We start from the raw sequence: 72,089 nt of genomic DNA, 5'->3' as shown, positions 1-72,089 counted from the left end.
GGAGGTGGCGGAAGTGACGGCGGATGATGCGCTGTACATGGAGATTGGTGGGGTGGTAGGTGAGGACCAGTGGGGTTCTGTCCTGGTGGCGGTTGGAGGGGCGGGGCTCAAGGGCGGAGGAGCGGGAAGTGGAGGAGATGCGGTGGAGGGCACCGTCGACCACGTCGGGAGGGAAATTGCGGTCCTTGAAGAAGGAGGCCATCTGTGTTGTACGTATTTTGAACTGGTCCTCCTGGGAGCAGATGCGGCGGAGACGAAGGAATTGGGAGAATGGGATGGCGTTTTTACAGGGGGCAGGATGGGAGGAGGTGTAGTCCAGGTAGCTGTGGGAGTCGGTTGGTTTGTAGTAGATGTCCGTGTTGATTCGGTCGCCTGAGTTAGAAACAGAAAGGTCTAGGAAGGGGAGGGAGGAGTCCGAGACTGTCCAGGTGAATTTGAGGTCGGGGTGGAAGGTGTTAGTGTAGTGGATGAACTGTTCAACCTCCTCGTGGGAGCACGAGGTAGCGCCGATACAGTCATCAATGTAGCGAAGGAAAAGATGGGGGGTGGGGCCAGTGTAGTTGCGGAAGATGGATTGTTCCACATACCCTACGAAGAGGCAGGCATAGCTGGGGCCCATGCGGGTGCCCATGGCTACTCCTTTTGTTTGGAGAAAGTGGGAGGATTGGAAAGAAAAGTTGTTCAGGGTGAGGACCAGTTCGGTCAGTCGAAGGAGGGTGTCGGTGGAAGGGTACTGGGTGGTACGGCGGGAAAGGAAGAAGCGGAGTGCTTTGAGTCCTTCGTGATGGGGGATGGAGGTGTACAGGGACTGGATGTCCATGGTGAAGATGAGGCGTTGGGGACCGGGGAAGCGGAAATCCTGGAGGAGGTGGAGGGCGTGGGTGGTGTCACGAACGTAGGTGGGGAGTTCTTGGACTAATGGGGACAGGACCGTGTCGAGGTATGCCGAGATGAGTTCGGTTGGGCAGGAGCAGGTTGAGACGATGGGTCGTCCGGGGCAGTCAGGTTTGTGGATTTTATGCCCCTAATGTGGCTAAGCTAACTACATTGGCAGGCAGGGCATTCCACACCCTTACCACTCTCTGAGCAAAGAACCTGCCTCTGACATCTGTCTTAAATCTATCACCCCTCATTTTGCAGCTATGCCCCCTCGTACAAGCCAACATCACCATCTTAGGAAAAAGACTCTCATTGTCCACCCTATCTAATCCTCTGATCATCTTTTATGTTTCTATTAAATCCCCTCTTAACCTTCTTCTCTCCAGTGAGAACAGACCCAAGTCCCTCAGCCTTTCCTCATAAGACCTTAATCTTGTCCCAAATGCCAGCATTTGGCCCATCTCCCTCTAAATCCTTCCTATTCATATACCCATCCAGATGCCTTTTGAATGTTGTCAGTCTACTCGTCTCCATCACTTCCTCTGGCAGCTCATTCCATACATGCATCACCTTCTGCGTGAAAACGTTGTCCTTTAGGTGCCTTTTAAATCTTTCCCTTGTCATCTTAAGCCTATACCCGCTAGTTTTGGACTCCCCCACGTTGGGGAAAAGATCTTGTCTTTTCACCCTATCCATGTCCCCTCAAGATTTTATAAAATACAATTATAGACATATTTTTCTTCATAGATTGGTGTCCCATTTCTCAAGTCTGTATCTTGTATCCTCATCTTGCTAGTGAAGGTCTTGGAAAGCCAACAAAACTGAGCTAAACGGGGGTCAGGATCTTCAACAGTAACAGAAGATGAAAATAAGCAAGAACTTCAAAGGGTAAATGATTTATTTCAGAATGGAACAAGTTTAAATTAGATCGTTGCACTGACCAGTAACAAATCCTCACTTACTACATCAAATAAAAATATGCAGCCAAACTGACCAAACCAGTAATTTGACATAACTTTCTATCAGTACATCACTGTTCAAAAAACAAAATCAGCATACTATCATTAAACTCCTAAAAGACTGTGGCACAGGTGCTAGGGGTGGAATGCTGTCATATCGAAGATCCCTAGTTCAAATCCTATCACGCCCACATTGATTAGCGTCTGGCAGAACTATTGGAATGAACATTTTAAGTCTTGAAATGATGGTGGTGGCCAAAGGCAAAGGGTAAATTCCACTCCTGACACTCCTTGTCAGCTCAAGCCTTTGGTTGCACTCTCACCATTGAGTCAGATTTGAGCTCCATGCCAGCAACAAAATCAAGACTGATATTTCAGCAGTACAGTGCCAAGAAAGTTAAATTGGCGAATGTGCCATATTTTGGATGGGATGCGACCTGATTTGGTCAACATCTTGCTGAAGCAAATTGGCAATATTTTGAACTTGGGTCCCTGGCGCTCAGTGGTTAGCATTGTTACCTCACAGCGCCAAGCACCTGGGTTCGATTCCAGCCTTGGGTTGTGTGGAGTTTGCATGTTCTCCCTGTGTCTGTGTGGGTTTCCTCCCAATGTTCCAGTTTCCTCTCACAGTCCAAAGACGTGCAGGTTAGGTGGTTTGGCCATGTTAAATTGCCCATCCAGGAGTGTGTAGGTTAGGTGGATCAGCTATCGGAAATGCAGGGTGACAGGGATAGGGTTGGAGGATGGGTCTAGTTGAGGCAGTCTTCAGAGAGTCAGTACATACTCGATGGACCAAATGGCATCTTTCTATACTGTAGGGATATTGATTCTATGACTATCTGAAGACAATGCAAGAAATTCCAGTATCCTGCCCAGCATCACCAAGTTAGATGAGCCAAAATATCACTTAAAGAGGAATTGGTTAGGTATGTGAAAAACATAAGGCATATTAGGAATAGTAGGGAAATTATATTGGAATATAAAATTCCATTTGAATGGTAAAAGGAAATAGTGAGTTTTGCGAAGATTTGTAGCTCAGGTTGAGGTTATGCATGTAGGTTTGCTCACTGAGCTGGAAAGTTCATTTCCAGATGTTTCATCACCCTACTAGGTCAGATCTTCAGTGGGCCTCAGGTGAAGCAGTGTCCATGATTTCTGCTTTCTATTTATAGGTTTGGGTTTCTTTGGGTTGGTGATGTCATTTCCTGTGGTGATGTCATTTCCTGTTTTTTTTCTCAGGGGGTGGTAGATGGAGTACACTGCTTCGCCTGAGGCTGTTACCTAGTAGGGTGACAAAACGTCTGGAAATTAACCTCCCAGCTCAGCGAGCAAACTTACATCTGGTATAAGGAAATGTCAGGATAGGGGATGAACACAGTAGGGCTATGATCAATAAGAGGTATGATGAGGACCAATGTTGGGAGGTACGGAAGAGTTGGGTAGCCTCCCAGGAAAATTAGCTGAGGGAATAATTCAGGAAACCGAATGAACTACGGAAGCTGCAAATCAGAAACGAGAAACAGAAACTGATGGGAATGCTCAATAGGTCTGGCAGCCTCAGAAAAGTCACTGAACCTGAACTGTTCACTCTGATTTCTCTCTATGGATGCTGCCAGGCCAGCTGAGCTTTTTCCAGCCATTTCTGTTTTTGTAATAATTCAGGAATCATTCGTAGGGGCTTTAATGGGCGACATGGATCTCAGTTAATTAGGTCATTTTGAATTTTTGGTTTCATAAATATAAATATCTTAGCTTCATTAGGTGGGACAAATGCCTCATCTATCTCTTTAAGACATGGTCTCACAGCTCTGAAGCATCAATTTCTTTATGACTACAGTTACTCATGTCATTTCTTAGAGAATCTGGGAACATTTCTAGACACTGACTTCTTTCTCGTTTATGAATTTGCAGGTTTGAGAGGGCCATCTCCAATTTGATAATGTACAAACTGACCACTGTTTTTTTTCAGGATGTATTTTCCTGTTTCTCTCTCTCATAATGTGTAGGCCTTGTCCATAACATGACAAGCCATTTAGTGAACCTATCCGTGTTGATTCAATTATCAGAACTCAATATTAGATCTTACCCCAACTCCCTCCGTAACCTTCCTGTGCCCATTTTAGTTTGTCTTATCCTGTCCCCACTTATCCTCCCTCTGTACTCCATTAAACTCTGCTGTCTCCCTATCTATCACATGCTCTCGTATTCTGTTCCGTTTCACCATTATTCTGTTGTCTTATTCTGTCTTTCGTTTATCTCTCCATGATCCTGCACTCTCTCTGCTTGTCACTGTCTAATCTTGCTTATCTTTTATTTTGACCTACCCCATCTTCTCCTGTCCATCATCTTTTTCTTGCCTGTCATTTCCTCTCTTACTGCACCCAGTCCAATCATTTACATTGTCCTTCGATACCTCCTCACGTTCACCTCATACATTTTGTCTTCACATTATTATCTTGCCTTTCTTATACTCCTCTTCATGTCATCTCTGCTCCTCCCTCTAGCTCTATCCTTTACTCTGGATCTACTCTGCTACTTTTCATATCTCTCACTTACCTTGCTGCCTCAGTCTATAAGATGGTGGAGTGGAACTTCTGAACCTGGGGTTCGTCTGCTCCATCCACTTTTTTCCTTCATTTCTTTTCTTTTTTTTAATTTCTTCATTGTTTCTTTTCTCTCTTATTTCAATAACCTCTTGTTGCAGTGCTCAGTTGTGGTGACAGCATCAGTGGCGGTGAGCGAGCCTAGCGTGGAACCATGGCGGTGGCAGTCAGAGAGGGTTTGGGTTCCCAGCAGCCTCTGCATCGATGGGGCAACCCTAGCGCTGACTCATGGCTGCCGTAACAGAGTCGAGTTTGGGCCGGTGTGGTATCTGGCAGCTTTGGTGACATCTCTGTTGGCCAGGTCCAGCAAGGACTCACAATGGCGAAAGTGTCGGTAGAGGCAAGATGGCGCCATAGCATGATGACACTTGTTCCAGCGCTAGCACTGCAACAAAGGGAACTCCTGTCTGGCCACCCGTCCATGGGCCGTGATGGAGCACTTCACAAGAAAAACTGAAATTGATAGCTTTTTCTTTATTTCTTCATTTTTCCACCTTAAGATTCTATTTTGGTCTGTTTTCTGTGTTTTAAGATGACGCTGGAGAGTGGCGACATATGCAACACTTTTCACCATATTTCGTAGCAAAACACATGATGATAGATAGATCGACGGATAGATACAGAGGTAGTCAGGCAAATAAATAAACCAATACATAGATCAACCTCAGGCTGGGAAACCTTCTCCTTTAGCTGTTGTAACTGGGTCAGTGACATGTTACCTGCAATTGGTTGTGGTGCCACTGAGGTGGAGGTGAGGACTGCAGATGCTGGAGATTAGAGTCTAGATTAGAGTGGTGCTGGAAAAGCACATGAATCAGGCAGCATCCAAGAAGCAGGAAAGTCGACGTTTCAGGCAAAAGCCCTTCATCAGGATTGAGGCTAGGAGCCTAGGGGTTGGAGAGTTAAATGGAAGGGAGGCTGGGGCTGGGAAGAAGGTAGACAAGAATGCAATAGGTGGATGGAGGTGGGTTGGGGAGGGAGGAAGATATGTGAGCCTATAGCTGCAGATCATGAACTGGTAATTCCTACTGGAAGCATGTCTCTTTGTGTCTCTGCTGAGGGCTGGAGTGAACATGACCTTGCTATCAAACAGAATAGCAGCGCACACTGTCAGTGACACCTTCGCTATGGAGGAGGGGGGGATCCTGACTCTGTAAGTTTAATAACAAGATTCTTCAGGAACAGAAATTTGACTTTAGGATTAAAAGTACACACCATTTTGCCATTCCTTTTAGCAAAAATACCAGGGTGAACTCATCTGAGTTCTGTATTCCCATTCTGAAGAAGGATTATTGGTCCTGAAACATTAACTGTGCTTTGTCTCTGCAGATGTTGCCAGATCTGCTGAGTTTTCCCAGCAATTCATGTTCTTGTTTCTAATTTCCAGCATCTGCGGTTCTTTTTTTAAATTTTAGCGCAGAACTGATTTGATGTCTTCTTTGAATAGTGTCATGTAATCCACCCAAGAGGTTCCTCAAAAAACAGAACACCTGACAGTGTGGCCCTCCCTCAGTACTGCACCGTAGTGTTAGGCTAGATGTGGTATTTAAGTCCCTGGAGTGAAGTTTAAACCTCCACATTGTTTACATGGAAGTGGCCGTGCTGTCCACGGAGCCATACGGGAGAAGGTGTGAGGGACCCCAAAATTCTCTTGCCTTCAATTTGTCCTCACTTTGGCCGGGAACAATTAGTCTTAGGATCCGAAATCATAGTCTGACTGTCATTTTAGTCCTAAAGTTTAATGGGAGTCCCTTCATGACTCTTTGTAGTCCTTCATAAATCATTTAATGCCCTTACCCCCTCACCCCACCCACAATTCATAGGGCCACATCCAGCTTAAACCCACTGTTTCACCAGCACAGGGGAACAACAGCACCACTTCCAGGTCACACACTGCCATAAAGTCATACAGATCAACAAAAAAAATGCCCTTTGGCCCATCACATCCGTACTGGTCAAAAACAGCCACCTACATATTCTAATCCCATTTTCCAGTCCCTGGCCTTGTATTCCTTGGCATCCCAAATGTGCATCTAAATACTGTCCTGACTTGAAATCATATTGCCATTCAAGGCACTGGATTAAAACCCTGGAACTCCCTCCCTAATGGGACTGTGGGCACATTAAGACCACATGGACTGCAGCAGATCACCAAGGTAACTATCTAATGGCGACAATCAGCGATCAATGCTGGTCCATTTAGCAATGCCCACGTTCCATGAACTAACGTTTTTAAACTAAAACACCATCCCAGTCCGACACCTGCACAATTTCACTGGGTCTCTTCACACTTTCACAAGTCTCTGTTTTTTTTATCATTGATATAAATGATTTGGATCTGAATATAGCAAAAATGGTTAGTAGGCTTGAAGAAATTGGTGATGTAGTGAACAATGAAGAAGGTTATCCCAGAAAACAACGGGATCTTGATCAGATGGGTCAATGGCCGGGGAGTGGCAGATGGAGTTTAACTTAGATAAATGCATATTGGTAAGGCAAACCAGGGCAGGACTTATATACTTAGTGGTAGGGTCCTGGAGAGTGTTGCTGGACAAAGGGACCTTGGGGTGCAGGTTCACAGTTCCTTGAAGGTGGAGTCACTAGTAGACAGGGTAGTGAAGAAGGCATATGGTATACTTTCCTTTTATTGTTCAGTGCATTGAGTACAGGAGTTGGGAGGTCATGTTGCGGCTGTACAATACATTGGTTAGGCCACTTTTGCAATACTGCATTCAATTCTAGTCTCCCTGCTATCAGAAAGATGTTGTGAAACCTGAAAGGGTTCAGAAAAGATTTACAAAGATGTCGTTGGAATTGGGGCTGGAGGGTTTGAGCTATAGGGAGAGGCTGAATAAGCTGGGGCTATTTTCCCTGAGTGTCAGAGGCTGAGGGGTTTATAAAATCATGAGGGGCATAGATAAGGTAAATAGCCAATGTCTTTTTCCAAGGGTAGAGGAGTCCAAAACCTAGAGGGCATGGATTTAGGGTGAGAGGGGAAAGATTTAAAAAGGACCTAAGGGGAAATTTTTCACGAAGAGGGTGGTGCATGTATGGAATGAGCTGCCAGAGGAAGTGGTGGAGGCTGGTACAATTGCAACATTTAAAAGGCATCTGGATGGATATATGAATAGGAAGGGTTTGGAGGGTTATGGGCCAAGTGCTGGCAAATGAGATTAAGTTAATATAGGATATCTGGTTGACATGGACGAGTTGGACAGAAGGGTCTGTTTTTGTGCTGTACAGCTCTCTGACTGAGTCTCCTTTTAAATCTCATCTTGCTGCCTTCGCCTTTTCTCAACTCTTTGATCTCTGTTCCTCTTCTCCAGTTCTGACTGACAAATGAGCTGGTCTTTACCTACCCATCAGTTTTGTGTTTCGCCCATTGTAGGTCCTCCACATCTGAGCTACAAGTTCCACTGTGCCACACCCACCCACCCTTTTTCCCCGAGCAACCCCCCCCATCGCCCCCACCCCCGCCCTGTACCTATCCTTTAAATCATGAATAAATAACAAAAAAGGAGATATACAAAGTTGACAACACTTTCTGGTATGAGCAGCTTATGTTTAGAGCTTTGTTCTCTGTAAACTTTTGATATTGAGTCCAACTTTGGGAGGAAGAATATGGCAGTTTATGGGTTAAAGCTGGGCTGAGTCGTCTGTCAGATCAGGCAGGTGAGAGCAAAAATGTTCCCACAGCCTTCAGAAGGAGTTAAGCAACACACGTCAGATTGGCTGATGATAAGTGAATGCCATAAAGTTTGCAAAGGGGCTATGTACTTGACTGTTGAAACCAGTTTCTCTTTTTAAACATTAACTCACTGGGGCTGGTCCCAGCCACAGGTTTGTGATAATAGCTGGCAGCAAGTCAACAGGGAGGAGATTTCCCACAATGTTCGCTTGCCTTTCTCACAGGTGGGGATTGGACAGTGCCTCAATACAATGATGACATGGAATTCCACTGCATTGCACAACAGGTGCCTCAAAGCCTGAGGATAAGGACCACATGCGCAGGACAATAAAGATGAGGCATTTTCCCAGTCTCATAAGTTTACATTCAATTTATTTCTTAATGCCTTCTATCAACTTTACAACAGCGTCCTTATTCATTTTCATTATCTGTTGGGAAATCAAGGCTACAAAGACCATGTGTTATTAGATAAATATTTTTCAGGCTGTATTGTGTTACCTGACTCAGGTGCTTTTATATAGAACAGTGTTAACTTTAAACTTACATTCATTATCATTCATAAAGTTATTGTTTCTGAATGATGGTTGGAGGTGATACCGGATAGTAAATTATTCTGATTTTATGAAGCTTCAGTAAATGACAATGGACTTTGTCATTTTAGCTCTTTGTTTCACTGTAACCTGAATAATTACCAAAAGTCCCTAACTGGCTGGGTGTCAGCAAGGAAGAAATATTTCAATCATCTCAATACAGCTTGCAATCTCATACTTTCTTAATCCCTTGAGCTGATCTCGTTGAAGCAGCCATGCGACATATAACAATAGTGGACAGTGTTGTTGCGGCTGTGGTGTTAGGAGTGGCTTGCTCTGTACCAGAAGATCGTGGGTTCAAGTCTCACATGTTAGACTTGAGTACCAAATCTAAGCTGATACCCTTAGTGCAATACTGAGAGAATGTCAGCACTGGCAACACCTACTGTCTTTAGAATGCATTGTTAAATTGAGTAGTCCAGTGGTCAGCGCTGCTGCTTGACAGCTCCAGGGGGACTTGGATTCGATTCCAGCCTCGGGTAACTGTGTGGAATTTGCACATTCTCCCATTATCTGCGTGAGTTTCCTCCCACAGTCCAAAGATGTGCGGGTTGGGTGGATTGGCTGTGCTAAAATGCCCATAGTGTCCAGGGAAGTATGGATTAGCCATGGGAAATACAAAAATCAGATAGAGGGGTAGGTCTGTGTGGGATGCTTGTCAGAGGGGTGGTGTGGACTTGATGGGCTGAATGGCCTGCTACCACACTGTAGGGATTCTACAGTGCCCTCAGGTGCACATAAAATATCATATTTTGAAGAAGGACATATCAGTTGTCCCATGACAAAATTAAAACTCTGTAGATGCTGAAAATCTGTATGACAAACAGGCAGATGCTGGAAATACTCAGCAGGTCTGATAGTGCCTGTTAAACAGTCAACATCGCAAATCGATAGCATCAAGTGTTAACTTTGTTCCATGCTCCACAGATTCTGCTTCATTCTCTCTGCTGGCCTAAATATTTCTCACTCTTTCACAATGATCGAAATCATACTATCAGAGTCATTGCCACATTCCTGTGAGCAAATTGGCCTTCCTACGCTACAACAGGGACATCACGTGTTTTATTGGTGCTTTGAGACTTCCTGAGGTTGTGAAAAACACCATGAGAATTTTTGTCTCAAATGGAAGATTGTAGGTTCTGTGTAAAGGGTTCAGAACACATTGTACTGAGGTACAAGACGGCAGCTCACCACCACCTTCAGGGCAGTGAGGGACAGACAGCCAGAGAGGCCCACGGCCCACACGTGAACAAAACAAAAATCACTAACATGTTTGGGGATCCTTAGCCGAGGACTGGACACCTGGCTAATGCAAACTGACAACTTTTTTCATGACTATTTGCACTGTGTACAGAGACATAACATCATTTGACATCCCTATTGATGCAGTCTAACTATTAGCATATAACTATTATTGCTGTGTACTGTGTATCCATCCCCACAGGACTGCATATTATTCTTTCTGAAATTAAAGACTGTTGGTTCAGGTACTTTCCGGGCAATTAATCTAAGCTGTCACAGCTAATGTACTACTGAGCGGGTGAGGCACTGACAGAGCACCCATCTTTCATGAGTGAGCTATTAAACTAACATCCCTTTTGTGCTTAGGGAGATCTATCCTCAACTAGTATCACTAAAGTACATTGCCTGGTTGTTACATTGGTGTTTCTGTGCACAAATTGGCTGCTCCATTTCCTATGTTACATCTGGGGTGGCATGGTGGCTCAGTGGTTAGCATTGCTGCCTCACAGTGCCGGGATCCCAGGTTTGATTCCAGCCTTGGGTGACTGTGTGGAGTTTGCACATTCTCCCTGCGTCTGTGTGGGTTTCCTCCCAAAGTCCAAAGATGTGCAGGTCAGGTAAATTGTCTGTAGTGTTAGGTGCATTAGTCAGAGGGGAGTGGGTTACTCTGCAGAGGGTTGGTGTAGACTTGTTGGGCTGAAGGGCCTGTTTCCACATTGTAGAGAATCTAATCAACTAATGGTAGCTAGGAAAATGTGAAATCAGTTCTGAGGTAGGGTCACTGTACCTGAAATGTTAATTTGGATATTTCTCTCCAAAGACCTACTGAGCTTTTCCCAAAGTTACACAATTCTTTATTTTAGACTATTCCCTCTCCATCTAGAATCTCCAACCAGTGGGAATAGCCCTGTCTTTCCCTGTTAATGATGCAAATGTGTTGCTGGAAAAGCGCAGCAGGTCAGGCAGCATCCAAGGAGCAGGAGAATCGACGTTTCCTGTTAATATCTTGAACGTAATTTGATATCCCATCTAAAACAATTTAAAAAAAAACTGGTCCCAAAGTATTTTTATAATCTTTGGAGAATTTTTGAAATGAAAATGTGAGAATTATTTGAAATGGCAGATACCAGTCAAACGAAACATTGCTGAACAAAAACAGAAATTGCTGGAAAAGCTCAGCAGGTCTGTGGAGACCATCTGTGGAGAGAACCCAGAGTTAAGGTTTCGGGTTCGGAGGGCCTTTCTCAGAAACCTCAAACATTGCGGAGTTGTTGGCTCCATTGTTAATTGTGCTCTCTCCGCACACTCCCTGAGATAACCTCCTCCGATCCACACAGCCCGAGCACTCTGGACCTGTTGCGTTGTCACTTCTATCAGGGCTTGTAAATCTCTGGCTCAAGTTTTATTGACTCTTTGCCTGAGGCGAGCGAGCAGAAAGCTTTCCCACGGTCCGGGTGCACAGCCTGACAGAGCTCCGCATTCCTTGGCTGCTGGTCTCAGTAAATGTTTGGACAGTCTCTGAACAAATACACCTTTAAGAGCAGCAGGAGGGTCGGGTTACACACACACAGCCCGCACGCGCGCCACCTCCACTGGACTCGACATGATGACAGTGTAGTTTGCACACACACACACTCACGCAGACAGTGAAAGCAGCTTGTTTCTATCTAAATATACGTCCTGCAAGCCACCACTGCAAATTGATTGCATTAGAGGACCCGTGACTTGAATTAACTTTGTTTTGAGCTGTTGTAAAATAGAAATAAAACATGCTAAGATCTTTTAGATTAGATTCCCTACAGTGTGGAAACTGGCCCTTCAGCCCAACAAGTCCACACTGACCCTCCGAAGAGTAACCCACCCAGACCCATTTCCCTCTGACTAATGCACCTAACACTATGAACAATTTAGCATGCACATCTTTGGACTGTGGGAGGAAACCCACACAGACACAGAGAGAATGTGCAAACTCCACACAGACAGTTGCCCGAGGCTGGAATCGAACCTGGGACCCTGGTGCTGTGAGGCAGCAGCGCTAACCACTGAGCCATCGTGTCACCCAAGCCATCATGTCACCCTTTAGTTGAGATATTTGTGATTTGGAGGAGCAGGTGTTGGACTGGAGTGTACAAAGTTAAAAAAAAAGTCACGCACCACGTTATAGTTCTAAATAAACCTGTTGGAAGCTCCTTGGATGCTGCCTGAACTGCTGTGCTCTTCCAGCACCACTAATCCAGAATCCTGTTGGACTATAACCTGGCGTTGTGTGATTTTTAACATAGTGGGTACTGCAGATGCTGGAGATTAGATAAGGGCTCTTTCTGATAAAGGGCTTTTGCCCGAAATGTCGATTTTCCTACTCCTCGGAAGCTGCCTGATCTGCTGTGCTTTTCCAGCACCACTCTAATCTTGATTTTTAACATAGTCCAACAGGTTTATTTGGAAGCACTAGCTTTCGGAGCACCGCTCCTTCATCAGGTGGTCCACAGCCACTAGATGAAGGAGCAGCATTCCGAAAGCTAGTGCTTCCCAACAAACCTGTTGGACTATAATTTAGTGTTATGGGATTTTCAACTTGAGATATTTAGGTGGAAGAGTTTTTTTAAAGTGCTCATCAGCCTGGCCGTTTGTCCCAGGACTTGTAACGAATCCAGAGAGACAAAGGCCACTTTCTAAAGAGTGGAGGATGTGTTTCGGGTAGATACAGGGAGGATGTTCCTGATGGTGGACACGTCCAGAGCCAGGGTCACAGTCTGAGGATTCGGGGTTGACCATTCAGGACGGAGATGAGGAGACATTTCTTCACCCAAAGGATGGTGAGCCTATGGAATTCATTACCACAGAAAGGAGTTGATGCCAAAACATTGAATCTATTCAAGAGGCAGCCGGATATAGCACTTGAGGTGAATGGGATCAAAGGTTATGGGGAGGAAGCAGGATTGGGCTATTGAGTTGGACAAGCAGCCATGATCATGATGATTGACGGACCAGGCTTGAAGGGCTGAATGGCCTTCTCCTGCTCCTATCTTCTATGGTTCTATGTGTTTGCAGAAGTTTTAAATACTTGCCTCAATCCAAAAAGGCCTGACTTGATACGAGAACAGATATTGCTGGAGAAATTCAACAGCTCTGGCAGCATCTGTGGAGAGAAAGCTCCTGCAACATTGACACTGCTTTCTCTCCACAGATGCTGCCAGACCGGTTGAGTTTCTCCAGCAATTTCTGGGGTTATTTTGTTTCAGATTTCCAGCATTTGTGCTCTCTTGTTTGCTTTTGTTTAAAGCTGAGGCATGGTTTCTGCAGATGCCAACAACCCTGTCACACCAACCATTCATAGAGTCATAGAGATGTGCAGCATGGAAACAGACCCTTCGGTCCAACCAGTCCATGCCGACCAGATATCTCAACCCAATCTAGTCCCACCTGCCAGCACTCAGCCCATATCCCTCCAAACCCTTCCTATTCATATACCCATCCAAATGCCTTTTAAATGTTGCAATTGTACCAGCCTCTACCACTTCCTCTGGCAGCTCATTCCATACACGTACCACCCTCTGTGTGAAAACGTTGCCCTTTAGGCCTCTTTTATATCTTTCCCCTCTGACCCTAAACCTGTGCTCCCTAGTTCTGAATCCCCCACTCCAGGGAAAATACTTTGTCTATTTATCCTATCCATGACCCTCATGATTTTATAAACCTCTATAAAGTCACCCTCTCAGCCTCCGATGCTGCAGGGAAAACAGCCCTAGCCTATGCTATAGGAAGAACACAGCACGCCAGGCATCATCAGGAGGTGGAGAAGTCGATGTTTCAGGTGTACCCCTTCTTCAGGACTGGGGTTGGCGAGGGCAGGGTAGTGAAGTGCCTGTCCTCGGATGCTGCCTGAATTCTTGTGCTCTTCCAGCACCATTGATCCAGAATATGTGAAGACAGGTAGAGGGTAAGAGCTGGTTGATCAATGGGAGGAATGAATCCGGTTGGTGGCAGGGAGCAGTGGCAGGGAAGGGCAAGGAATGGCATGGGAGGTTATTTGAAATTAGAGAACTCAATGTTGAGTTCTCCGGGCTGTAGGGTGCCCAGGTGGAAGATAAGGTGTTGTTCCTCCAATATCGGTGTGATTTGTTTTGGCAATGGAGGAGACCAAAGGTGGTCATGTCGGAAAGGGAGTGGTTGGGGGAATTGAAATGGGCAGTGACTGGGAGGTCCGGTCGGCCCCTGAGGGCCCGGCTGAGATGCTCGGTGAGCCGTTCCCCAAGTTTACGTTCAGTCTCCCCGAAGTAGAGAAGACCATATCAGGAGCACCTGATGTAGTAAACTAGGTCGGAGGAGAGCAGGTAAACCTCTGTTTCACCTGGTAGGACTGTTTGGGACTTTGTTGGAGGTGAGGAGTGTGGTGTGCTGGCAGGTTTTGCATCTTTTCCGGTCACAGGGTAAGGGACCTGGAGGTTTGGTGGCGGGGGTTGCATGAACCAAAAGCTGTCAGAGGGAACGGTCCTTGCGGAAGGTTGAGAGGCATGGGGAGGGGCAGATGGTCTTGGTGGTGGGGTCTATTTGGAGTTGGCGGAAGTGGTTGAGGATGATGCTTTGGATGCGGACACTGGTGGGGTGGTAGGTGAGGACAAGGGGACTCTGTTCTTATTGTGTTGGGAGGAGGTGGTGGTTTAGAGCAGTGGAACGGGGAATGGAGGTGGTGCAGCAGAGGGCTGTCTAGATGATGGAGGAAGGAAAAGCAAAATAGGTGGACATCTGGGATGCTCACGAGTGGAATGTCTCTTTGTCCAGCAGATGCAGCAGAAGTGGAGGAATTGGGAGAATGGGATGGAGTTTTTGCAAGATACTGGGTGGGAGAAGGTGTAGTCATGGGAGTTTGTAGGTTTGTAGTAGATGTCCGTCTGGAGACTGTCGCTGGAGATGGAAACAGAGAGGTCAAGAAAGAGGAGAGAGGTGTCCGAGATGGACCAAGTGATTTTGAGGGCAGGGTGTAAGTTGTGGGCGAAGTTGATGAACTGCTCCACATCAGCCTGGGTGCATTCATATGAGATAGAATACTGAGCAAACAAGGATAGAATGTAGAACAATACAGTGCAGAACAGGCCCTTCGGCCCTTGATCTTGTGCCAACCTGTGAACTAGTCTAAGGCCTGCCCCTACACTATCCCATCATCATCCATGTGCTTATCCAAGGACTGTTTATATGCCCCTAATGTGGCTAAGTTGACTACGTTGGCAGGCAGGGCATTCCACACCCTTAACACTCTCTGAGTAAAGAACCTGCCTCTGACATCTATCTTAAATTGATCACCCCTCAATTTGCAGCTAAGCCCCTCGTACGAGTAGATGTCATCATCCTCGGAAAAAGACTCTCACTGTCCGCCATATCTAATCCTCTAATCATCTCGTATGTTCCTATAAAATCCCCTCTTAACCTTCTTCTCTCCAATGAGAACAGACACAAGTCCCTCAGCCTTTCCTCATAAGACCTTCGCTCCAGATCAGGTAATATCCTGGTAAATCTCATCTGCACCTTTTCCAATGCTTCCACATTCTTCCTGTAATGGGGCGACCAGAACTGTACACAATATTCCAATTGCGTCCACACTAGCGTTTTGTACCGTTGCAGCATGACATTATGGCTCCGGAACTCAATCCTGCTACAAATAAAACCTAACACATTGTATAAGTATTGTTATTCTGAACTGCATATCTAATAAAATTAGCATTTAAATTGCAGTTTGTGACATATTTTCTGTATTGAACCTATTTTTTCCATTCAAATAAAAATCCAGGGGAGATATCTACAATGGACTCTTATGACATTAATTCCCAGCTCTTTATCTCTTGTCTCTCCCCACTCATTCTGTGCTTGTTGATCTCATCCAATGTATTAGCGAGACATTACAATCGGCCTCAGTGTTCTACAGCTTATTCCTGCTTCTGATTTTTTGTCCCTGATGGAAAATAAATGCATGTGAGTTTTGTATGAGGACAGTTTGAACTTGGCAGTGTTCCTCCCCCTACAATTGTACAACTGCCAATTCCCATTGCCTACGCTTAGACATGAGGAATGGGTGAGGGACCAGAAGGCTGGGAGACCCTGGGAACTGTCCCTCCCCTCAGCAAGTGTCAGCACTTTCAGGAGAGGAGGAGGAAGGAGAGATTAATGGAATAACATTTTGAATGGGGGAGAGCGTGATATGAATGACTTTATGTTTCTGAACTGAGACAGGAGTCTGCCTGACAACGATACAGTTTGGAGATAACCTCTAGCTTGTACCTCTGAACAAATGATAGGCTTTTTATATTGTGACCTATGAAGTAGCAAACTTTCAGCATCTTTTGGTATACCAGGTCACTCCTGTGTACTGACGTACTTTTTTTTATTGATTAATGTTGCAGTTCACATTCACTTGAACTGATGTTGTGAGTTACTGTCAGTTTTCGGCTCTTTGCTTGAGATACAACACTATTTGGTGTTAGCCCACATGAAACCAAAGTACCAGATATTGAGATCCAAACCTGGTATATGTTCTGTATTCCATGATGTGAATGGCAGATCAATTGGATGTGGCACTTTTTGAATGTTTTCAAGTGAGCAAGGGAAGCTATAAAGTGATATTTTGAGCAATTCTAGTAAATGAGATGGGTGGCTCAGTGGTTAGCTCTACTGTCTCACAGTGCCAGACACCCGGGTTTGATTCCACCCTCAAGTGACTATCTGTGTGGAGTTTGCACATTTTCCCCTCGTCTGCGTGGGTTTCCTCCCACAGTCCAAAGATGTGCAGGTTAGGTTGATTGGCCTTGCTAAGTGCCCATAAATGCCCATAGGGGCCAGGAATATGTAGGCTAGGTAGGTAGTCATGGGAAATGCAGGGATAGGGAAGGCAGTTGGGTCTGGGTGGGATGCCCTTCAGAGGGTTGGTGTGGACTTGAGGGAATGTAGGGATTCTATGAAATTTGGGAGGTCTGCAGAGAATGGTTCTGCTATTGCTTTGTCAGTCATCAAGGTGGTAACTTACATTGGTGATGTGTTTTGATCCACTTCAACACTTAGTTTCAACAGGAATTTTGATAACTCAGTGAAAGTTGAACTATGTCTCTGTGTTGGACAACTAACACCACCCAAATGGGTCTTGAATCACAGTCATCCGGACAGCTTCCTTTGAGCTCAATTCCAGATTGTGAATACATTGGAAAGGTCTTTGACCATGGATTAGATTAGATTACTTACAGCGTGGAAACAGGCCCTTCGGCCCAACAAGTCCACACAGACCCACCGAAGCGCAACCCACCCAGACCCATTCCCCTACATTTACCCCTTCACCTAACACTACGGGCAATTTAGCATGGCCAATTCACCTAACCTGCACATTTTTGGACTGTGGGAGGAAACCGGAGCACCCGGAGGAAACCCATGCAGACACGGGGAGAATGTGCAAACTCCACACAGTTAGTTGCCTGAGGCGGGAATTGAACCCGGGCCTCTGGCGCTGAGAGGCAGCAGTGCTAACCACCGTGCCACCCATATGGGTGCAGCAACAATTGCGAGGTTTCAAAGGCAGAGGGAGATAACCAGGGGACAAAAGACTATGGAAGAAGGATTGGCAGGGCCAAGGTTCTGATTAATTCACCATCATTCCTGTATAAAAGAAATTATTGAGAGAATGAGATATGTCCTTGTTTACTAATAACTCGATTAAGAATGATTCAGTAGCTCCACATGTTTATGCCATAAAACCATTAACTTTGACTGCCTATGGTATCTCTTGGGAGCTGCAGAAAATCACCTACTAAGGTTGTGACAGGAGGTTTGAAGCAACCTCAGGAAATGTTGTTCTGTGGTGTTAAGATCTATTACTACCTCAAAGGTGCTATATAAGTGCAAGATGTTGACGTCAACGCATCCTCATTATTTCCAACAGGCTTGATTTTTATTTCGCCAAATATTAACTACTGTCCAAGCATCCAGCAGGTCTCTCGCAACACTGCTTGGGCAGTTTGAGTGGATGACTCGGGGCTGAATATTTCCGTTTCCGTGGTGTACAGAGTAAGCGCATTGGGAAGTTTCCCACCAACAGGCACCATTTCCAGGCTTGGGGTCAGAGGCCCACACCATCGACACCCAGCAGCCAATCATGCTGCTTAAATGCTTGGCATGGGTGGATTTTCTTCTTTTGGCCTTGGCAGCATTTCGCCACCAGCTGGGCAGCTCGCCCCTACTCCCCTCCCCCAGCCTGATTTGGATAGCCCCAGCCTGGTCTGAGAGGGACTCCCTCTGTGACAGCAGGCTCCCGGCCATTGGATTAGCAAAAGCATGCCACATGATGGGGCTACCAGTATGAAGGACAATACCCTCTAGCTGGGTCTGATACAGTGGAGAGGTTACAACGTCCCCTCAATGCATTTGAAAACCCAGACTGTTGTTCAACTCAGAGTCATAGAATCATAAAGATGCACAGCATGGAAACAGACCCTTCAGTCCAACTTATCCATGCTGACCAGATATCCCATTTGCCAGCACTTGGCCCATATCCCTCTAAACCCTTCCTAGTCATGTACCCATCCAGATGCCTTTTAAATGTTATAAATGTACCAGCCTCCATCACTTCTTCTGGCAGCTCATTCCATACATGTACCACCCTCTGTGTGAAAAAGTTGCCTCTTGGGTCCCTTTTAAATCTTTTCCTTCTGACTCTAAACCTACACCCTCCAGTTCTGAACTCCTCCACCCCAGGACTTTGTCTATTTACCCTATCCTTGCCCCTCATGATTTTATAAATCCCTATACGGTCATCTCTCAGCCTCCAACACTCCAGGGAAAACAGCCCCAGCCTATTCAGCCTTCTGGATAGAGGGTTAGGGAGAATAGAGGCATCAACTATGTTCTAAATAGGAAAGGCTTCAAAAATCTGAAGCACAAGGGGAGTCCTAGTTCAGGTTTCTCTTAACATTAATGTACAAGTTCAGTTGGCAGTGATGAAGGTAAATGCAATGTTAGCATTTATTTCAAGAGGGCTAGAATACAACAGCAGAAATGTACTGCTCAGGCTGCATAAGGCTCTGGTCAGGCTGCATTTGGAATATTGTGAGCAGTTTTGGGCCCCATTATCAAAGGAAGGCTGTGCTGGTGTTGGAGGGGGTCCAGAGGAGGCTTACAAGACTCTGGGGATGAAGGGTGTGTCAAATGAGGAGTGGTTGAGGACTCGGAATCTGTACTGAATGGAGTTTAGAAGGAGGTGGGTGATCTGATTGAAACTTACAGAATACTGAGAGGCCTGGATAGAGTGAATGTGGAGAAGATGTTTCCACTTGTGGGAGAGACTAAGACCTGAGGGCAGAGCCTGAGAGTGAAGGGACGACCTTTTAGAACTGAGATAAGGAGAAATTTCTTCAGCCAGAGACTGGTGAATGTGTGGAAATCATTGATGCAGAGGGCTGGGGAAACCAAGTCATTAACCGTATTTAAGACAGAGATGGATTCTTGATTGGTAAGGGGATTAAGGGTTATGGGGAAAAGGCAGGAGAATGGGTTTGAGAAACATACCAGCCACGTTTGAATGGCAGAGCAGATCTGATGTGCCAAATGGCCTAAAGATGCTCTTATAGCTTATAGTCTTATAGAGTCAGCGTCAACATTCCCTTAACCAACAACACTTAAGAATCTGAGCGATTTGGTTGTTATCACTTTCCCATCTGTGGGGGCTGTAAACTGCTTGCTATAATTCTTATATTACTTCAGTGTACTTCAAAAGTACTTCATTGCAAATACAGTAAGCATTTTGGGAGATTGGGAAGTCTTGATAGATGCGATATAAATGGAAGTCTTTGTATCTGATACGCCAGTTAATGTCATTAGAGCAAAATAATGAATGTAAATACAGTACAAGGGCACAACAACAAGGGAAGATTAAACTTCAAATGCGCTGATACAAAGCCCAGAGTAATTATACAATAAAGGCATGCTTCATAAAGACATCACCACCATTGTATTCAGGCCTACTGATGAAAAACTCAGACCTTATCCATTTCATGTTAGGATCCCTAGAGCATCAGAAGCTGAGGGGTGACCTTATAGAGGTTTATAAAATCATGAGGGACATGGATAGGATAAATAGACAAAGTCTTTTCCCTGGGGTCAGGGAGTCCAGAACTAGAGGGCATAGGTTTAGGGTGAGAGGAGAAAGATATAAAAGAGACTTAAGGAGCAACTTTTTCATGCAGAGGGTGGTACATGTATGGAATGACTGCCAGAGGAAGTGGTGGAGGCTGGTACAATTGCAACATTTAAAAGGCATTTGGATGGGTATATGAATAGGAAGGGTTTGGAGGGATATGGGCCGGGTGCTGGCAGATGGGACTAGATTGGGTTGGGATATCTGGTTGGCATGGAAGGGTTGGACTGAAGGGTCTGTTTCCATGCTGTATGATTGTGTGACTCTATCAGTAAGCTGCCTCTTATCTCTTTGATAAAGTGACGTTGGAGGGGAGTCTGAAAAAACCACAGGGAGCACCATTACCTTTTAACTTTGTCCTTCTAAAAGAAAGATGAAAAATTGGAGCAAATGCTACAATTCTCAAACCAGTGGTTGAGCTGTATCCCATTATGTTTTCAGCACAGATGTCCAACCAACTGCAAGAAGGTGCCCAATAATATCTCACCGTCCAGTGTCACCACTCTCCAGGTGAACTGTTGCCTTTTCAGTGCCTCCTTTCCTAATTTTCTCCATGCTATCAATATCATGGAAAGCACTTTGGTCAATTTGTCTCTCTATGAGCACCAATTGCATCCAGCATTCACAATCTTCCTGCATCCTGCTATTGGATGGCAACCAAGATTAACTGTACAGTTCCCCACCAAGTCATTCTTCGTCAAGGCCCAAAAATTATGGCAACAGGTGGGTCCCACAGAGTTCTTAAAGAAAATGAAGTGTTTCACTTGTCTACGATTCTAGTTGATCTGAGTGAAGTCCAGGAGCTTGGCAATGTGGAGGAACAGAGGGATCTGGGTGTGCAAGTACATAGATCCCTCAAAGTTACCACCCAAGTGGATAGGGTTGTTAAGAAAGCATATGGTGTTTTGGCTTTCATTAACAGGGGTATCGAGTTTAAGAGCCGAGAGGTTTTGCTGCAGCTCTACAAGTCCCTGGTGAGACCACACTTGGAATATTGTGTCCAGTTCTGGTCGCCCTACTATAGGAAAGATACAGAGGCTTTGGAGAGGGTACAAAGAAGGTTTACCAGGATGCTGTCTGGACTGGAGGGCTTGCTTTATGAAGAAAGGTTGAATAAGCTCAGACTTTTCTCTCTGGAGAGAAGGAGGAAGAGAGGAGACCTGATCGAGGTGTACAAAATAATGAGAGGAATACATAGAGTCAATAGCCAGAGACTTTTCCCCAGGCCAGGATTGACTGGTACAAGAAGTCAGAGTTTGAAGATATTTGGAGGAAGGTATAAAAGAGATGTCAGAGGTAGGGTCTTTAAGCAGAGAGTTGTGAATGCATGGAATGCGTTGCCAGCTGTGGTGGTGGAAGTGAAGTCACTGAGGACATTTAAGCAACTGCTGGACATGCACATGGATAAGTTACTATATTTTAGGTTAAGATTAAGTCTCGGCACAACATCGTGGGCCTAAGGGCCTGTTCTGTGCTGTACTTTTCTATGTAGCTTATTGAATGAGGGAACTGGATTAACATAAATACAGGTCATATCACCCATTGCAATGATTAACAATGACTTATGATTGAATTATAGAATCCCTACCATGTGGAAAGAGGCCATTCAGCCCATAAAGTCTGTACCAACCCACCAAAGAACACCCCACCTAGATCCAATCCACCCCCCCCCAACCCTATCTTTGTAACGCTGTGACTCATCCATCTGGCCTACATATCCCTGGGCACTATGGATAACTTAGCATAGCCAATCCATCCAATCTGCACATCTAATCACAGTGCCTTTGATGTAAGAAATATCCTATTCTGCCTCACACACATTTCAACACTGAGCGAGCAGAAGGAGCTATTACTATGTTCGATCACCAAGGCCCCACTCAAAGGAGGCAGATTTTTTAAGGAGGAGAGCCAAGTGGAGAGGTGCAGGGAGAGAATTCCAGATGGGGTCCAGGCAACTGAAGATAAGGCCACCACTAGTGGGGTCCAGAATTCCTAAACCAAATGTTTATCTGTTACAAATTGCACTGGCTAAGCTATTCATTGCATTGAACGACAAATAAAGCATACTACTCCCCACATTCTGAACCATTTAACAGAGTCCAATTCATAAAATCCCTACAGTGTGGAAACAGGCCATTAGGCCCAACAAGTCCACACTGACCCTCTAAAGAGTATCCCATGCAGATCAGTTTCCCTGCCCTATATTTACCCCTGACTAATGCACCTAACCTACAAATTTCTGATGACTACGGGCAATTTAGTGTAGCCAATTCACCTAACCTGCACATCTTTGGATTGTGGGAGGATTCCAGAGGAAACCCACGCAGACTTGGGGAGAATGTGAAAACTCCACACAGACAGTCACCTGAGGCTGGAATCGAACCTGGGTCCCTGAAGCTGTGAGGCAGCAGTGCTAACCACTGAGCCACCATACTGCCCCTATTTTGACTTGTACCTTTTTATCTGAAAACACAGCGGGTCAGGCAGCATCCATGGAGAGAAAGCAAGCTAACGTTTCGAGTCTGGATGACTTTTCAGCAGAACGCTGATTTTTTTTGTTTTCAGTACAGACTCCAGCATCTCCTGTAATGTACTTGTACCTTTTCTTCTTTTGTGCTATTTTACAGTCAGCACTGCACATAACTTCCAGCATCTCCAGTAACTTGCTCCCACAGTTTAAGAGGCCTGGAATTGTACTCTTTGTTTCTTAAAGAGTTAAACCTGGGCCCCAGTCACAGACCAGTAAACAGAATGTTAAAGAGAATGGATGTAACAAGTATAACTGGTGTGGTGATTAAGAACTAGAGGTTAACTGCAAGACAAAAGGTTCTGACACACACAGTTCAAAACCTCCCGAGATCAGGTCAAGAGAGATGACCGTAATGGGTGGTCAGATTCCACCCATAAGAAAACATTTCGAGTCACTGTAAACAAAGCAAATATTCTGTTTAACTAGACACTAAGCGTTTGCAAATTATGCCTCGTTGTACCACAAACAAATCAATCGTTAAAAGCTACTACTACAGTCTCCTGCAGAACTCAAGTGACCCACAGTATCTCTTTTTGTCTGCACACGGTTCATGCTTGAATTTTGGGGTTTGGTTGAAAGGTGGCCTTAGGGTGGATTTAAACAGTGAACCAGATGAATTGCAACCTTTCCACTTAATGCAGACAACGGCACCAATAACATGCTTCATGGGCTTGACTAAGTGCTACCATTATAAACAGGTCACTGGCGATCTGGACAATGCACAGAGTGCACTCTGGTTAAAAGCACAGGAAACATGCCCCGATCCCTCAGTTCATTAATTCGCTAAGCAGCTGAGTCTCAGAGACTGGCAAGGGCCAAAACTTTTACACACATGCATCAGCTGAGTTATCAATGACTGTATCAATAGTTGGGGTGTGTGATTACCCCCGGGGTTGGGAATTGCAGGGGGAGAAAGAGTTCGGTTCCTATTTATCAGGATTATCCAGAAATTCCTGTTGCAAGACTGTGTGTGTGTGTGTGAGAGAGAGAGAGAATATGTGTGTATGTATGTGTGAGAGAGAGGGTGATATCTGTCTGTGTGTGTGTGTGAGAGAGAGAGGGAATATGTTTGTGTGTATGTATGTGTGAGAGAGAGGGTGATATCTGTGTGTGTGTGTGTGTGTGTGAGAGAGAGAGAGGGAATATGTGTGTATGTATGTGTGAGAGAGAGGGAAATATCTGTGTCTGTGTGTGTGTATGTATGTGTGAGAGACAGGGTGATGTCTGTGTGTGTGTGTGTGTGAGAGAGAGAGAGGGTGATGTCTGTGTCTGTGTGTGAGAGAGAGGGAATATGTGTGTATGTATGTGTGAGAGAGAGAGGGTGATGTCTGTGTGTGTGTGAGAGAGAGAGGGAATATGTGTGTGTGTATGTATGTGTGAGAGAGAGGGAGATATCTGTGTGTGTGTGAGAGAGAGAGAGAGAGAGGGGGAATATGTGTGTGTGTGTGAGAGAGAGACTGTGTGAAGGAGAAAGAGTGTGTGTGAATGAGAGAGAGAGAGAGAGAAGATCTGTGTGCGTATGTGTGAGAGAGAGGAAGATATGTGTGTGTGTGTGTGTAAGGTGGGGTGGGCGAGGTTGGTGGGGAAGGGGTTGGATATCTATCGATCTAATATCCAGCTGATACTGTATTCACTGAGAAAGCTCGATACTAACTCAATGAACCCTTCACTGTTTTGCTATTCTTTCATGAGATGTGGACATCGCTGGCAAGGCCAGGATTTGTTACCTGTTCCTGGTTGCCTTTGGGAAGGGGCTGGTAAGACAGGTGTCTTCTTGAACCGTTGTAGGTACGTGATGCAGGTATGCTCATGGCATTGTCATGGGGGATGTTCCAGGATTGCCATCTATGGTGTAACACAGTGAGTGCATTCAGCATGACAGAGCACTGGGAAGAAATTGGATATCGGTGATCAAAAACGTAGGAGAGATTGGTAGGGACTGCTGTCTGAAGGTAAGTAGAAATTGAAAGTGCCAGACTGGAAAAGGAGAGATTCAATTAGGAATCATGGAACCATACAGTTCTTTCAGCTAATCCAGTCTGTACCACCAAACATATACTGTTACCGATGGTAGTCATGATTTGGAGATGCTGGCATTGGACTGGGGTGTCCTATGTTCCTATATTAGATCCATAGTCTGGAATGTTATGAGTGGTCATCCAAGTACTTTTTTAAGGTTGTACTTCCTGCCTCAACTACTTTCCCAGGAAGTGCTTTCCAGTCTCTCGTGATGAGAAACATTTTCCTCTGAAACCCTCTAAATCTCATGCTTTACACTTTAAAAGGAAACTCGGGCCAGTCTGGATTGGTGTAAGTGATCACATTTAGAAGGACGCTGGAATACAGGACAGCTCCTATTGTGTCCACCAGGGCTGAAGGCCATCCTGCATTCTTCCCTCCTGGTCCCTTCCAACCCTCTCGCCTTGCTCTGACCGATCACCTGAATATTGTTGTCAATAATGTGGCAGTACCTTCCAAGGGATAGTCGAGAATGCCCACGAGGCACCTATAGCTTGCCAACCTCATTAGATTGAATCCAAAGGCCAGAACTGGACCTGCATTATGAACAAGCAGCTCTTTCAAAAAGCTAGCACAGTTATGATGGACTGACTGGCCTCATTCCATCTTCCATAACTCTAACTTTGAGAAAAACTGTTGATTTATTTATGGTGACAAAGAAATGTCACTAAATTCTCATACACCTAGCATTGCAAGTGGGGCGAGGGAGTGGTTAGTTTCAGATATGAGCTCTGGCACATTTGTTGGTATTCTGCTAAAAACTTAATGATTAGAAGCTACAGCACAAGGAGCACAATATGCCTGCCTGACAAAAGAGACACTGTGATGCTGGTAATCGGAGTAATGTGTTACTCACTGCACAAAGCAATGACATCATATGATTACTCATAAGGATTCAGTTAAGCAACTGAATCTATTCCCACAGCGTGTGCGTGTGTGTGTGTATGTGTGTGTGTATGTGTGTGCGCGTGTGTGTGTGTGCGTGTGTGTATGTGTGTGTGTATGTGTGTGTGCATGTGTGTATGTGTGTGTGTATGTGTGTGTGCGTGTGTGTGTATGTGTGTGTGTGTATGTGTGTGTGTATGTGTGTGCGCGTGTGTGTGCGCGTGTGTGTGTATGTGTGTGTGTGTGTGTGAAAATGTGTCTGTGTGTCGCTCCGTCTGTGTGTGTGTGTGCGTGTGTGTGCGTGTGTGTGTGTGTGTATGTATGTGTGTGAAAATGTGTCTGTGTGTCGCTCCGTCTGTGTGTGTGTGTCTGTGTGAGACTGTGTGTGAGACAATGTGTCTGTCTGTGTGTCTGTCTGTCTGTGTGTCTGTCTGTGTATTTGTCTATGTGTGTGTGCTTGTGTGTGTAGTTCGTGATGGTGGGAAAGCAAGATTGTTCTGTTACAAACACCTGTCCCAGGTTGATAACAGCCAGCATTCCCTATACATCCCAAATGTATGATAGGTTAAGTTGCAAGATCAAATATGTGGGGCATATCAAACAAAGCTTTCACTTAACAAGAGCATTTCCCAGCCCTGATGAATCTTTCAAAAGCACTTTGGTTTATTTAAAGAAGGAATACCAAATCCCTGTGAAGGAGGTCAGCTACCTGAAAGGTTTCGTAGGCAAACCTACAAGCAGGAATCTGTGACACACTGTGGTTTGTTATGCTTGGCAGGTCAGGGACAGCAGCTCATTAACCTGGAGGAGTTAAACCAGGCCCAGTGACACATGCCTGATTGAGTTAAGGTACTGGCTTCTTGCATTAATCCCTGTGAAAAATATTTGACATTCTCTTTCATTAATAGACATCCTCTTGTCAATGCCAATTTATTCAAAACTGTTTGCATTTCTGGAAAGCAAAGATAAAACATGTATTCATCATTCTGTTAGGTCTTCCCAAAAACACTTTGCAAATATTTGTTATTAAGGAGTGCTTGTGATGCCTTTTAGACATGTACAGGAGTCAATTTGCACGCAGAAGGATCTCACAGCCAGCTGGTAAGCTGAAACAATCTATTAGTCTACTTTTGGTAATGTTAAATGAGGGCTGAATGTTGGCCAGGAGACTGAGGAACTGTCCTGAATTCTTCAACAGAGAAGAATTGTGTCAGCCACAAAATTTGTGCTCTGCACACCCAAGTCAAGGTAGTTGATAGAGATCAAGAAGTCCAATGGGAACACTCATCTTTGGGAAGCCCCATCATCTTCCAGTCTCCAAACCACTGCGTACTTCTCTCTGTCTCTTAACCAGCTTCATATCTATCCTGCCAGTGTCCCTATTATTCCATCGGTTTTAACCAAGCCTGTGTTATAAAATATTCAACATGCAAATATGCAAAAACAATCTTAAAGTATTCTTAGTAAACCCAAGTGCATTATTGACTGATTCTGAGTTGGGCACATTAAATTCCATTGCCTTATATAGTTTGATAAGACATATCATGATACATTTCTGGACTGCTAAAATCTTCATGTGTTTAATAAATAAATGGAATTATATCAAATAAATACGGTCATCTGCCTTACATTAAGACTCTGCCATGAAAAATAAGTTTATATTTTCTATAACTCATGACTGTCCTGTTATTTCACATATAATCAAAACAATGTTTAAATCTTGCTGCATCTGTAAAAGTGCTGCCCAGGCATTTCAGTACTGTACAATCAAATTGGGAATGGATAATAATTCATTTTCCATGGCTATCCCGATGGATCAATATGGTTATCTGGCATAGTTGAGCCATATGGATCGGAAGAAGTCCCAGGCTGCATTCTGTAATGAGTTAGTGAACTACAGTCAGAGTAGCGTTATAGCCTCTGGGCTTGGGAAGGGTTTAAAAATCTGCCAAAGTTCTTGCTCCTGATTATTGTCCATGGAGGGAGTGTGTGTGTGTGCGTGTGTGTGTGCACGTTATCATGCAGCCTCTCAAAAAACCAATAATACTCTGCCATGGCCCATAACTAGGTACCTGCAGTTCCAAATCTCAGCCAGGATGCAATAGGACAGAGGGAGGAAAAGATTTTTCTTATAAAACAGAAGTGGCCTCTCAAATCTTTAAACATTCCACAGGACCACTGTAGATCCAACGTCTGGAACACATCAAAGAGTTTATTCATGCTACAGTGGTCACTGTAATGTTTTCAACTCCATAGCAACTGTGCAGAAGAAAAGTCAACATGGAGCGCTCAAGTACATTTAAGACACCAACTGTGTAAATACCTCAAGGTATCTCCACCTGCAAAAGATTGTGTTTTAACTAATAAAGATTTTATTGAATTTTACATCCTCAGCTTGTGTGCTTCTACTTGTTCTGAGACATTGGAATAACAACTTGCTTTTATATAGTGTTTCATGCAGAAGGGGTCCTGAGGGCCTTTGCAGGGAGGGGGCGTTGTGGAAGGAAAAAGTCAGAAAGAAGGAATAAGGGGGCACGCAACGGAGTCCGTGGATGCAAGTGGTCTGTCACAAAAATGGGCTTTGGGAAACCTTGTAAAGTTTGACAGAAACAAAGAAAGCTAAGGAGTTTAAGGAAGTGTCACAGAAACTGTTGGGATAAAGGAGTTAATAGCTCTTCTACTAATAAAGGGGCATTAACAGAGAGAGGTACACAGAAGAACACAGTTTGAAGAGCAAAGGGACAACATGAGGTTGTAAGTGGCACATCAGCTTAGGTCTTGGGGGTGGTTTGCGTGAGAAGTTAAAACTTCAGGTTTGCACAGATCATGGACTTAAGGGTAAAGGCATTTTAGACTTTTATAGCACAGTGATAGTCTTTCTACCACTTCCTGATGAAGGGCTTTTGCCCAAAACGTCGATTTTCCTGCTCCTCAGATGCTGCCTGACCTGCTGTGCTTTTCCAGCAGCGCTCTAATCTAGTCTCTCTACCTCTGTCCAACAGACCAGAGTTCAAGTCCTTTCTGATTGAGAGATGCGTCGTAACATGTCTGAACAGATCAAGGTATCCATGGGTACCTGAGTTTTGAATGAGCTGATGTTGCTGTAAAGAAAACATTGATGAAATCGAGTCCCCAGGCAGGAGGTGTGTTGATGAAGACAGTCCTCTGCTGAGTTGTGATAAGGATTTGATTTTCACCGTGGTTGGGATTGGGGTTTGAAACTCAGCCTGTGATCAAACAGGATGCCAAGCTTTCATATCATCTTAATTAAGATAAAATGAGGACTGCAGATGCTGAAGAGTCAGAGTTGAAAAGTGTGGCGCTACAAAAGCACGGCAGGTCAGGCAGCATCCAAGGAGCAGGAAAGTCGATGTTCCTAATGAAGGGCTTATGCCCGAAACATTGACCCTCCTGCTCCTCGGATACTGCCTGACTTGTGGTGCTTTTCCAGCACCACCCTGTTCGATTCTGGCATCATTTCGACTAGCCTGAGCAAGCAAAGTGATTGGTTTATTGACTCTGTGTCAAGGGGAGTGCAATTTATGTAAGGGAGTGAAATTGATGGCTTTTGTCTTTCCCATAGCTGTAGGAAGATCAGATTGGTCACCACTTGGTGTGAAGGGAGTTGGAGCCCTGATAGATTTGAGTGCCATCAGTATCCATCTGACCATTGATCTTGCTGCTTGTGGGCCTTAGCACAAAGAAGCAAACGGTCAACAAGGAAAGGGTCAAAGTAGATCTCAGTGACCCTCCAAAGGTGGAGGATCTGGAAGGAATCCACTGCTGGTTATGGAATCACTGCATTGCCAGAGGTATAAACTAACATCAGGTTGGGCCATTCAGCCAATCAAGACCCTTCCAAGAAGTTAAGGAACTATACAAAAGCAGTCAGTCTCACTGAGTTGGGGAACAGACAGGAAGACCATTAAATGTGGAATTGTGTCCCCCACTGAAAGCTACGGAGAAATCAGGCCAGACAACAAAGAGATCACAGTCGGAAATTTGCAACTTTGATGGCATGAGTGAGACAAGTGAAACTCAGAAGATTCAAGAGGATTGGTTAGAGACATTGGGCACAAAACAGTGAAGCAATGAAATACTGACGGGATTGAAAGGTCACAAGGAATTTAGAACTGGTGAGTATTGGGCAAGGATGGGTTTGTGGACATGAAAAATCCCATTGTCCGACTTCAAAGAAAATAACGGGAGATGGCTGGTCGATATTTATCCCTCATATCCCTCACAAAAAACAAATGGTCTGGCCGCTATTACTTCGCTGTTTGTGGAAGCTTGCTGTGTGCAATTCAGCTGCTTCTCCAATGTTCTCTACATTCCAATATTGACTACAATGCAGTAAGTACTTGGAGTCATAAAGATATACAGCACAGAAGCAAACCTTTGGGTCCAACTCTTCGATGCTGACCAGATATCCTCAGCAAGGCGTTCGATAAGGTTCCCCACAGTAGGCTATTTTACAAAATGCAGAGGAATGGGATTGTGGGAGACATAGCAGTTTGGATCAGTAATTGGCTTGCTGAAAGAAAACAGAGGGTTGTAGTTGATGGAACATCTTCATCTTGGTGTCCAGTTACTAGCGGCGTACCACAAGGGTTGGTGTTGGGTCCACTGTTATTTGTCATTTTTATAAAGGACCTGGATGAGGACTTAGAAGGGTGGGTTAGTAAATTTGCGGACGACACTAAGGTCGGTGGAGTTGTGGATAGTGACGAAGGATGCAGTAAGTTGCAGAGAAACATAGATAGGATGCAAGGCTGGGCTGAGAGGTGGCAAATGGAGTTTAATGTGGACAAGTGTGAGGTGATACACTTTGGACAGAGTAATCGGAATGCAAAGTACTGGGCTAATGGTAAAATTCTTGGGAGTGCAGATGAGCAGAGAGATCTCGGTGTCCACGTACACAGATCCCTGAAAGTTGCCACCCAGATTGACAGGGTTGTTAAGAAGGCATACAGTGTTTTGGCCTTTATTAATAGAGGGATTGAGTTCCAGAACCAGGAGGTTATACTGCAGCTATACAAAGCTCTGGTACGGCCACACTTGGAGTATTGTGTACAGTTCTGGTCACTGCATTATAAGAAGGATGTGGAAGCTTTGGAAAGGGTGCAGAGGAGATTTACTAGGATGTTGCCTGCTATAGAAGGAATGTCTTACAAGGAAAAGCTGAGGGCCTTCAGGCTGTTCTCGTTAGAGAGAAGGTTGAGAGGTGACTTAATAGAGACATACAAGATCATCAGAGGGTTAGATATGGGGACGGCAAACACGAGGGGACACAACTTTGAAGTGAGGGGAGATAGGTATAAGACAGATGTCAGAGGTAATTTCTTTACTCAGAGAGTAGCAAGGGTATGGAATGCTTTGCCTGCAACGGTAGTAGATTCGCCAAGTTTAAGTGCATTTAAGTCGTCATTGGACAAGCATATGGACATACATGGAATAGTGTAGGTGGGATGGGCTTCAGATTAGTATGACAGGGTGGCGCAACATCGAGGGTCGAAGGGCCTGTACTGTGCTGTAATGTTCTATGTTCTATCTAGTCCCATTTGCCAGCACTTGGCACATATCCCTATATACCCATCCCTTTTAAGTGTTGTGGTTGTACCAGCCTCCACCACTTCCTCTGGCAGCTCATTCCATACACGCACCACCCACTGCATGAAAAAGTTGCCCCTTAGGTCCCTTTTAAATCTTTCCCCTCGCACCTTAAACCCGTGCCCTCTAGTTTTGGATTCCCCTAAAGTGGAAAAAAATACCTTGGCTGCTCACCCAATCCATGCCCCTCATGATTTTATAAACCTCAATAAGGACACCCCTCAGCCTCCATTGCTCCAGGGAAAACAGCTCCAGCCCTTTCAGCCTCTCCCTATAGCTCAAGACCTCCAACCCCAGCATCATCCTTGTAAATCTTTCCTGAACCCTTGCAAATTTCAGTTCATGGATGAGAAAAGTACATTGAGATGTCCAACTGTTGTGAAAGGTGTTATATAAATGTAACTTGTTTTAAAATGAATGTCATCAACGAGATCAATCTGGTAGAAGCATTTGTCCTTTATAGATCTTCCTTCTGTCCAGTCAGAGGCATTATTCTCCATGATAAATGTAGAAACCGCCTATCAATGGATATTTTTACCTGAAGATGTCTGGGATTTGATGAGTGACAACACCATGACAGCTTCCAGCATATCTTGTGTTGACATGTAGGAGCCTTTGCGTGGTGTCACCCACACTTTGCATACTGAAGCAGCCTGTCTGAGGTAATTGGTGGGGAGTTTCTATAAGAGCTCACAGAGTAACATGAGTGACTTCGGTTGCATACTTGACCTTGGGTAAAAGCAGCCATCCCATAAAACTGGATGCCAAAGGTTTTGAATTCCCCAGCTCTGGTGTAAAGTACATCGGTCATTTGACACTTCAACTTGGCTGATGTTACCGAGACTCCCCACGGATTTCTGAAATGACCCTGTGCCCTCCTCAGAGGAGGAGGGGTTTGAGGAGACTGGCCCTGCATTCTCTCGAGTTCAGAAGAATGAAAGCATACAAAATACTTACAGGGACTCGATAAGGAAGATGCCAGAAGAATGTTTCCCCTGGCTCAGGGGCAGGCTAATTAGGATTGATTTGAGAAGGAATTTCTTCTCTCAGAGGGTGGTGAGTCTTTGGAATTTGATACCGTGTAGGGCTGTGGAAGTTCAGCCCTGTGGTATATTTGAGATAGAGAGGTCAATAGATTTCTATGTGTAAAAGAAATCAAGCAACATGGGGATAGTGCAGAAAAATGGTCTTGAGCCGTGATTTAGTTGAATGATGGGGTAGGATTAATGGGCCGAATTTCCTATGTTCTCCCACAAACCTCATTATAAGCAACGTGAGTAAATGGAAATAGCTGGATATGCACTGGGGGAAGGTACTGTATTGCTGCTTCTTTACTGAAATGTGTCAGCAGTTGCTCAAGAGGCAATACTCTTGCTTCTGGGTTCAAATCCCAAGCCAGGAGCTTTGAGCACTGAACTGAAAACAAAAAATGCTGAGGGTCAGGCAGCATCCATGGAGAGAGAACAAGTGAACGTTTCTGCCTCTTCATCAGAGCTGGAGTATGAATCTCTCCAACACCAGCATACGGGACCCATGGGACTCCAGCATTAGCAAGGCTGTCTTTTAGATGAAATACTATACCGAGGGCTGAGTAAATGCTTCCAAAAATTAATTCTTTGCTATTTGAAGAGTGGTAAAATATTACCAATGTCTTGGCCAATTACTGCCCTCAATAGATCTCACAGAACATAAACTACCTGATCATTATTACATGCTATTTATGGGATCTGCTGAAGTCATGGAGGCGCCATATAAATGAAATATAAATTATTTCTCTTTATAATAGTTAAAATCACCGTAATGCCAGCAGGCTGCTCTCCCATTAATGGGGGACGACTGGTGTTGGGTTTAACCTCAGGGTAACCATTGCTTCAGGCAAGGGGCAGGATGGTGAGGCCTTAGCGGATACAGGAATTGAACCTACTGTTGGCATCACTGAGCTTCACAAATCAATCACCCGTAAACCAGAAGATGCAGCAACAAAATTATGCCATTCGGCCCATCAGGTCTGCACTGCCATTCGATCATGACTGCTTTGTTTCACAACCCCATTCTCTTCCCCATAACCCTTGATCCCATTACCAATCAAGAACCTATCTATCTCTGTGCCTCAAATACACACAATGACTTAAGTCAAATGCCAGTATTGGCAGTCCTTATACTGTCTCCAATGCAGTGACTTCATCTCCACAGCCTTTTGCAGCAACGTGTTCCACACAGTCACCACCCTCCAGTGAAGAAATTCCTCATCTCAGTTCTAAAAGGGTTGTCCCTTCACTCTGTGGCTGTGCTGTCAGGTCCTAGTCTCTCCTACTAGTGGAAGCATCTTCTCCACGTCCACTCTATCCTGGCCTCTCAATATTATGTCAGTTTCGATCTGATCTCCCCTCATCCTTCTAAACTCCATCAAGTACAAATCCAGCGTCCTTAACCGCACATCATATGAGAAGCCTTTCATCCCTGGGATCATTCTTGTAAACTCCTCTGGACACCCTCCAAAACCAGCGCATCCTTCCTTAGATACAGGAGCCAAAACTCTCACAATGTTCCGAATGCAGTCTGACCAGAGCCTTAAGTGAATGCTAACATTACATTTGCCTTCTTAACTGCCAATTAAACTTGCATGTCAACCTTAGGTAAATCTGAGCTAGGACTCCTACGACCCTTTGTGCTTCAGATTTCCGAAATACTTTCCCCATTAGAAAATAGTCTCTATCTCTATTCTTCCCACCAAAATGTGTAACCTCACACTTTCCCACATCATATTCTAGTTGGCCCCTCTCTTTCTAATAATAACCTCCTCATTATGGTTCTTAAATTGCTCAGTTTTGGTTGTGTATTCTATAGGAGAAGGGGATATCAGCTTGGATTCATTCTCTTTTAAGTGTTAACTTGTTTTCCTGTGTTCCACCCCATGTTAATTCTCCGTGGTAGTGGCATTAAGCAGGAATTCCACCGGGAATGTTTTATATTCCTGAGAAGGCCTTATAGGGGGAGCGTGTGGGCTGATAATCTCCCACAGACGGTGAGAAACATCGCTGCTAAAAGGCATTCCCAGCCGCAGGGACTGCGACTGGAATTGTCCACACCCTGCATCTTCACAATCCACTCACTCAGGCCTCCCTCTCACAGCTGATCCTGGTAACAGCTGTTCCTAGTACATCCTCAGCCAAACTCGTTCCCGAGTGCACCAGCAGGAATTCTGAAACTGCCCCACTGACCCTCATTATTCCAAACAGCTCAATGGGCAGATCGTAGGAAGGAGAAAGTGAGGACTGCAGATGCTGGAATTCAAAGTCGAAAAGTGGAGTGCTGGGAAAGCATAGCTGGTGACGCAGCATCCGAGGAGCAGAAGAGTGGATGTTTCGGGAGCTCGTCACATGAAGAGCTCATGCTTGAAAGATCGAAGAAAGGCCAAAAGCATTTGTTTTTAACTCATTCATGGGTTGAGGGCATCACTGACCAGGCAGCACTTATTGCCTAGAGGGCAGTTAAGAGTCAACCCCATCACTGTGGGCCTGGATTCACATGTAGGCCAGACCAGGTAAGGATGGCAGACTCCTTCTTTAAAGGACGTTAGTGAACCAGATGGATTTTTCCAACAATCAGCAATTGATTCACAGCTATCTTTAGATTTTACTGAATTCAAATTCCACCATCTGCCATGGCAGGAATTAAACCCAGGTCCCCAGAACATTACTTGGGGTCTCTCGATTACCAGATTGTGATAATACCACGAGACCATTGCCTCCTCCTAGAGTGAGGGAATTTTGTCTGTCTCCTCCTTAAATTTAGTCAGTGACCCAGCATCCTCCACATTCTGGAAGTGAATTCCTCAGATTCATGACGCTTTGAGAGTAGTAACTCCTTTTCATCTCTGTTTCAATCTGCTGCCCCTTATTCTAAAATTCGGACCTCGTACTTTAGATTGCCTAACAAGTGGAAACATCTACTATTTATCAATCCCCTTTGCTTCGGGTAGTTAGCTGCCTGCCCCAATTATTTCCTCAAATTATTTCAAAAATAGGAAATTCACATGCCAAGAGCAATGGAGTGATATTGACACAGTGATAGTGCAAGACTAGCAATCCAGAGACGCAGGCGGTACACTTGGGCTGGGCGTGGGGGAGTTTGCAGTTCTCAATTTAAGTGCAATCAATGAATCAGGAACTGAAAACCAGTATAGTCTCAGTATTGGTAACCATTGTTTGCTGATTGTCATTAAGACCTATCTGATTCACTAATGTTCTTTCAGGAAGGAAATCTGCCAACCTGACCTACTCTGGCCTACATGTGACTCTAGACTCACAGCAATGGGGTTGACCCTTAGCTACTTTCTGTAATGACCTGGCAAGCCACTCCGAAAAAGGATAAGTAAGGATGGGCAACTAATGCTGGCTTTGTGTATACTGCTCATCTTCATTGAAAAGCTAAGAATGAATCACTCTTGATTCTGGATGGTAACATGAGATGCAATACAATACTTTACAGTACAGGAACAGGCCATTCGGCCCACCAAGCCTGCACCGATCCCTAATGCTTATTTAGAAGTGCAATTTATTGCCTATGCGCAGTTTCTATCCCTCTGTTTGCCTCCCATTCATGTGTCTATCAAGATATGCCTTAAACATTGCTAATATGCCTGCTTCTACCACCTCCACTGGCAGTGCATTCCAGACACCCCCTACCCTGTGTGAATAAGTTTCCACGCACTTCTCCCCTAAACATTCTCCCTCTCACCTTGAAACTTTGCCCTCTTGTAGTTGACCTTTCCACCCTGGGAAAAAGCCTCTGACTTTCCACCTTATCCAAGCCTCTCATAATTTTGTAGGCTTCTATCAGGTTGCCCCCAGCCTCCATCTTGCCAGTCAAAAAAATTATCCAACTTCTCCTCATAACTAAAACCCTCCAGACCAGGCAACATCCTGGTAAATTTTCTCTGCACCCTCTCCAAAGCAGTCACGTCCTTCTGTTATTATGGTGACCAGAACTGCACACAATGCTCCAAATCTCCTTATTAGCATTTCCATTCATATTGGTTGTTCATGGGATGTGGGTGTTGGTGGCTGGGCCTATCTATTCTTAATTGCCCAGGGGCTTTTAAGAGACAACCAAATCACCGTGGATTTGGAGTTACAAGGAGGCCAGACCATAGCAAGGGAGATGTAAGGCTGTTGTCAACTCAAAGTCACTCCTTCACCTCCCCCCACCCCTACTGCTGAGTTACATGAGTTACTCCAGTGTCAGTAAAATTAAATCCAAAAAACAGGGAGGTCCTCAGTAACACAATCTGGTCACGTGATTGGTCGTTATCCATAACCTGAAGTAACGTGTCAGAGAAAAGGGTGAACAGCTCATCACTGCGTGGGTTAAGTCCATGCCCACCAGCACACAGTACATTCTGTCTGATACACAGCTACTCACTGAGACTTAAATAGTTTGTGATGAGGGTACATGACTTTCCCAGTGATATTAAATGTCAGGCGGTGGCTGTCCAACTGAAAGCAATAACTTCATGTGACACAATGTTAAAATAAACATCCATAAGGCATGTGTTTGCGTGTTGGCCGAGCACACTGTGCCCTTAAACCTTTCGAACCCAGCACTTGTTTTGTCAGAATAAGCTTTCAGCGGGAGGCGAAGTGGGAGGATGTTTGTTTTCAGTGGCTGTCCTAACCTCTCTCTCACATGCTATCAGCTCAGCGCCATGGGTTTACACAGTTGGGATTGTTCCGTCTAACAGTCGGCCTCTTGCCGATATGCCACCATGATTCTGTCATGGGTCAATTCTGACAGAGGTAGCATTAGACCTGGTGGGGTGATGGTTCCTGTAGAGTCATAGAGATGTACAGCACAGAAACAGACCCTTTGGTCCAACTCATCCATGCCCTCCAAATATCCCAAATTAATCTAGTCCCATTGGCTAGCACTTGGCCCATATCCCTCTAAACCCTTCCTATTCTTATACCCATCCAGATGCCCTTTAAATGTTGTAAATGTATCAGCCTCCACCACTTCCTCTGGCAGCTCATTCCATACATGCACCAATGTCTGCATGAAAAAGCGGCCCCTTACGTCCCTCTCACCCTAAATCTATGCCCTCTAGTTCTGGCCTCCTCGAACCCCAGGAAAAAGACCATGTCTATTTACCCTCTCCATGCTGCTACCTCACAATTGTGGGAAGACCCCTCCTTCCCCGTTGACAGAGATAAAAACATAACAAAGGGCTGAAAGTGGACTCCTGGAGACAGATCAGGGCAGAACCGCAGACCTCAATCCAGATGAAAGGGCGTGTCTCCTTCCTCACAGTCACCACAGCCATCAGTCAGCTCTTCACAAGGCCAGGCTGCCTCCTTGATTTCAAAGAGGCCCATGTACAAGGTGCTGTGGAGGCCACGCCTGGAGTACTGCGTACAACTTTAATTCCCTTACTTGAGAAAGGATGTACTGGCACTGGGGAGGGTGCAGAGGAGGTTTACTAGGTTGTTTCTGGAGCTGAGAGGATTGCCTGTTGAGGAGAGATTGAGTAGATTGGGACTATACTCATTGGAATCGAGAAGAATGAGGGGGATCTTACAGAAACATATAAAATTGTGAAAGGAGTAGATGGGATAGAAGTAGGGAGGTAGTCTCCACTAGTGGGCGAAACTAGAACTAGGGGGCATAGCCTCAAAATAAGGGGGGAGCAGATATCGGACGGAGTTGTTGAGGAACTTCTTCAGCCAAACGGTTGTGAATCTGTGGAATTCCCTGCCCAGTGACGCAGTTGATGCTACTTTGTTGAATGTTTTTAAGGCAAAGATAGACTTTTGAACAATAAAGGAATTAAGGGTTATAGTGAGTGGGCGGAAATGGTCAGCCTTGATTTTTCTGAATGGTGGACCGGGCTCGATGGGTCAGATGGCCTATTCCTGCTCCTGTTCCTTATGTTCTTAAATTCCCAGTACTGTCATTGCCTCCACTCAGAGATACCCTTCCTTTCTCCTCCTGCCCTCCTCTTATTGACATTCCAGACCCTGCTTGCACAAGTCCTAATTGGACAGGGTTCCTTGAGGACATCACTTAATTGACCATGAAACAAAACAAACAACTGTGGATGCTTGAAATCCAAAATGGAGTCATTTTTCTCTCCGTAGTTGCTGCCAGACCTGCTAAGTTTCTCCAGCACTTTCTGTTTTTGCTTTATGGCACAGTGGCTCAGTGGTTAGTACTGCTGCCTCACAGTGCCAGGGGCCTGGGTTCAATTCCAACCTCGGGTGACTATCTGCGTAGAGTTTGCACATTGTGGGAGGTTTCCTCCGGTTTCCTCCCACAGTCCAAAGATGTGCAGGCCAGGTGAATTGGCCATGCTAAATTGCCTATAGTGTTCAGGGATGTGTGGGTTAAAGTAGAGTAATAGGGCAGGGGAATGGGTCTGGATGGGTTACTCTTCGGAGGGTTGGTGTAGACTTGGGCTGTTTCCACACTATAGGGACTCTATACTTAATTGACTATCTCCTCAAAATTCTAGCATCTGTGGATCCCTGATGTGAGTTTCCTCCCAACATCAGGATTGAGACCCACAAACAGCAACGCAGCCCCTCGTTATCAACAGAGGTGAGAGTTTATATGTCTCTGTAGAATTAAGGCTGGTTCCCTGACTTTAAACTCTCAAGTTGGAGTGGCCTGGATTGGGAAAACATCATCTTTCAGTGCCTGATATTCCATCTTCGTTGATAAAAGAGGGGAGAAATCAGGGCACTATTTTCAAAGCAGATACAGCCTCACAGAGTCAGCCTCCTGGAGGAACTGTCAATTGATAAACGAGTCTTCCTATTCATTCTTTCTCTCACTCTCTTCCAGTTTTTGCATTCTGCTCCTAGATATACTGACCCTTGTTGGAATGAGGCTCCTTAGCTACCCACGTGTTCTTTCCTCAACTAATCAGCCCTTTATTATTGAGCATTGACAGTGAGTATTTGTACAGAATACAACCACGAATGTAATTCACGCCAAGACAACACTGCCCCTACTCTTTCACACTCTCTTCAGCTGACTGGGAGTGGTCAAAAGCGTAGGCCCCAGTTGATCCATTGCCACGGTACTCCCTGACTGATACCAGATGACAGCACACAGATAGGATCTAATCTAGAGCAGGAAAACCTTGCCCTTTATCCTTCAAACAATTTCACATAAAACAAATTGTCCTGCATTATTGTTGGTGGAAGCTTGCAGTGTGCAAACTAACAGACAGGCGTTTCTGAAATTCCAATGCTGACTACTTTTCAGAAGTGCTTCAGTTGGCTATAAAACACGTTGGGATGTAATAGGTGATATATAAATGCAAGCTTTTCCATTCCATCACAGTTTCCTCATTAATCTGGACCAGAAAGACAGACAATTCCTGAGGGAATACTCAACAGTTCAAGCAGTATCTGCAGGGAGAAACAATTGAGTTGAGATGACAATTCACGATGAGAGGTCACCTCAGCGTGGAACATTAACTGTGAATGTCCTTCCACAGAGGTTACTTCCTCTTTCTATTTTTCTTAAGGGTCTCAGCATCTGCAGTATTTTGCTTTCGTGAAAACTAATGCTAGTTTTCAAGATTCATAAAGATCAGATAGGGCTCCTGATGAAACGTCCCTGGGATGACATATTAACTCCGTCACACTCTCTGCAGGTGCTGTCTGATAAGCTGAGTATTTCCAACATCTTCTGCTGTTGTTTCTTAAAGACTGAAATGAAAAGTGTTTAATATTAAACCTGACCCAACTGCCTGCTCAGGTAATCTATAAACATTATTGGGTATGATTTGAAGAAATGCAGAAGGATCTCCCAAAGTACTTGTCAATATTCTTTACAGATTTAAAACATGACCATTACATTAGGGTGGATGTCCAGACAGGATCAGGTTAACACCAATTGCTCCATATATTACCAGCACAGTTCTCTTTGTTCTTCATTTATTACCATATCCCCATAAAAACACAAGAGGGTCATTCCAGGTGGCCATTTAGCACCAAGGCGAGGAGATATTTATTCACTCAAAGTGTTGAGAATCTTCAGAATTTTCCACCTCAGAGAACTGGCAATGGTCAGTTAGTTTCGATATTCAAGTCAGACCTTTTGTGTCAGGGAAATTCAGGATAATGTGGAATTCAAGATTCAACTGTTACTTCAACTCAGAAAGCAGACCAATCTACTCAGTTCCAGGAACCTCACTGCTCCCCACCACGCCACTCCACCCCGCCCGCCCCCCTCCACACCGCAGCTCTGTCGCCACATTTCATTGACTCAGCTGCCCACCTGTTATCTTGGGGAATTCATTGATGATCTCTGCTTTCATTTCCTTCCATCCAGTGTAAGAGAAAGTGCTTCCCCATATTCCCCTGTATCTAGGTGACCCCTAGTATTGGTCCCATCAGTTAACTGGAGCACCTCAACTTTTCTTCTTTCCTCCCACAGTCCAAATATGTGCAGGTTATGTGGACTGGCCATGAAAAATTGCCCATAGTGTCCAGAGATGTGCAGGCTAGGTGGGTTAGCCATGGGAAATGCAGGGTTACAGGCATAGGGTGGGGGGTGGGTCTCAGTGTGGACTTGATGGGCCAAATGCCCTGCTTCCCCATTGTAGGGATTCTATGATTCTATTCTATGATTTTATGAGTACCCAGTCTAAACCCATCATTATCTTACACTCCTCCAACAAATATCCCATCGATGTCCTTTGCCCCAGCTTCTCCAACCTTGTAGCAAAAGCTCCTCTTTCCAGGACCCATTAGTAGGCGGCATGTTGACACAGTGGTTAGTACTGCTGCCTCACAGTGCCAGTAACCCGGGTTCAATTCCAGCCTCAGCAACTGTCTGTGTGGAGTTTGCACATTGTCTGTGTGGGTTTCCTCCGGGTGCTCCGGTTTCCTCCCACAGTCCAAAAATGTGCAGGTCAGGTGAATTGACCATGCTAAATTGCCCATGGTGTTAGGTGAAGGGGTAAATGTCAGGGAATGGGTCTGGGTGGGTTGCTCTTCGGTGGGTCGGTGTGGACTTGTTGGGCCGAAAAGTCTGTTTCCACACTGTAAGTAATCTAATCATTCTGTTAAATGGAATGGACCCCCACTTACCTTTGGCAGGAAGACCTCAGAAAGTGGTCCTTCCCCACTGTGCCTTGGCAGCAGCTGCCCCGAGTTTTAGTGCGTCCCTCAGCCTGTAGTCCTGGACCTTGGGATGTGCCAGTCTGCGGTCACGGTCAACTCCTTGTTCAATTGTTGGACCCCCACCCCCCAGCCCCGGTCCCTCAAATGCATGTAAATATCATCTGGTTCAAGTAAGAGACGCTTTTGGTTTGTTTGGATAGAGACAAACTCCAATGTTTGTTTCAAAAACAGAAATTGCTGGAGAAGCTCAGCAGGTCTGGCAGCATCTGCAGAGAGAAATCAAAGTTAACGTTTCGGGTCCAGTGACCCTTCCTCAGAATACTGTTTGTTTATTTCTTTGATATGCTATTACACAGAACCATTTGTGACCACGTATGTATATAAAGATATTTCTTATAAATAAAGTCCATTTTGAAATTAAAAAAAACACTTCCCCCATTGTTGACTGCACTGAATTTTGTGGTATCCTGAGGATGCGAATGGTGCTATATAAATGCAAGTTCCACCTTTCCTTCAGACTCGCTCTGTTCTCAGTCAGCTCTTTACAGCCAGGACAATGATGAAGGCAGGACAGTGAAGGCAGGACAGTGATGAAGGCATTGCTATTGGGTTTAACTGCGCTGACCCATGGAAGGCAGTGAAATCCAATCATGTCCTGCAGACTTCCCACTCCTAATCACTATCCAGTGACCCCCTGCTGGGAGATACATGCCTGTAAATATTGGATGACTGAACCGGAGCAGCGTGTGCAATCGGCAGGAGTTGAGTAACTTGCCCATCATTACTCCCACACGAGGAGCAGCCTGTGGGGTGGAGTGCTGTTGAGGTCTGTGGAACATTACCCCAGCACGAGTCACCACCCTTGGGAGAGGAAGGGAGGGGGAGTGACCACCCAGAAGGGGGAGAACTGACTGAACTGCTCTTTCAGCTCAACAGACTGCAGAAAAGCACTAAGGCATAAATTTGAGGAAAGAAATCACACAGTGTAAATTCACCACCTTTCTGAATGTATTAAAAACAATCCACAAACTCATCTGTGCAGAAAGCTAGTGTGCTGGAGCCAGGTGGCCAGAGCTCAGAAGCCTCCCTTAATTTATGTTGTGTTTTGTTTTATTATTTCGAGAAGGGAAGCTGTTTTTCAGATGTCCACACCTACTGGGTATTATTTCCAGAAGAAAATGTAAGCTGGACATTTTCTCATGAATTACAGATTGTAACAACAGCTGCCTAACTTATAAAATGGCTTTTCCATTGGTTCTGTTCGCTTAATTTTTATATATATAAAAAGAAAACATACAGCAAAAAAAAGTCCTGTTTTTAAATCCTGCGAGTGGATTTACAGGGGGATCCCTGCACTACATGTTACAGGATTGACTTAAGACTGCACACTGCTGGCACATGCAACTAAAAGCAACTCTCTGTTTGCACCGCAGAAAGGCCCAGGGGTACATTTTTCTGTAATTAGCCTTTTATGCTCAGCAGTTTTGCAGCTGTGATGACATTTGGGTGTCGCCCCCTTGGTTCCCACAGTCTTCTTGCCAAGTTGTCTAGCCCCTGGGCATCAGCCAAGACCTGACGGCTGCTTTTTAACCCCCGCTTAAAGTGTACGCAGTGAGAGAAGGTGCTTTTAATTCCTGGCAAGTGTAAGTCATCCATAGTTCCTTTGCAAGGTCATCATTCATGGCTTAACTCACTACACTCAACTTGACAGGGATAGAATAGATTAAAGAGGTACGCACTTGCCTCTGTACTCTCCCACACGCCCGCTCCCATAAACACACTAACAGGACGTTCATGCCTCTCATTGTCAGCCCAGACAGACTTAACCCTTTAATTACATGTAAGCGTGTTTAGACACTTATGTCAGTGGGGCCCCGAGAATAATCAAAAGGACATTTTTTCACTTGCAATAAAGAACCATTCATGTCCTGGAATTGCTTGGAATTTTACAGCACAGAAACAGGCCATTAAACCTGACTGGCTCCTGCAAGCCTTCATCCCATTCAACTTTTTAAAAAATTCATTCATGGGATGTAGGCGTCACTGTCGATGCCAGCATTTATTGCCCATCCCTAATTGCACCCAAGGAACCATAAGACCATAAGAAATAGCAACAGGAGTAGGCCATTCGGCCCCTTGAGCTTGCTCCATCATTCAATAGGATCCTGGCTAATCTGACATTCTCTCACTTTCCTGCCCTTCCCCCCATATCCCTTGATTCCCTGACTGATCAAGAATCTATCTGTCACAGCCTTAAGTAAACACAAGGACTCTGTCCCTAGTCGATGACATTGCTGTGGGTCAGGAGTCACATATTGACCAGACCAGGTAAAGTCAGCAGTTCCCTTGTCTAAATGATATTAGTGAACCAGATGGGTTTTTCCCATTACCATAGCTCCTCCGCCCCCTTTCTTTCCCTTTCTCCATCATGTCCTTATTGAGTTTCTATGGCTGCTCGGCTCAGCACTGGAGTGAACCTAACCCTGTTCACTCCAGGCAGTGGGATCAATAACACATTAACCCAGCCCTTGCTCTCGAGGCAGCTTCAGCCCTGGATAGTGGGCTGTGTGGGCTTGACTTGGGAAAGATGCCAAAGCTGTGATGTAAAAAAATGCTGCTGCGTCTTCTCTTGAGCTTGTCGCCAGGCAACCAGGAGGCATTCTGCATAGTTTGTCCAAGAGCTATCTCAACCTTTGCAATTTCATTCTCATGTCAGCCACCCACGGGAGGGAAACATGGTCGTATATGCAGGACCCTCAGATAGTAGGACTGAAGGGAGGAAAAGGTATAGGGAGAAATCAGGAACAGGGGACAGTGTTGGATGATCGGCCATGAGCATATTGAATAGCAGAGCAGGCTCAGTGGACCGAATGGTCTACTCCTGTTTGTCTTATTCTGCATTGGCTGAGCTGAATCAATCCCCACAATTCTCTTGAAAGGGAATAGCTTGTCTGACTATTACCCCAGCACAGACAGCAGTGTTTGAAAGGATACGTGGACCTGTCATCCAGTGACTTGCTTCTGGATTTCAGTCTTTCCTGCGCTAGTTGACCACAGTCAGAACAAACAGGTTTGGGTGGAAGGGACATGTTGGCCAGTTGAAAATCAACCCCTTTAATTTGATATTGGTATTTGACTCCTCCACCATGAAAGCAGACAGTACAGAAGCAAAAGCCCTCCCAAAACGTCAATTTTCCTGCTCCTCAGATGCTGACTGACCTGCTGTGCTTTTCCAGCACCATTTTGATTTTGACTCTGATCTCCAGCATCTGCAGTCCTCATTTTCGCCTAGTTTAGGATTATGTTCGGCATGGACTGGATGGACCAAAGGGTCTGTTTCCATGACTATGACTCTATCATGTCTGTACCTTATCCTGAGGTCTCCTCATTCAATGGCCTACATCTGAATTACTTAAAAAGTAGACATCTGCATGGTCTCCCTCACAGATAGATTTCAAATGCACAACCACCAGCTTCCACCTGTCCATTGTTGACAGCCTTGCTGCTAACCCCTTTGACCGATGTGTCACACAGCTAGTCCAACTGCAGGAAAAGTAATTGAACACTGAGAAAACTGAAGCCAGTGTTACCCAGCCCTGTCACAAACTCCGCTCCCGAGGCACTTTGCTGACCACAAATGGAATGAGAGTGTTCACATCAGCAGGGTTCTCCAAAATCTGAGCTGGATTTCCAACTCATCTCCATCACCACCTACATCTACCGCCATACTATCAACACTCTCTGCCATTTGCACTGCTCATTTCTGTTAATGCCACTTTTGAGTGCCCCACTACTCTTAGAGATGCTATCTTGTCCCGAGCCCTTAATAGCCTTGGGTTCTCCCAAACGTGTCCAGTTCACACCAAGTTCTGTTCATCTAGTGCTCCAGTATTCACTGGCCAGGCTTGGGTTCTGTTTAGCAACACCTCAAACCTTGTATTCAGTTGACTCCACTGCCTTAACCCTCTCTTCATCTATAGCCACCACCAACCCTTTCAAAACTCTGTGTTCCTCCAAATCCAGCCTCTTGGATTCCCTCACTGGAGGCTGGGCCTTCTAATGATGTCAGGAATGTCCTCCTTAAACCGTTCCAAATCCTTTGGGTTTTTTTCCCCCTGCTTCCCAAGCAAATTAAAAGGGCCTGAAATTACCAAACAAAGACATGCGGTAATGGGAGTATGAAAGAGAGAGAGAGAGAGAGAGAGTGGTGTCTGTTAGTTTGGTAGTTTTCTTATGATTTGGAATAAACCTGTGAGCAAAGGGAAACAGCATCAACAAAGTGTGTCGCCTGAAAGAAACGTCCACTCACTGTTCCCCGAACAAATGGAAACATTCGTCTGAGTAATTCTGGCAAACCTCACACTCTCCCCTGGCCAACCCTTCAACAGAGACTGATCATTCTGGATACACATCAGCATGTCGGAAATGGGGTCCAGCCAAAGTTGGAGGGAAGTCTGTTTATAATGTGTTACACAGGATATTGCTACTTCACTCTCCGTGTGTTGAGAAGTCTGATGTTGATCAGATCCTCTCACAGTGAGCAGGAAATATCGAGTGTGTTCCCAGGCTCATTGCAGAAATGCCTAGTGTTGGGAAGATCTCAAACTGCTCACTTAGGTTATAAACAGTGACAGTGCCCCATGTCCATCCCTGGAACCTGATAAAGGAGCAACGCTCAAACAACTTTCAAATAAACCTTTGGACTATAACCTGTTGTAGGGCGAAGTCTACTCCAGCACTTGAACAGAGACGTCAGGGCCAGTGAGGAAGAAAGTTACAAGTACAGAGGCTGGGCCAGCAGCAGGGATGTACATGCTGAATGTGTTGCTACGTCCCTGAGCGGAATACTGAGGGAGACCTCTGCAGGGGTAGCACAATGGTGCCTCACAGCGCCAGGGACCCAGGCTCAATTCCACCCTCGGGCGACTGTCTGTGCGGAGTTCACACGTTCAGTGTGTGTTCCCTGGAAACGCTCTGGTTTCCTCCCACAGTGCAGGTTAGGTTGATTGGCTGTACTAAATTGCCCATAGTATGCAGACTATGTGGATTAGCTATGGGAAATGCAGGGATAGAGGTCCTACCGCAGGTTTAGTGTGGACTTGTTGGGTTGAATGGCCTGCCCCAACACTACACAGATTCTATGAATCAGAGGGGCAGCCTTTTGGATAAGCTATTTAACCAAGGGCTCATCCACCTCTGTGCAGGCCCTTAACTAACCGGTCAACCAGCAATTCCAACTAGTCATTTCTCACAATGCTGCTTGTGATATCCCACAGTATTGGCTTCTCTGTTTATCTAAATATCATCAGTCATTGTGCTTAAGTTAAAGTAATCATTAGCTCAGTGGAAGTTCCTTCTTTCACCTGTATTGCTCGATAGTGGATCACAGAGTCGCTCCACCAGGTAACCGGGCTGATAGTAATCACTCCGTCATTGGTGACTGCCAAGGCCCTCAGCTCTGGAACTTTTCTCCAAAAACCTCACCTTTCTGCTTTCAGAAACTCCTTAAAAATGTACCACCACCTGACTGTCTCTTTCCATGACACGGAGCTGAATTATCGCAGAGTCATACAGCACGGAAGAGGCCTTTCAGCCCATCGAGCACACGCTGACCTATTGAAACAAAGCCAAAACTTTTGTTTGATGCGGAAGAATGTTGGCCATTTCACGCAGTAAGGACGCTATGTAAATGCAGGTTCGTGTTGTTGTTGGTGCAAGTCCCTCACTCTCTAAAACAACATCTTTAAGTAACTGTACAGAGAAACCACTTTAACAGTAGCAACTTTAACAGCTCTGCAGCAGCATGTTTCACATCTCCCCCAGTCCGCATTTCTGTTCACATTACCGTACCAAGGGAGTGCTGCTCAACCAGAGGCATCGTCCTTTGGAAAAGAAGTTAAAATCGAGGCTCCATCTGTTCTCGTGGCTGACGGTAAAAGAAGGCACGCATCATTTCGAAGAAGGCGATGGAGGGGGAAGCCCTCATCAATATCAGTAAAACAAAAAAAAAACTGGTCATTGCCGTACTTGGGATCTTTCTATGCACTGGCACATTTATTTATCCACTGTGACTAGGACCTCAGTCTGTAAAACGCAAATGCAATCCTTTTTTATGCTCCACCAAGGGGAGCCCTTTCAGGGGCAAGTGAGGGCATAACTGAAGTGGATAAATAAATGCAGCTCGAAACAATATACTTTTTTATAATTAGATTACTTACAGTGTGGAAACAGGCCCTTCGGCCCAACAAGTCCACACCGACCCGCCGAAGCGTATACCACCCAGACCCATACTCCTACATTTACCCCTTCACCTAACACTACGGACAATTTAGCATGGCCAATTCACCTAACCTGCACATTTTTGGATTGTGGGAGGAAACCGGACCACCCGGAGGAAACCCACGCAGACACGGGGAGAATGTGCAAACTCCACACAGAGAGTCGCCTGAGGCGGGAATTGAACCCGGATCTCTGGCGCTGTGAAGCAGCAGTGCTAACCACTGTGCTACCGTGCCGCCCACTAATTGGCTGTAAAGAAATTTGGGAAGAAATGTAAAATTTAAAAAAGTGGGGGCAGATGATCTAAAACAAACAAAAACAGCCAGTGCTGGAGAAACTCAGCAGGTCTGCCAGCATCCATGGAGAGAGAAACAGAGTTAACATTTTGAGTCCAGTGCCTGTGCTCCAGGGAGAGGCAATGGCCTAGTGACCTTGATACTTGACTGTTAATCCAGAGACCCAGATAACATTCTGAGGCCCTAGGTTCAAATCCTTCCCTCACAGATGGCGGAGTTTGAATTCAATAAAAATCTGGAATTAAGACTCTAATGTAAGCATTGCTGGGGGGGGGGAAGCCCATCTGGTTCACTAATATCCATTAAGGAAGGAAATGGCCATCCTTACATGGTCTGGCCGACACGTGACTTCAGACCTACAGCAATGTGATTGGTTCTTAACTGCCCCCTGAGCAAAAAATGGTGACATCTGCATCCTGTGACTAGGACCTCAGTCTGTAAAACACAAATGCAATCCTTTTTTATGCTCCACCAAGGGGAGCCCTTTCAGGGGCAAGTGAGGGCATAACTGAAGTGGATAAATAAATGTCGACTTTGTACAGTCAGGTCATCAACATTCTTTCCAGACAACAGGACATGGAAATGTAAAGTTTTATAGAACGAGTTCAAATTCCACTTTCCTCCAGGCAGCTGTAGCTATTCCTACACTTCAGTCACGAGGGTGTGCAGTCAATGTTGCTGGCTGGGAACATCATTTGCAATCTCAGCTGTAACAGAAACACAACTCCAGCTGTTCCTGATTACAGAAGATATGTCGCCTTGAGACAAAAGGCAAAACTAACAGGAACGTTAATGTAGCAGCTCATTCAGCATCTCAAACCCTGCTGCTGGCCCAGCCTCTGTACTTGTAACTTTCTTCCTGTCAATGTTTCCTCAAAACCCTTGCACTATTCAGTTACCGGTCTCCATGTCTCCGTGCCCTACCAATCATACAGGAAATGCAGGTGGCATATTGAATTGGGAGGGGCTTCACAGACTAAGATTAATCCCGTACTTCACCCCCAACCACACACACAAAAACAAAAAGACCTTGCATTTACGTAGCACCTTTTACAATGACAGGATAAATCTGAGGGGTTTTTCTCACAGCCAATCAAGTACTTTAGAAATACTGTCACAATTGTAATTCAGGAGAAATGGTAGCCAACTTGCATGCCAACAACTCTCAAACAACAGCACCTTTGATAATGACCAGGTTATCTCTGCTCCTGATATTTATTGACATGGTGGCTCAGTGGTTAGTACTGTTGCCTCACAGCAACAGGGTCCCAGGTTCAATTCCAGCCATGGGCAACTGTCTGTGTGGAGTTTGTGTGAGTTTCCTCCGGGTGCTCCAGTTTCCTCCCACAGTCCAACGATGTGCCGGTCAGGTGAATTGGCCATGCGAAAAAAATACCCATAGTGTTAGGTGCGTTAGTCAGAGAGAAATGGGTCTGGGTGGGTTAATCTTCGGAGGATTGGTGTGGACTTGTTGGGCCGAAGGGCCTGTTTCCACACTGTAGGGAATCTAAATCTAATAATAATCACAGTAAATGACACCATGAAGTGATCACTTTGTTCTTTTTCCAAAGAATGCAACAGGAATTTTCCCCATCCACCACCACAAACAGGCTAATGTTTACCGAAGTGCACACCATTTCCAAGATGCGCTGCATGAATTCACCAAGTCTGCAAAAAGCAGCACCTTCCAAACCCACAATTACCGCCATCTGGAAGGACATGAGCAGCCGATATACCACGACCCACAAATTCCTCTCCAAGTCACTCACTATTACGACTTGGAAATTTCTTGCCGTTCCTTCACTGTCGCTGGTCAAAATCTTGGAAGTCCCTCCCTAAGGGCATTGTGGGTCAACCCACAGAACCTGGACTGCAGCCGTTCAAGATGGCAACTCACCACCACCTTCTCAAGAGGCACTGAAGCCAGGCAATTAAGCCTGGCACAACCAACAATGCCCAATCCAGTGAGTAAATAAAAAGTAATCCCTCTCGAATTAGGTGCCATTGTCTGAGAATTAAGGCCAAACCATTCTGGAGAGATGTTAGGAATCACTTCTACTCACGAAGGGTGGGAGAGGTTTGGAACTCACTTCCATAAGTTGTCAGTCATTAATTTTAAATCTGACAGAGATAAATCTTTGTTAAGCAAAGCTATGAAGGGATATGAACCAAAGGCAAGTATATGGAGTTAGGCCACAGATCAGTCATTGAATGGTGGAACAGGCTACAGGGGCTGAATAGATTAGAGTTGTGTTGGAAAAGCACAGCAAGTCAAGCAGCATCCAAAGAGCAGGAAAATTGACGTTTCAGGCAAAAGCCCTTCATCAAGATTTCTGATGAAGGGCTTTTGCCCGAAACGTCAATTCTCCGACTCCTTGGATGCTGCCTGACCTGCTGTGCTTTTCTAGCACCACTCTAATCTTGACTCCGATCTCCAGCATCTGCAGTCCTCACTTTCGTCCAGGGGCTGAATAGCCTACTCCTGTTCCTCATCAACATCATTGAAACAGATCATCTGGAAGTTTTGGGAAAAGGAGCTTGCTGTCTGCAAATTGATTGATGTATTTTCTACACATCACACATCAGAACATATTTTTCTGGCTGTAAAACATTCTGAGAGGCTGTAATAGCTGTCGCATAAATGCAAGACTTTCTTAAGTTTCCATCCTTGGTCTGAGCCAAATACAGATTTATGGAGTTTGGTTATGGATCAGCCATGATCTCATGAAATAGCCAAACAGGCTTGTGGGGCTGAGTGGCCTACTCCTATTCTTATATCTGACCAGGTTTTGTGCAACAGTTTCTGGAGGGGGAAATTGAACCCATAACCTGATAATTAACCCCAAAGCTGCAGCCAACATCTCCGGCTCATCACCGGGATGGTCCATGATTGAGTGAGCATGCAGGATGGAAATTATGGTTGTTTTTGTCTTCTCCTGACCAAAGTGTAACTGCATATCGCTCTGGCATGCCCGTCGTTTATCAAATGATCTGAAAACGGGGATCGAGATTCCTCCTCCGTGTGACTCAACAACCATGGGAGCCATTTCCTCATATCCCAACTCTTACACAGAGAGCCTCAAACCTGCCCTTACAGGATTTCACCGGAGCCACAACACAGGGTGTATTTCACGTCTGAGGGATTGCTGACACGCCACATGGTAGAGTCATAGAGGCATACAACATGAAACAGACCCTTCGGTCCAACCAGTCTATACTGACCATAATCCCAAACTAAACCAGTCCCACCTGCCTGCGCTTGGCCCACATCCCTTCCAACATTTTTTATTCATGGACTTATCCAAACATCTTTTAAACATCGTAACTGTATCCAATCCATCACTTCCTCTGGAGGTTCATTCCACACATGAACAACTCTCTTTGCAAAAAGGTTGCCATATAACTTTGTAAAATTTCTTACCATAAAAATATAGCCCCTAGTCTTGAAATCCCCCATCCTAGAGAAAAGATACCTGCCATTCACACTATCCAAACCCCTCATGATTTTATAAGCCTCTAAGGTCACCTCTCAACCTCCTACACTCCAGTGAAGAATGTCCTAGCCTATCCAACCTCTCCTTATAACTCAAACCCTCCATTTCCTGAAACATCGAGATAGACCTTTACTGAATCTTCTCCAGCTTAATAATATCCGTCCAGTAGCAGGATGACCAAAACTGAGGACAGTACTCCAGAAGTGACCTAACCAATGTCCTATGCAACCTCAATGTTACGTCCGAACTCCTATATGCAAAGGTTTGAGCATGAAGGCATGTGTGCTAAACATCTTCTTAACCACTTTGTCTTCATGTGACATAAACTTCAAGGAATTATATACCCAAACCCCGAGGTCTCTCTGTTCTACACTACTGAAGGCTCTACTTTTAATTGTATAAGTCCTGTCCTTGTTTGTTTTACCAAATGGCTTCAGTAATAAGATCAGACTAACCAATAGCTTCTGCGTTAGAATCCACAGATGCAGAGTGTTGAGGAAGGCCACCTTTTAGCATTCACGTGGAAACCTCTTGCTATTTTCAGTCCAGAGTCCCAAAATCTCCTTTTCTTCCTTTGATGTTAATTTTTGTCTCAGTTTGTTCAATGTTCTGCTCTCACGCAGGGCCTCAAAATGTATTCCTACATCAAAGGAACTATATAAATGAAAATTGTTGTTGTTGTAGCACTATTCCCCCCATTCCAGCACCTTAATATGTTAAATAATTCCAGCGCCTTCACTGTTTCACTTTATCTTGAAGTCCATTTCACATTCCTTAAGACAATGATCTCACTGACCTCGGACTATATAAATTTTCCTATTGCCAGCATAAACCTATGTTCTCTTGTGCTACTGAGACCATTTTATTTGAAGCCTTGCCATAGTTTTACCTTGTGCTTTCCCATTTATTATCGCATTTAATTTAATGAGCTCAGCTCTCAGTCACCTCCCACCAAGGCTGCAAAGTTACTTAAGAGTGTCTCAGTTCACACAGATCAGATAGAGTCCTGCATATAATCTCTAGTTCATAATGAGCTCTATTGTCACAAAAGTTCCTTGTGAAAGTACGCAGTGACAAATACTTCTCAGAACGGGTACCAGAGCATAAACATCTTTCAAAAAATAGAATCCATACAGTGTGAATGCAGGCCATTCGTCCCATTGAGTCCACACCAACCCTCCAAAGAGCATTCCATCTAGACTTACCCCCTCCACATCTTATTGTAACCCTGGATTTCCCATGCCTAACCCTGCACTTCCCAGATACTATGGGCAATTTTTAGCATGACTCATCCTCCTGAGCTTTAGACTCTGGGTTGGAAACCCACGCAGACACAGGGAGAATGTGCAAACTCCACACAGACAGTCACCCAGCGGGTAGAATCAAACACAGGTCCCTGGCACTGTGAGGCAGCAGTGGTAAGCCCTGGGTCACCGTGTGTACATGCATTTACACCCAGGATAACGATTTTCTCTTGTCTTATCCAGGGGTAGAGGTAATTGTTCCTCTTATTTGAAATCTTTGTTCCTGCTCTCGGTGACTTTAACTCAACAAAGACTGCAATATTCAGAGACACTGGCTGCCTGATAAACCAGAGTGGCTATTCAGAAACAGATGGGGGTCAATATCTGCATTTACACCAGTCAGTGGAGAGCAACGTTTGTTGGGGATTTAACATGGTGCTCCACCTGTTTCTGCAGGATCCCCAGTCCAGCCAATTAGGTTAAAATTTTCCCTGTATGGTTCAGTCACATCATTAAGCACAGTAATTCCACTCGCTGTTGCCTGTGGTGAGCTGATGACTGCAAGGTTTTATTTAAGTGTTTGAGATGTGGATAATTAAACATTCCTCAGTCAGTATTCACTGCATAGTCCTCGTAGGGAGTCACTAACAAGTGATCAGGAGCAGGAACCAATAGTGCTGAGTTTCCTCTGCCTCACATTTGGGATCCACTGTAACAGCTTTACATGAGCCTGGGACCTCAAAAGGGACAGAGGATACAATTGCCTTCAAAGAAAAGGACAGAAGAAAAGCAGTGACTTGGAGCCCAGGCTCAAGAGGGTAGTGTTGGAAAAGCACAGCAGGTTAGGCAGCATCTGAGGAAAATCCATGTTTCGGGCATAAGCCTTTCATCAGGAATGAGGCTTGTGGGCCAAGGGGCTGAGAGATAAATGGGAAGGGGATGGGGTTGACGGGGGGTGGGGGGGCTGGGGGGCAAGATAGCTGGGAAAGCAATAGATGGATGAAGGTGAGGGAGAAGGTGATAGGTCAGAGGAGAGAGTGATGGACAGGTCCGTAGGCTCATGCCGAGTTGGAGGCTTGGGACTGGGATAATATTGGGGGGGAGGGGAAATGAGGAAGCTGTTAAAATCCACATTTATCCCGTGTGGTTGCAGGGTCCCAAGGCAGAATAAGAGGCGTTCCTCCTCCAGGCATCGGGTGATAATGGTTTGGCAGTGGAGAAGGCCCAGGACCTGCATGTCCTTGATGGAGTGGGAGGGGGAGTTGAAACGTTGAGCCACAGGGTGGTGGGGATTGTGGGTACAGGTGTCCCAGAGATGTTCTCAGCCATAGCGGGCTGCAGATCCTGTGTTTGACCTCTAATCTGCTAAGCTTGGCTGATCAAAATTCCAGTGACAGTCAGGCTACTGTTAACCCTGGGCTGGGGAGGAGAAGTTCAAATAAAAGTTAGATTTCCTATGAAACTAATTGAGAGCCACCTTGGCATTGACAGGGTTACCCCCACAACACTGGACAATCTGTGCAAGCTCCTGCAGTTTTCCATTGTGCATAGCCACTGGGCTTACCCATGAGGGTACAACAACATCTCTTAAAGCAATGCCATGTGAAACTCAGTATTGAACTAATTAAAGAGATTTAAGTAGGAACAGGAGAAACAGGAGCAGAAATTGCTGGAAAACTTCAGCAGGTCTGGCAGCATCTGTGGGAGAGAGAAAGCAGAGTTAATGTTTTGCGTCCAGTGACCCTTCTTGACTGGAGTGGAAACTCTGTTTTCTCTCCACAGATGCTGCCAGACCTGCTGAGCTTTTCCAACAATTTGTACTTTTGTTCCTGATTTTTTTGTTTCCGGTTTCACACTTCTTTTGTTTTTTTCTTAAGACAAGGACAGATGAATCATGGTCAAACAGGTAAGGAGAATCTCAAAGCAGGGAAGAAAGTGGTGCAAAGGGAATTCCAGACTTCAGGACTTACCAGTGCACAACCTGTTTAGAAATTCAATATTAATTCAATGTATAATGTTTCTGAGGTCTCGCAGGTGCTGAAACAATAACAATATTTGAGTAGCCCTACATTTTACACCACAAAGTGCACCAGAAAACGAGGGGTAAATTGATGATGGGAGACTCTGAACAAATCAGAGGATGAGGGAACCCGGTGTAATTTGCAACAGAGCAGCAGAGGATTAGCAGTGCAAGGAAGCAGTTGTATGGCAAGAAACCCACAATGTAAAATGTAGGGCTACTCAAATATTGTTATTGTTTCAGCACCTGCGAGACCTCAGAAACATTATACATTGAATTAATATTGAATTTCTAAACAGGTTGTGCACTGGTAAGTCCTGAAGTCTGGAATTCCCTTTGCACCACTTTCTTCCCTGCTTTGAGATTCTCCTTACCTGTTTGACCATGATTCATCTGTCCTTGTCTTAAGAAAAAAACAAAAGAAGTGTGAAACCGGAAACAAAAAAATCAGGAACAAAAGTACAAATTGTTGGAAAAGCTCAGCAGGTCTGGCAGCATCTGTGGAGAGAAAACAGAGTTTCCACTCCAGTCAAGAAGGGTCACTGGACGCAAAACATTAACTCTGCTTTCTCTCTCCCACAGATGCTGCCAGACCTGCTGAAGTTTTCCAGCAATTTCTGCTCCTGTTTCTCCTGTTCTTACTTAAATCTCTTTAATTAGTTCAATACTGAGTTTCACGTGTCATTACTTTAAGAGATGTTGTTGTACCCTCATGGGTAAGCCCAGTGGCTATGCACATTGGAAAACTGCAGGAGCTTGCACAGATTGTCCAGTGTTGTGGGGGTAACCCTGTCAATGCCAAGGTGGCTCTCAATTAACATTTCCGACAATTCCAAAGGAAGCAGGAGAGAGGTCACTAATGTGTTATTTTCTGTGTCAAGTCCTCCACCTTTCTTGAGGCAGTTCTCTTGCGCAGGTGTTGAACAACACATAGCACCTTGTTCCCTGCCAGCTACCATCCGCAAGGGGAAAGGCCTAAATCTTAGCCCAGAACTGACTCACAAAGCCATGGAGTCTCAACTGTCTGATTCACTGTGGAACCTGTGTGTCAGGAAACTTTACCGCTCCATGTTGTCATTGGGGAAGTTTGTGCAAGTGCATGACCATCGCAACGATGATCAGATTTTCCGGTGGATGCTGTCCTAGGGCACACTGCCCCATAACCTTAGAAGGTCCTCCCTTCGGGAAGCCAGCAGTCTTTAATTAGATTTACTTAACAGGTGAAGGAAACTGGAAAATCCCTCAATCGTTTGAGTTAATGCAAGGTCATATATCTATGGATCTGACGACTGGCAGCTTGTGGCCTGGGGTCGAACAGAGCCAGCAAACCCATACAGGGTCTACAGGCCTGTTCAGTAGGACGTTGAACCACTCATGAGTTTTAAGAACAGGCATTTTTTTTTCCGCAAAAAACCTACACTCCACAGTCACTGGCATCTGCGCTGAGGGAAATGGTCCCTTCCCATCCTTCTAGATATTTTTAATCAACCTGTTCAGACTCACCTCTGAAGCAAGTAGAACTTGGACCGAGATCTCCTGGCTCAGAGGTATGGACAGTACCACTGCACCACAAGTGCTCTTGAGGCACTCATGTCAACAACAAGATGTTGGTCTGATAAAGCTAATGCCATGAGAGGAAGAATTTTGAGCAAATGTGGGCTTAATAACTGATGTTCTCGAAGGTTGAGAGCTATGTGTTGTTGCACTGAGTGGCGTTATTTATTTATTGATTTGTAATAAGTGTCATTTTGATTTCTTTTGTAGAGTAGTACAGTAGTTAGTTTATTTTTTATGCTGTTTTTGATTTTATGATGCTATATTTTCATATTTTTGTAACCTCCTAATTTTGTAAAGAAAAAAATTTCAATAAAAATATTTTTAAAATACATGATGTAGATTATTGCATTATTGCAATACTCACATTACATTGGCTAGTTAGGCATAACAACTAAGACTATCAGGAGCCCCTTCCAACTCCAGTTTAGTTTAGTTCCCCATCCCCCCCACCCAACCTATTCTCACTTTTGTCATTGCACTGCCCCTTTTGGGGGCAAACATCTACCAACTCCTCATCAGGGTTTGTTCCTGGACATTGGTGACACAAAATGGCTGCTACATTTGACATAATTCAGTTCACTGCACTCCAAAAAATGAATCATTCCTTCCATAATGCACTTTGAGACATTTCATTAAAACTTTGTGTAAATTCAATCATTTCTTTAATGCAGAAATGGAACTCACTGTGTTGTATTAATTTTTGCATGGTACTGGATTGTGAGCATTGACCAGTTGGAAGGAAGACTGTGACAGTGACAATCAAACCTTATCCTGTCTTCCATCATTACCCAGAGAGCCAGCATTCCAGAATCAGCAACCTTTGCTTGATGCTCCAGATCTGCCTTAAGATAGTGATGTTCCATGGTAGCTGAGATGGACTCTTTCACCAGAGAGCTTTCAAATCTAACACCCATTTGGATTTGCATTCACCCTTTATATCAGTTGAGAGTGTCCTTTGGAAGTTGATTTGGTAACTCTTCATTCCTGACTGGCCATTCCATGTGCAAGTGAGCCACTGAAGATCAAAGGCTTGACTCTGAACTGAGTTAACAGTTCTCATTAAGGCTTAAACTGAGCAGTTGCACCTGGGCTAGTTGTAAGAAATCACTAAGGATCTCTCTCTTCCTTTCTCTGCTTTAAGACATAGTCCTTTAAACATTCTTATTTGAGGAAGCATTTGGTTCCTTGCCCAGTTACTTCATATGGCTCTGTGTCAAAATGAAATGCCCTGCGCTGTGGCATTTGTTAAATTAAAGACACTCAGAGTTGTTGTTGGTGAGCACCTTTGTCTCTAGCTGCTCATTCCGGGAAATAAAATATCAGGAGAAACAGATGTTGGATTAGATATTACCTCTTTTATCCTGTCTTCAAAACAAACATTAACCCTCTTACTTAGTGCCAGTTAACCTCAGATAGCATCTCTCTCTGCCCTGAGTTTAAAAGTTGTTGCTTCATGTCCTGTTAGAATATGTAATCTCCGTTGTTCCCTAAGAAATGTTGTCTTTTGGATCAGTGTTCAATCAAGAGTCTATCCTTCTCTCAAGTGAATATAAAAGATCCATTGGTTCTATCTGAAGAAGAGCATGGAATTCTCCGAGCGTCTTCATCCAGTCATCCCCTCGCAGTTAATAAAGGATTATACGGTGCTTGTAGTTTGCAAAGACTAATGCAGTAGAGTAATTATAAGGCAATTATAGCATTTATAAAGTGTGTACGGATGATCTAGGACACGGGTTGTGTGCTCCATGTAAATAACAAGTGTGCTTTCCCAGCCTGAGCAATAGGCAGGTATGAACTCATAAACGTGATGATATCAAACAGGATTAGATTGGTAGGTGCATCAAGCCTGCCATGTGTGATTGGGATATGGTCATAATACAGACACTCCTTCTCCATCCTGAGCAATGCAACCTTCTGGGAACAGTCCAAAATCAGGAAGAAACCCATACAATCAGGGAAAATATCTGGAAATTCCCACCTGGTTCTTCTTTTGGATCAAAGCAGATCCAGGCTATAACATTCATCAGGAATGTACGTGACTCTCCTCCACCCCAGCCACAGGCATGAACAGAGTGAATCCGATTTGCGATTCTTGGGGAAAAGATGAATTACATCATATTCAAGCTGGTTCTGCTTCGAAGGAACTTGAAAGCATAACCTCTGATCTTCCGTAACCCTATCGTGTTGCTAACACACGAACCACCACATAACTATAACAATACATATCAGATTAATCCTACCTTCAACCAGTCCTGCTGTCACTATGGGTTATCATAGCATAGTGGCTGTCTGAGCGGGCTAGCAATATTGAGTGATTAATCCTCAATTTGAGTTCTATCTGCAGCAATGAGGGCATTTAAATCAAAGATAAGAGGAAGCTTTGCTCTGTATCTAACCTCATCGTATACCTATCCTGAGAATTACATGAGTACAGTGTGAGGCAGCTTTACTTTCACGTTATAAATGCTATGCCTGTCCTGGAATGTCTGACACATACGGTGTAGAAAGAGCTTTAATTTAAGACTAATAGACTTGAGTAAGAAGCTTATATCAATAATGATGAGCATTAAACCAAGAGATTATCACAAAGAAGCTATCTAATTCACTTATGCTCTTTAAGGAAGAAATCTCCCATTGTTACATGACCTGGCCGGCATGTGACTCCAGATCCACAGCATTGTAGTTTATTCTTAACTGCCCTCTGAAATGTCCCAACAAATCAATCCGTTGTACTGAAGAAGTTGGCCAACCACCACTTTCCCAGCTGCAACTTGCCAGTGAATCCCAAATCCCAGGAGAGAATTTAATCAGAATCAGATGAAACAAATCTGGGATGTTGCAAATGACCTCCAACACAGAGGAAGAGAGAACACATCCCGCTTGCCAATCACATAATCCTGCCTGGAGCGTCTATGAATGGGTGTTGAATATGGACAAGATTGTGTTCTGGTGTGATGCCTTCCATTGCAGAGCAGCTGCTGAGCATGAAGCAGCTGCACTAATGCAGAAAGAAGGATCTCCAAGTTGAGGTGCTGCAGGAAACTCACCGAGACCCTCATCCCCATTTAACTTCACATCAGAATGAGCCAGCGCCTTTAGGAAGGGAAAGAACCCATTCATCAAGGAAACAGTCCAGCACCACAGATTGGGACAGCTCACCTAAAAACATTTCTCAGTCACACCCTGAACAGTTTGATAGCAATGATTGATCGACTGATTCGATTTATTGCCACGTGTACCAAAGTACAGTGAAAAGCCTTTGTTTACGAGTGGTACAGGCAGATCATAGCAAGCAAGGATGCGTCTAGTCAAAGTGTTTCTAATCATCGGAGGTAAGAGAGCATTAAAGGGTTATATTCGGAAGGATGTGGGCTCTGGTGTGCACAAACAAGGATCTGTGGGATTGTAGGTATCAGACAGAATTCTTTGCTTTCTTCTTCAGCACATTATTCCTCCATTTTGCAGACACCCTCAGATGACAAACATTTGCCCTGAGAGGTAAGGACACAGCTCGCCATTTTCAAACATCAGCCTAATCCTTTGCAGTGAGATCATCTCATTATGCCATCCCTAATCCGGGAAAAACAGTTTAATCATTGTTTCACTTTGATAATTGCCGTGGGAGAAAGCTGCCTGGTGGTTGCAGGGTTTACACATGGTGGGTGCGTTATTAGCTAACTGAAAAGAAACTGAAAAATTCTCTTGTGTCTTCCAGCCTTCCCTCAGCTGAAGACATTTGACATTTTCTTTCTCACTGGGGCTGGATTCCCTTTGCTAATTCAGTCTGTCGTGGCGCAGGTCTGAGACTGTGACTGAATCCTCGTCCATGACTTGATTGTAATGAACAGTAGAGCAGTCCGAGGGGCTGAATGGCCTAATCCTGTTCCTGTTCTTTATGTTTCAACATTCAATGGCTCACTAAAAATCATGGATCCACGTTCAGCAGGTAAGAGGGAAGTCAAAAGGAATTTGGCCTTTATTTCAAAGGAAATGGTGCATTAAAACAGGGAGGTCATGCTAAACGGTATAAGGCGCTAGTCAGACCACAGCTACAGTACAATGAACTGTTTTGGCCTCTTTATCTGAGGGAAAAATATACTTGTATTGGAGGCAGTCTGGAGAAGGTTCATGAGATTTGCCCTAGGCATGGAGAGATTGAGTACGTTGGGCATGTACTCATTGGAATTTAGGACAATGAGAGGTGACGGTACAAGGATTCTGAGGGGACATTGCAGGAGAGAGATGGGAAAGGTTGCTCCCCCTTTGTGGGACTGTGTAGCACCAGAGGGTACCTTAAGAGATCACCCATTTAAGACAGAGATAGAGAGGAATTTCTTCTCTCAGACAGTAATGAATTTGCAGAAGTATTTATCTCAGAGGGCTGTAGAGAATGGGTCATTAAGTACATTCAAAGCAGAGATATAGAGATTTTTAATCGGTGAAGGGGTAATGGGAAAAGGGCAGGGAGATAGAATTGAGGATTATCAGATCCTCATTGACCTCATTGAAGAGGGGTGAATTGACCAAACTCAATGGGCGGAATGGCCTACTTCTGCTTCTATATCTTATGTTCTTACGTGATCGGACAATGTATTTTTGATGTTTGAGGGGAGATGGGTGACAAGGACTGCAGGAGATCTCCACTGTTCTGCTTCCAATAGTACTTTGGAACCTTTGACAGTCACCTGCAGCAGAAACAGCAGGACATACCAGACCTGAAAGTCAGCCCTTCTGACAGTACAACAGCACTGAACTGGAATGTCCTCAGTCAGAACCATTGACGGCAAGCTGCTGTTCTTCTCTGATCACTGCCTCCTGTTGGCCAACTGTCATCCACAGGATGACCAGCAGGTCCTCATAGGAACATGGAAGCTGAATGTGAAACTGTTGCCCCCAGAAAACATTAAGGAGCTCAAAAGGAATTACACAGGTTGGACAACCTGAAGCCCCTCTTTGCGTCTCCAGTGGACTGGTGGGAAACAGTCAAGGAGAACATCAAGAAGTTCTTTATCCTCAAAGGTGTTTGGAAGGCAAGAGAGAGATAGGGAGACTGTCCAAACTCCAGGACAGTGTGCAGAACCTCCTCCTGCTGCAGACAATGGAGGTCAATGTCACGGAGGATCCCCAGGAGGTGAAGAGCCAGCAAGCCTCGCTGTTTGCACTAGAGGCTTCCAAGATAATCTTCCAGCCCAGGGTCTGCTCCATGGAGCAGGATGAGATGTGCTTGCCCTTTTTCTTCCAGAAGGTGCACAGGGAGAGCTCTGTGCTCAGCAGAAGGAAGAAGATGGCTCAGTAACATCATCTTAGTCCGACATCCTGAGGAGCATCAGAGGCTGAGGGGTGACCTTATAGAGGTTTATAAAATCATGAGAGGCATGGATAGGGTAAATAGACAAGGACTTTTCCCTTGGCCTCAGAGTCTCGTAACGTGCTTCACAACCAAAGAAGTCACTTCTGAAGCAAAAGCAGAAACTGGTTCTGACAAGGGGTCACTGGACCCGAAATGTTAACTCTGTGCGAGATGTTGAGTTTCTCCAGCAATTTCCATTTTTGTTTTAGATTTCCAGTGTTTGCAGTTCTTTGCTTTATTTACGTCCTTCTGAAGTCTGGTTATTATTGCTGTGTAGAAATGTCTGCAGTTAAGCCCAAAACATTTGAATGTGGAGAGTCAGTGCTGCTGACCTGAGCTGTGCTCGGGGAGGGTTTGAAATGAATGGGAGCACAAAGTGCAGTCAGACCTCTAAATGCCAATTTCAGATTGCTTTGGCCTACCCTGGTAGCTGTACTCCTTTCCCAGTAAAGCACCTCACATAAGGGCCTTAGAGGGGCATAAAATGCAGGTCAACCAGTTATAAAAGATGACAGATTGTAGAGATTTAGAATCAGAGAATCTAGGACTGCTTCAGTATCTGAGGAATCACAAATAGTGCTGAACATTGTGCAAACATCAGCAAACATCCCCATTTCTGACCTTATAATGGAGGGAAGGCCTTTGCTGAAGCAGCTGAAAATGGTTAGACCTAGGACACAACCCTGAGGAACTCCTGCAGAGATGCAGTGATACTGGAGTTCCAGTATTTTAACCCAGCCCCAGTGATGGAACAGAGAATTCACCCTTAATAATCAGTCTGTATCATAACCAGACTGTAAAACCCTCTGAGAGTAACTCTTAGCTCTGGAAAATTTAAAAAAGTTCAAATACAATGATAAAAACTTTAAAAAGCAGCCTCATGGGCTAAGGTTGGGGGGTGGGGTGGGGTTGGGGTTAGGATTTGCACACAGAATAGTCAAAGAACTCTCTCCATAATCACGTCGTCTGAAAGCAAATTCAATTATAGAGAGAAAGAGTGAAAGGGAGCCAGTTAATTGTTGCAGAACTTCTGACCCGATTTCAGTGCAAGCTATCTGTATTCCCTTCATTATCAACACCCACAGACACAGTGGATGTCACCCTCGTCAATGGCAGAATCTCATGAGCACTTAGATACAGACAAGTGTGGAAAATTTGCTAACTCACAGAAACAAACACAGTCTCTTGAGCATTTGAGACCTGAGGAGCAGCTCCCAAGCCTGGTACTCCTCATTCTTTTTGTGCAGGGTAGTGACTAATCTATGACTCTCTAATAAGGATCCTTCTTCGCACCTGCTAGACACAAAGGAATGGTCAGCCAGTACAACGAGAAAGTTTAAAAAATAATGAGGAAGGTTTTGTTAATGTCCTTTCAACCTCCCATCTTTGTGCCAGAGATCCTTTCTCATCCCTCTCAAAAAAAATGTGAACTCTCACTGAGGTTGTTGTACGATAAAGGGAGTGGGCAGTCCAAAGTCAGTTTCATGTTTGAACTAAAATTTCACTAAAACCATTGGTGATAGTAATGGATTACTACTGGTGCCATTGACCAGGTTACATTCTACACAATGAGAGGTTATTAGCAGCATATTAGTGTCTGACAATGTCACTTTAAACAAACATCATTCAGAAAATGGAGAAGGGGATGTCACACAAGTGACTGCTGTTATAGTCAACGAGCCTGGATTTATTGAGACACTTCATTCAACTAATACAATTTGAATGCCCCAGACATTGTGAACAGAACTGGATGAAGGGCAGTGCATAATATTTCTGAGTCCTGTGCCAAACCAAGCTCTACGTAAAGACTTCAAAATCCCTGATACCTGCTCCCAGCCTGCAACCTGTTTTCCAACCTGCAACTTCTTTCAGATCAGTTTGTCCATTCCAAATGCATGAATCTTCTGCTCCTGACAGCCAGAACAACAGTTTGTATTAGTAACATCCTTCATGCAACCGTAAACATCACAAGTAACCTCACGGGGGTTTAATCAGGTAACATCTGACACCAAAGTAAATAAAGAGACATTAGTACAGACTAAAAAGCTGCTCCTAAGGTCTCAAAGAGATGCAGTAAACATTTTATTATCTGATGGGACCAGAATGGGCAATTTGATCAAAGATTCCAATAGTCTATAGGTCGACATACTGAATGTAAACACACACAAAGTAATAGCAACATAATGCAAGGGATATACTGTACACATCACTGTTATACTTAATTTACAGCATAAATCACTTAGATAATAATGCAACTTTGCCTTAAAGAAAACTTACCACAGATAGCCTTCTCACTCCCATCCTCAGCTGACTACTTGGACAAAGGGTAAATCACTGTATTTGAGGAGAAATTGACTCCAAGTTGAATCTACTGTTGATATTTTGTGTGACCATTTGATTGGACAAGTATATTTACACTGAGGTAAATAAATTGAAAAATCTATAATAACTGGACAGAGTAATAAACTTTGCAGTATTTAAGGAATATAACTTTTGCCGGTTTATCATTTTACCAGTTCATAGGATACTGGTTAAGACAAAGTTTGCTCTAGTTTTAAGGAGCTGCTTAAAAAAAACAGAAAGAGATGGGCAAGTAAAGATGTCTTCCCTGGAATGTTCAATGGTTTAATTGTTCTGTTTTTGATTATGTAGTGTGGTAACTGATCTAAGGTAACTGTGCATGATTGGTTAAGCCTGGGTAGGGACCCAGAGAAAAGTATACAAATATCACAGAAACTATTAGAAAAACTGAGTTAAAGTTCAATTTAGTCAGTTATAAATGTATAAAGTTCCTGCACACTTGGAAATTAGAATCACCTCTGCAGAAATTTGATATATGAAATAAACTACATTCCCCATCTTAGAGAACCAGTATCATAGAATCCTAACAGTGTGGAAGCTGGCCATTCAGCCCATCCTGACCCTCCAAAGAGTATCAAATTCATTCCTCTGTCCAATCCTTGTAACCCTGCATTTCCCATGGCTAATCCACATAGCCTGCACATCCCTGAACACTATGGGCAATTAGTATGGAGCACCCAGAGGAAACCCACACAGATACAGGGAAAACGTGCAAATTCCACGTAGACTGTCACCCAAGGGTGGAATTGAACCAGGGTCCCAGGCGCTGTGGGGCATCAGTGCTAACCACTGAGCCACTGTGCCACAGGTTTATCACTTTCGTTGCCATTTATTTTCCATTTGGCAATCGATATAAATGTTCCAGATGTAGCGGCTAACTATTATATTTGAATTTTCAGATCATGAAAAGGTACATCAGAAAACAAGTTGTGAAGGGGCTACAAAGTGTCAGCAAAAATATAGATACGGCTATAGATAGGCACAAAAATTGGCAGATGGTGTATAATATGGGAAAAGGTGAAGTTCTCCACTTTGGCAGGTGGGGTAGAAAAGCAGAATAGTATTTAAATGGAGACTGCACGATACTACAGTTCATTTGTGTGTCCTTCTGTTTAAATCATAAAATATTAGCACACAGGTACACCAGGTAATTATTCATGTAAATGGAATGCTGACTTTCATTGCAAAGAGGATATCATACTGAAATAAGGAATTCTTACTACAACTCTAACAGGCTTCAGTGAGACCATACCTGGAGTGTTGTGTACAGTTTTCATGTCCTTACTTTAGGAGGATTCACTCATATTGACAGCACTTCAGAGAGTTGGTTTGATTTCTGAGCTCAATTTGTCTGTCTTATGAAGAAAGAGCAAACAAATAGGCACCTATGTACATCAGAGTGCAGAAGAATGAAAGGTGATCTGATTGAAACATTAGATTCAATAACATAGGGCAGACACTGAGAGGATGTTTTCTCTGAGAAAGAAGAACCTCAACAAAATTTCAAATAGAAGAGGGTATTCTGTTTAAAAAAGAAATGAGAAGGAATTCATACTCTCAGTGGTTGGTTAGGTTTGGGAATTCTCTTCCAGAGAGAAGAGTGGAGGCTGGATCATTAAATTTATTTTAGGTTGAGTTAGACAAATTTTTGATCAACAGGAATGGAGGGTTTGAGGGACAGACAGGAAAGTAGAGTTCAGGTCCCAACTAACCATGAAATGACAAAGCAGGATTGAGAGACTGATCTTACAAAAGGGAAGTGGAGAGGGTTTTGGTCAAAACTCCAAAGTCTAGAGTCTAGGCAGCTGAAGGCATGCTGTTAATGAGGAACAATTAGACACTTAAGTTCTCAAAATGACAGAATTGGAAGAACACAGAGATCTTGACAGGCTGTGAACTAGCCGCAGGTAGGTAGGATAGTGAAGAAGACATCTGGTATGCTTTCCTTTATTGGTCAGAACAATGAGTATAGGAGTTGGGAGGTCATGTCGCAGCTAACCAATGTTGGTTAGGCCACTGTTGGAATATTGCGCGAAATTCTGGTCTCCTTCGTATTGGAAGGATGTTGTGAAACTTAAAAGGGTTCAGAAAAGATTTACAAGGGTTAGAGGATTTGAGCTTTTGGGAGAGGCTGAATAGGCTAGGGTTGTTTTCCCTGGAGCATCGGAGGCTGAGGGGGTGACTTTATAGAGGTTTATAAAATCATGAGGGGCATAGATAGGATAAATAGACAAAATCTTTTCCCTGGGGTGAGGGTGTTCAGAATTAGATGGCTTAGGTTTAGGGTGAGAGGGGAAAGATATAAAACAGACCTACCGGACAACTTTTTCACACAGAGGGTGGTACGTGTGTGGAATGAGCTGCCAGAGGAAGTGGTGGAGGCTGGTACAATTGCAACATTTAAGAGGCATCTGGATGGGTATATGAATAGGAACGGTTTGGAGGGATATGGGCTGGGTGCTGGCAGGTGGCACTAGATTGGGTTGGGATATCTGGTCGGCATGGACGAGTTAAACTAAAGGGTCTATTTCTATGTTGTACATCTCTATGACTCTAGTAAAGGATACAGAGACAGAGAGGAGTAAGGCCTTTGAGGGATTAGAAAACATGAATGAGAATTTAAAAATCGAGGCCACTTTCCTGGAGACGCTTCCCACAAAATGATAGCAAATTGATGGTTTTCATTCAATGCAATTATTCACTGACTGGCATTAGACATAAATGGAGGGCGATTATAGAATTTGATTGATAAAACCTACAAAGAGGAATGAGTCGGAAAGAGAGATCAGAACCATGCTTTACATATTATGCATGTATGTATTGTTGTGTAAGGATTTTACAAACTCTGGAGCAACCTTGCAATGATGTTATAGAGTTGGCTTCCACTGGAAGCAAATTGCAAAGTGTGGGTGGAGTCAGTTAGATAAATGGAAAGTGGAAGTTGGATAGAGTTCAGAGAATAGTCTTTTGGTAATGTAATAGGAAGAGTAAAGTCAGGTATATCCCAGATTACCACATATTTGATATTAATATGCACAAACAGTTCTAATGAAACCTAACCTCAAAGATGACCTTGACCCTGATCAGCCCATCATGAATGCAAACTCATGGTTGTAGGCATTTAAGCACACAACAATAAATGTGTGTAAAATGCACAAATGTCTAACCCCCAAATCCACACACGATGTGAGAGTATCCAGGAAGCAGACTGTTCTCAATAGCACTCATGACATGTAGGTTCTATGTCAAACAAGCCTTCATAATCTGCTGACTGTTCCTCAGGCCCCACCCTGCATAGTTACAGATAGACTTACACCATTGGACAGATCCATGTCTTATCTCCTAACTAGTCAGGTCTGGTGGAGTACAGAGGAGTCAGTGAAGTCTGCAGGTGCTGGAGATCAGAGTTGAGAGTGTGTTGCTGGAAAAGCACAGCAAGTCAGGCAGCATCTGAGAGTAGGAAAATCGACATTTCGGGCCAGAGCCCTTCATTAGGAATGAGGCTGGGAGCCTCGGGGGTGGAGAGATAAATGGGAGAAGGGGTGGGGCCCAGGGCATAAGTGTGGACTTTGCCAGTTTCCTCATTTCCCCCCCCACCCCTCCGCTCCACCCTCCTGTCCGACCTATCACCTTTACCCCCACCTCCATCCACCTATTGCACTCTCAGCTACCTTCCTCCCAGCCCCACCCCCCTCCCATTTATCTCTCCACCTCCAAGGCTCCCAGCCTAATTCATGATGAAGGCCCTGAAACATCGATTTTCCTGCTCCTTGGATGCTTCCTGACCTGCTGTGCTTTTCCAGCAACACTCTCTCAACTGGAGTACAGAGGAGCCAAGCAAAGGAGAGATGAAAATGAGTAAGATACATATGGCTACAAACTTAATTGCAAAAAAAAACTAAAGATAAGCCTTAAGTACAACATCAACGTTACTTACTAAACTGGAGACTTAACACAATGACTTTAACAAAACAAAGCAGCCAAGATAATGCCCATGAGTGGAGAAAAATTGATATTGAGCCAAACAAACAGGTGACATTCAAACAGTTGACCAAGAGATTGGTTAAACAGTTTGTTTTACAGGATGAGAGTAAAGAATTTTAGAAAGGCTTCCAGAGCTTAGGACCCAGAGGCTGACAGTTTCAGAAAGCTGAAAATACAGTAATTGACAACATTCATAATGAAAGCTGGTTTTCCATGGTGACTGAACATTGCTGGTACTCGTTATGAGAGAGAGGTGGAGCTGGGAGTGGCTAAATGATCCCTGTCTAGTTTACATACCATAGGATCCCTACTGCATGAACACAGGCCATTCAGCCTATCAAGTCATACCAACCATCTGAACAGCATTCCAACCAGACTGCCCCCTCGACTGTACCTTTGTAACCCTGCATTTCCCATGGCCATTCCGCCTAATTTACACATCTTTGGACTGTGGGAGGAAACCGGAGCACCCAGAGGAAACCCACGCAGGAACAGGAAGAATGTACAAAGGTGGAATTAAATCTGGGTCCCTGGCAGTGTGAGGCAGCAGTGCTAACAACTGTGCCACCCAATGGTTGAATTAATTATAATTGTTGATTTAAACCCTGTAGTGTAACAACCAGTTTGATTCATCCAACTTTTTAAAGTAATAAGCTCATAACTGACTCCTCACAACAACAATAAACCTTTTTAATCACCTCATCAGGAGTGGAAAGGAACCTGGATTACCAGCTAGCAGTTAGTTGCACGAAAAGGTGATGTGATCCATGGGGCAGGTTACAGCTTCAGTGTGTGTCCCTCACTTTACTGAGTTACTTTAACAAACAGAGATGCAGGACCTTTGGTCTGCCTGAAAATTGTTGGTCTTCCAATGCAAAGAGTTATCCTCAACCAAGATTGGCACATTCCAAGATCCAGGACAGTGAGTTGAAGGATGAAAGAAAGCTTGGGGCAGCAGCTGCAGAGGCACAATGTCTACCTAAGGACTTTTCAGTCATCGTGCTCTGAGGTAGACAGGCAGGAGGCTGGAAGAATGCAGCAAGCCAGGCAGCATCAGGAGGTGGAGGTGTCAACGTTTCAGGTGTAACCCTTCATCAGGACTCTGCACTGAGGGGCTGGTAAGTATAGAATCTTTGGTGAAAGTGACAACAGCAGATGCTGGAGATTAGAGTCGAGAGTGTGGTGCTGGGTCAGGTCCTTCCTGATGAAGGGCTTTTGCCCGAGATGTCAATTCTCCTGCTCCTCAGATGATGCCTGACCTGCTGTGCTTTTCCAGCATTGCATTCTCGACTATAGAATCCTTGGACTGTGTGCCTTACAAAGAACGTACATTGTATTGATCAAGACTGTGCAGCATGGTGGTTAGCATTGCTGCCTCACAGCACAGGGAGCTCAGTTTGATTCCAACCTTTGGCAACTGCCTGTGTGGAGTTTTCATGTTCTCCCCATGTCTGCTTAACCTGGGCTTATTCTGGGTGTTCTGGTTTCCTCCCACAGTCCAGGGATGCATATGCTACTCAGATAAACCATGGGAAATGGAAGGTTACAGGAATAGGATAAGGAAGGTGGGTCTTGATGGCATGCTCTTTGAAGGGTTAGTGGGGACTCGATGGGCCCAATAGCCTGCTTCCTCACTGTAGGGATTCTATGATTCTCGTTCTCAAAAACTGGGATAGTAGTCTATTTCATATATCAGGAGGATTGGCTATGCTAAATTGCCCAAGGGAACAGGGTTCTCTAGTTAGATTAACTATGGTTAATGCAGGATTACAGGGATAGGATGAGGCTCTGGGTGGAATGTGGACTTGTGGGTTGAATGGCCTTTTTCCACACTGGAGGGATTCTAGGAGTATTGAAATTGTTTTGAGGTTTCTAAGATTGGGACATGGAGTATCGCAAAAAGTTTATTTCTTTGCTCTTTGAATAATCTCCAACTGGAAATATTTTTGCCCTTTGGCAATATACCTGAAGTGAAATTTATAATGTCAATGTATAACATGAATGTTAAGAGCAATACAATTAAATGAAGTGGAACATATTGTGTGGAGACAAGCAGAATTTTATTGTATATTTGTAATATTTGTAATGTTCAACTATTCAAATATTGAACTATTTTGTAATGTATTTTTACAAATTTTATGGATAGAATACAAGTTTGGAAAAAACGTCTTTGACATTTCATCTTCAAAATTCTGACTCCTGATGATGATCTTATGCCTGCAACGTAGATTCTCCTGCTCCTCGGATGCTGCCTGACCGGCTGTGCTTTTCCAGCATCACACTCTTTGACTCACCACAACTGCCAGTTATAGAGCTGTATCTCAACAAATTCAGAGTCTCCTCTAAAGAGAGGAAAAAGAAGAAAAAACTTTGTACTTAGAAAGCAACTTTTATTACATCAGGAGGTTTACACACTCTACATCCAATGAAGTATTTAGCCAGTGTAGCTGTTGTTGTAATTTAGGAAGCACTTAACCAGTTTCAAGAAGGCAGACAACACACTTGCCTTCATTAGCTGGGGCATCGATTATAAAAGTTGGCAAGTTATGTTACAACTGTACAAAACTTTGATTAGACCACATTTGGAATATTGCGAGCATTTCTGGTTGCCACACTACCAGAAGGACGTGGATGCTTTGGAGAGGGTACAGAGGAGGTTTACCAGAATGTTGCCTGAAACGGAGGGTCCTAGCTATGAAGAGAGGTTGGATAAACTCAGATTGTTTTCACTGGAAAGATGGAGGCTGAGGGTCAACCCGAAAGAACTCTTCAAAATTCTGAGTGGCAGTGTTTGGGTGAATAATTGGAGGCTCTTTCCCAGGGTGGAGTGGTCAACAACTAGAGGGCACAGATTCAAGGTGAGAGGGGGGAATTTTAGAGGTGAAGTACCAGTAATATTTTTCACATAGAGATTGGTGGGTGCCTGGAACACACTGCCAGTGGAGGTGGTGGAAGCAGGTGCCTCAGCAATGTGTAAGGTGTATCTTTAAAGACATATGAACCCAGGAGGAAAACAGAGGGACAGAAACCTTGCATGGGTAATAAGTGGCAGGTTTAAATAAGGATTAGGAATCAGCACAGGCATGTTGAGCCAAAGGGCCCGTCCCTGTGCTGTATTGATTTGGATTGTATAATTGCATTGTAATTTGCACACAGCAAGTTCCCATAAATAGCGTCGCAAAAACCACTGTTGGAATATTGTGTGCAATTCTGGTCTCCTTCCTATCGGAAAGATGCTGTGAAATTTGAAGGGTTTCAGAAAAGATATACAAGGATGTCGCCAGGGTTGGAGGATTTGAGCTGTAGGGAGAGGCTGAACAGGCTGGGGCTGTTTTCCCTGGAGCGTCGGAGGCTGAGGGGTGACCTTATAGAGGTTTATAAAATTATGAGGGGCATGGATAAGATAATTAGACAAAGTCTTTTCCCTGGAGTGGGGAATCCAGAATTAGAGGGCATAGGTTTAGGGTGAGAGTGGAATGATATAAAATAAACCTATTGGGCAACTTTTTCACTCATGGGGTGGTTCGTGTATGGAATGAGCTGCCAGAGGAAGTGGTGGAGGCATTTAAAAGGCATCTGGATGAGTATATGAATAAGAAGGGTTTGGAGGGATATGGGCCGGGTGCTGGCAGGTGGGACTAGACTGGATTGGGATATCTGGTCGGCATGGACGGGTTGGACCGAAGGGTCTGTTTCTGTGCTGTACATCTCTATGACTCTATTTAAGGTGAGGAGACAAGGCTGGGGAGTCAAAGAATGGGAGTGGTCGCTGAAATCTTTGGTTGATCCTTGGATAGATCAGTCAACAATTCATTGGAGAACATGTTGAGGAGATCTGCTTGGAAGGGGAGAAGCTTATCAGTGGATAGAGTGAAGAGCCTGGTGTGTCCCATTCAGTGTCTGCAGTGTCATGGTGCTGGAGAGAGAGGAGCACAGAGAATCCTAATTTCTGTCCATCTCTCATCCTTGGGTAGTGAGGGTCTTGAGAACAAGTGGGTCTTAAGGGAAAGATTCAGCAAAAGGAATAGATGCATACAGGTTAGGGGTAGGGGGAGAAAGGGCTGTGATTAGGGGATCTTTGAACATCCCCTGTTTAGTTGCATGTCCTTCCAGGTCAAGTACTGAAGGGCCACAGAGGCTGCACCTCAGCAAGTGCACCCTGATCTGCACTCATGTGGGGGAGGGAAGGAATGTA

This window comes from Chiloscyllium plagiosum, unplaced genomic scaffold, assembly GCF_037043375.1.
Source record: "Chiloscyllium plagiosum isolate Xiang-an unplaced genomic scaffold, Cpla_swu_hap1 HiC_scaffold_37, whole genome shotgun sequence".
In the NCBI taxonomy this organism is placed as follows: domain Eukaryota; kingdom Metazoa; phylum Chordata; class Chondrichthyes; order Orectolobiformes; family Hemiscylliidae; genus Chiloscyllium; species Chiloscyllium plagiosum.
This window is presented reverse-complemented; position numbering follows the sequence as displayed.